General features: G+C 45.7%; 3 protein-coding genes and 1 long non-coding RNA gene across 27 annotated transcripts; 2 read left to right on the top strand and 2 right to left on the bottom strand.

Moving 5' to 3' along the window:
- Positions 1 to 2,788: 2,788 nt before the first annotated feature.
- On the bottom strand, positions 2,789 to 5,928 carry LOC123055843 (transcription initiation factor TFIID subunit 4). The gene is made up of 5 exons (XM_044479680.1): positions 5,832 to 5,928; positions 4,718 to 5,071; positions 4,438 to 4,586; positions 3,764 to 3,868; positions 2,789 to 3,516 (listed from the first exon to the last, which is right to left on the bottom strand). The coding sequence occupies exons 1-5, from the start codon at positions 5,926 to 5,928 to the stop codon at positions 3,514 to 3,516; spliced, it is 708 nt and encodes a 235-aa protein (XP_044335615.1). The 3' UTR covers positions 2,789 to 3,513.
- A 604-nt stretch (positions 5,929 to 6,532) lies between these two features.
- On the top strand, positions 6,533 to 18,996 carry LOC123053862 (isocitrate dehydrogenase [NADP]). Its single transcript, XM_044477446.1, has 15 exons — positions 6,533 to 6,935; positions 7,033 to 7,076; positions 7,190 to 7,299; positions 8,169 to 8,206; positions 9,036 to 9,113; positions 9,598 to 9,651; positions 9,733 to 9,834; positions 9,938 to 10,023; positions 10,098 to 10,201; positions 10,641 to 10,709; positions 10,788 to 10,903; positions 11,072 to 11,106; positions 11,190 to 11,332; positions 11,476 to 11,598; positions 18,626 to 18,996. Exons 1-15 carry the CDS (start codon positions 6,701 to 6,703, stop codon positions 18,717 to 18,719), a joined length of 1,431 nt encoding a protein of 476 aa, XP_044333381.1. The 5' UTR covers positions 6,533 to 6,700; the 3' UTR covers positions 18,720 to 18,996.
- Positions 18,997 to 47,578: 28,582 nt separating this feature from the next.
- On the bottom strand, positions 47,579 to 56,884 carry LOC123053863 (uncharacterized). 24 transcript variants are annotated; one of them, XR_006425939.1, is made up of 10 exons: positions 56,429 to 56,884; positions 56,152 to 56,299; positions 54,329 to 55,832; positions 53,803 to 53,908; positions 53,504 to 53,647; positions 52,605 to 53,377; positions 52,425 to 52,485; positions 51,902 to 52,032; positions 48,019 to 50,849; positions 47,579 to 47,907 (listed from the first exon to the last, which is right to left on the bottom strand). XR_006425939.1 is itself a non-coding variant. In XM_044477449.1 (8 exons), exons 3-8 carry the CDS (start codon positions 55,750 to 55,752, stop codon positions 50,691 to 50,693), a joined length of 555 nt encoding a protein of 184 aa, XP_044333384.1. In that variant the 5' UTR covers positions 55,753 to 55,832; positions 56,152 to 56,299; positions 56,429 to 56,880; the 3' UTR covers positions 50,117 to 50,690. The 24 variants fall into 24 exon arrangements, 4 of the variants coding, with proteins under 4 accessions (XP_044333384.1, XP_044333383.1, XP_044333382.1 ...); XR_006425927.1 differs by having other exon boundaries at positions 47,592 to 47,907; positions 48,019 to 50,909; positions 56,429 to 56,882; XR_006425930.1 differs by having other exon boundaries at positions 47,602 to 47,907; positions 48,019 to 50,909; positions 52,425 to 53,377; ... (2 more) ...; positions 55,335 to 55,832; positions 56,429 to 56,881.
- Positions 56,885 to 59,031: 2,147 nt separating this feature from the next.
- Positions 59,032 to 62,110, top strand: LOC123053864 (uncharacterized). The gene is made up of 4 exons (XR_006425940.1): positions 59,032 to 59,423; positions 59,607 to 60,789; positions 60,922 to 61,503; positions 61,652 to 62,110. It is a non-coding gene; the product is annotated as an uncharacterized lncRNA (long non-coding RNA).
- Positions 62,111 to 70,906: the final 8,796 nt, after the last annotated feature.

Raw genomic sequence — 70,906 nt, forward strand, 5'->3', positions numbered from 1 at the left:
GTATACAAAAGCAAAAAAACATTAGTAGCACCTAAGCAAGTCAGTCGCTGCAAGGCATCAGCTAACCCACAAAAGAATATCGATAGCAATGGTGTAAGAGTTCAGTTTAATATGCAAAGAACAATCTATTGAACAATGGCGCAAGAGTTCATTTAACATGCAAAGAAAAATCTATCGAACGATGGCATAAGGCCAGCATGCTACCTCTTGTTAAGGTCCTCTCACAAAGACATGGTTCGCTACACAGAGCTCTAACCCTTGTCTTTTTGGCACGTTGGCGTTTATAGCGGCGGCTACCTGAATATTTGAGACAATCAGTGTCGAATACAACATCATTAAGAGGAATTAGAGACAACGACGCTGGTACTCTATATACACATATACACCCATACCTTCATCATCATTGATGTAAATAGGGTCGCTGATTATCGCCCATTTCATAATGTGGTTATTACTTGAGTAGTAAGCGTGAAAGTAAAAACTGTAAGGCAGTAGTTGCAGGCTTGGAGGAGGATGTTGGGGATATAATCCTCCTACCACAAAAGCCTATGGAAGATGCGGTGCACTGGCCGAGATCTCCTCTTCCTCATTCATCTATGTATCTCCTTCCTCCTCTTCCTGCTGATTGTCAACTGCGGTGGCACATGACAGTCAGCACCACAAAGGAAGTACGCAAAGTTAATATTGGAACTACTGAAACTACTGAAACTGCGGCGTCACATGGCAGTCAACACCACAAAGGTTGTAGTTATCATAAAAAACACTTCATTATTAATTTGATGCTTCAATTTTCTCTTGACTCTCTCACATTACCAAAATGATGACTTGCAGGAGCTGAAACTACTGAAACTCTTATACCTATGGAAATAGCGCCGCACGAAGGCGAGTCGGCAGCAGTAAGGAGAAATAGGGCAGCAGCAGTGTAGTGATGCACTCTTCCGGCCTCCCTTGCTCTTTCATAGTTTCAAGGCGACCTCCTTTGTTGTCCCCCCCCAAAGCGCAGCACACACGCATGCTGATCTGTATCTCAAGGTGTAGAAAATGGATCAGAACACACACACGCGCACACACACACACACACACACACACACACACATCTCTGGTGTTAAACAAATTATTTCTTTCGTCTGAGTACCATTATCTAATCAAATAACATAGAATTACAAGTTAAAATACCCTGCTATTCTAGTAAATAAAGAACCTTCATCAAACAAAAAAATCTCCTTCCTACAGACAGTAGGTATGAACCATAGAACCTTGGAACCAACGAGCCATCCTGAATAGCTTACTTACCCTCTAAAGCGACCTAATAAGGAAGAAAGCTCTCTTTGCTCAAGATAAAGTTTCTTCGATACCTGTATAAGAACACTTATGAACACAAGGATATGAATCATATAAGAAAGGTAACATGATAAGATCACTAGAATACCTTAAACTGGTTAAAAGGGGGAGATCATGTCAAAGTCGAAGTATCAAACACATCAGTGGGCATCACTTTTAGAAATAACATGTCTTGCACACCAAGGATAAAGGGAAGAAGCATCCAGCAGGCAGCGGGCTGCAAAAGCTCAACCCACAATGCGACGGAAGTGCCCAAGAGGTCCTCCACGCGGTGGATGGCCACGGCATAGGCGGTTACTTGTTCAGACTGTACTTGGGTGTGGGAAGAACTAAAAGAACAGTCAAGTACTTGTCTGAAGAAGCTGGGTATCAACTTCTGCTGAAATTAGGCATCCAAATACACAAAAAAGACACTGAATTAATAGAATGTGATGTTCTTTGGGAGGCAAATGAATAATGATCCTCTCCTATGATCCCCTCTTTCCTACTATATGCATATTCTCTAGCTGATACTGATAACTAAAAATACAGTCACACAAAGAAGAAGGAAACACATGTAAGTTTAGTATGTAGCAGCACCATGTGCAGTCCAGCCATGCTCCAACTTTCAACCTGATTTTCTTTCCTAGTCTCATGACGAGGAAGAGATAGATCTGGCTAAATATTAAACATACTAACTATCCAAAGTAAATAATATAAACGGTCTGTGGAAACTATCTACACACACACACACACACTGGAGAGAGAGAGATGGTTGCCAAAGAGATATTTTTGTGGAGTGTGGAGCAGTTGCTTAAACCATCTCCACTACTTGGCTACACTACTACTACCAGCAGCTGCAAGCACACAGGAAAGGCAACAGTCATATGCATCCGCATGTTTTTTTACACAAGCAAGCAATCAAACCACTTACCCCGAACGATTTTTTTCTGTTCTTTTAGCTGTAGTAGGTTATTGACTCACTTTCCTAGCATTGCTCGTCAGATTCAGAGGCTTTTAAATTACAACAATGGAAATTTGAACTTAATAATCGACAAAAGGATTGAGAGAGAAGGGAGCATCTTACCAGTTGAATGCAAGAGTATGGCTTTGCCCAGGCCGTATTCTTCCACAACACCACCTCCTCCTGTGGTTGTGTGCAGCTACCCGCCAGAGAACGTGTCTAGCGAAATCTGCCCGTCATGTGATTCTTCTGTCAGTACAAACAACCGTTGCAAAATCCAAGCAAAAGAAGTCTCAAATCGGGTGAAAATAGCGGGAGGCACTAACCGTGAAAGGATAGGCGATGAAACTGGGATACACAAGCACGTTGCCATTGACGGCCTCGAGGTACTTAAGCCCGGCGTCAAACACAGTGCCGCCCTCATCCCCCGCCGCCCCGTCCGGCGTCAAACCCGGCGCTGCCCTCGTCGCCCTCGCCCCGCATCATACAAAGGAACCACTTGTTAAAACAGTGCTACTATTATTTCCTGTTATAAACCTGCCTACTAAAGTGGTGAGACATATTCTGCACAGATCATGTAATGTTAATTACTTCTAGTGAGGAAAAGGTACACAATCATGCCAGCCAAAGAAGACATCTTTAAATCTCTGAGTTGCATTTAAATCCATGGTAGACTCCAGAATAAATATTGACCAATTAATAGAAATCAAAGGATGACTGCAAGTGATGCATCTAAAGAAAATATGACATCAAAAATTGACCAATTAATAGAAATTAAAGCATGGCTCAACATAATAACAAAAAGCCACTCATAAAGTTTGATGCCAACCTAAAAGGATTAAGATGTCATACGGTCAAAAGAAAAGCGTAAAGTTTGCAATGCAATTTTTTTGGTGACTCACGATATAATGATATGTGAAGCTCTAATGTAGGTTCAGAACATACACATGTGAAGCTCTAATGTAGGTTCAGATACACAATTCAGTGCCTCAAAGCTAGAGCATATATGTGCTTGTCACTGCCTCCTTTGTCATAGAGGCCTCTCATTACCGACACCGCACTCGAAAGACACAGCCAGACCCCCATTGCATTACTGCCAAATTAGCCACTCAAAATCATGTATCTTGTTCTAACAGTATATCTATCAGTGCTTGTCACTGCCTCCATTGTCGTAAAAGCCTCTCGTTATCGACAACAATTTCGAAAGACACAGCCAGACCCCCATTGCATTACTGCCAAATTTTGAAATTCCACTTCAAAACATGTTCTAACAGTATATTTATCAGTAGTAATTGAACATAACGTTCCAGAACAAGTAAACACAATGCACACTGCAACAAAAACAAAATGCTTATTTTTCTAGGGAAACCACAGCTTAGTTCATACCACCAGAATAATTTAGCTTCCAGTGGTATGTGAAAAATTCAGGAGTTCTCCCCAAATATTTGTTGGTAGGCAAACAGGGAACAGTAGTAATACCTTTTCTTGAAGTTCCACATTAAGGCATTTGTACACCAAGTCAAACTCATTCTGGTTAATTTGAAAAATACTTTTCCAGGCAGCCAGGTATCTATCTTCCCCTCTCTACAATTCAGTTATTGTTTGGTAGTCAGGACAAGTCATGTCATAAGTCATAAATTGAGCAAACAGCAAGGATTGAAAAAACAACTGCAGTTGAACTACTGCTTGCTGAGCCCTGCCTTTAAAATCAGAATTCGTGTCAAATTCTTTCTTGGCATTTCTGTAGAAACCATGTAGTTTATATGCATAACATAACGAGATGTTGCTGGATCAGGAAAATAACAGCAGAACATTCGAAAGGAGCGTTCATTCAATGAGAGTTTTGTCAGAATTCGTAAATTTAGCAAGGCAAGAAAATTAAGTGAAAGAAATAAGTACAACTATTGTGATAAATATCAGTAGCATGCTCTATATACATATGCAGAACAGACCATAATCATGATTTTCTATTGCTCAAAGCAAGATTTGTATGCAATGATTCAGTCTTTCGGGGTTATACAGAAAATGACATATATCAGCTAGTGCTACCTCTAATAGTGCAATTGTAGATTTGGAGAAAGGAAGCAGGTTAACCACTCGGTATTAGAGTAAGATGCTAGAGGTAAATCATCATCTTAGGTCAGATACATTACCACCAAAGGCGCAGGGGGGCATCCAAACTTGTCCGTTCCAGCAAAGGTCAACTCCATCAGAGGAGAGGAGTGGCAGGCAGGGGAAGCCGATGCCGACGAGGAGCCTACCCAGCCTGCCTGCATGAGGAAGAAACCAAGCTCATGGCCATCTGTGGGGGGGAAGAGCAGTGAGAAGGGGAAGAGCAAATTGAACCAAAGATGGGTTCCCACCTTGACCTTGAGGAGGAGCAGCGCCGGCACTATGGACGTGGTCGAGCAGGAGCAGATGTGGATTCCTCACCTTCTTCTAGTACGGGAACGGCTGCTCGCCGGGGAGCTCCTGGTCGTTGGGCTGCGCGGCGGCCGCCGCGGCCCCCTCCTGCCGGCGACGGAGGCGGCGCACGACCCAGGGCCGGGGCGGGGCGTTCGGGTTTGGGCGACGCCAGATCGGAGGGGCGGAAGGAGGAGGCCGGGCGAAGGCGGGAAGGAGGAGAGGGAGGCGCTGGTGGGGAGGAGGAGGCGGCGCGAGCGGGAGAGGAGCCGGCCGGAGGGGTGGAAGGAGGAGGCCGGGCGGCGGCGGGGAAGGAGGAGAGGAGGCGCGTGGGTGGGGAGCCGGCTATGGTTGTCTCCACGGGAGCCGGCCCTTTTATACCCCCTGAGTGAAATGATGAAAATGCTCCCGTCGAGGCAGGCTATTTACGCGTGGTGGCACGAAACGGGAGTAACTATTCATTCCTATAGTGCTCATCCTAGATCCGACGACCGAGGTCATCCAGCGGCTCGATCCGACGGCCGGAATTCCATCAAGCGAACCGACCCGACGGTCGAGAGTGCCTGAGCTCTGAGAGAGCTTGTAGGAACATTCATCTCTTATTTCTGGATGCTTCCAACTATCTTCCGCTGAACAAAATGAGCATGCTGAACTTGTGGCCATGTGACGATGGTGCAGCACCTCTGCACTCGGTACAGAGGTCTCCAGATTTTTTTTGAGCATTAACACCAAGTTTTATTCAGCAAACTCCATAGAAAGTGGGATACATCTCACATCATGGGGCTGGCCTAACCAAACATGGCGGCCCAACCCCAGCGAGAGAGCAAACTTGGCTAAACTATGTGCCTCTGTGTAACGGCACGACCCTCAAAAGAAAAATTACACGTAAACGAAGATGCTAAGCTATTAATCTCACTTATGATTGCACCGTTTTCTCCTCTAGCTCCCATGTTGATTGCACTTACCACTCCCTTTGAATCTGAAGCGATCAATAGGTGGTGCAGGTTTAGGTCTTGTGCCAGCGCAAGAGCTTCCCTGCAAGCTATAGTCTCCAAACTTGCCGGATCATCCACTCCCCCGATTACTAGTACCGAACTGCCCAAGTACAGCCCATCTGCATCTCTGCATACCGCTACAGCAGTACCTCCAACTCCCTTGCGACAAGCAGCATCAACATGTATTTTTGCATATCCCGCCGGTGGCGCCTTCTGTCTCTGATTAGTGGCATTTGAAGAGCTCATTCGATGGTTCGTTATGCACGTGGGTTCTGTCAACATATTCAGTTCCTCAATGTATCTGTTGATGAATCCATGGATAGTCTGCGGGCTTTGAAATATACCCTCGTGAATGGCCTTCCTACGTGACACCCATATCGCTCAAAGAGTGACTGCCAGCTTCACAAACATGGCATGTGATAGTGAGCTCATAAGAGAAAACATCACTGTTTTGCGTCCGGCTCTGTGATTGTTGCCATAGCTTGTGCCAGTTCTTCATCAACCAGGACCCAAGTGCATCTTGACATCGTACATTCCAAAAGGGAATGCCTCCACGAATCAGGTGATCCACACAAACTGCATGCGCTCGAACTTGCCATATGCCTATGTGCACGAACATCATTTGTTGGTATTGATTGTTTTGACAGCCTCTATAGGAACATTCTGATCTTTCCCGGTACTTGGGTCTCCAGATAGACATGCCCGGCCAACCTCCTAACCGTGCCGGGCCGGGCCGGCACGTGGGCCTGGCCTCGCAGCCCAGGCATGGCCAGCCCGTGCCAGGCACGCGGGCTAGTGGGCCAGCACGCCTGGCACGAACCAGGTGGCCAGTTTTGCCCTCGACTCTGCTGCCGTTGAGCTCGAGGAGCCCGTCTCTCTCGTCCGGCTCGACCAAGGCCGCGCCAGTCGCCCCTTCCCCGCTCGTCTGCCAGCCGCCGCCGCGCCCACATCGGGGGTCTGTCACGCGCGACGGGAGCTGCCCCCACACCCCTCGATTTCGCAGGCGGGTGGTGGGATTATGCGCCACCTGCTCCTGCCCCGCCGCCTTCTCGCCATGGCTCCCCTCTCCGCTTCCGCCGCGACCAAAGCTCTCCTGCTAAACCCAGCCCGAGGCCGCCTCCCCTCCTCGCTCGCGTGCCTCTCCGCCCATGGCGCCCGCTCGTTCCGCGCCGCCTCGCTCCGCTGCTATGCCGCCGCCGCGGTGGCCGAGCAGCACCGAATCAAGGTCAACAACCCCATCGTCGAGATGGACGGTGCGTTTCCTCGTCGTCACACCTCCTCCTTCCTCCCCCATCTTCAGCGGTACTAAACAAGTAAACATGCGAGTGGATTGTGTTTATTTTGTTTCAGGTGACGAGATGACGCGGGTAATGTGGAAGATGATAAAGGATAAGGTGCGGAATTCTGCTTTGATCTTCGCAGTTTTTTTTATCACTAGTGTTGTACGTACTAGTTAGTGCTAGTTCAGTTTGTTCCCTGATGCGAGTGGATCATGGTTTGTGTGCAGCTTATCTTCCCGTACCTGGACCTGGATGTTAAGTACTTCGACCTTGGGGTGCTCAACCGGGATGCCACCGATGATAAGGTCACTGTCGAGAGTGCCGAGGCTACTTTGAAGTAATAAGTATACTTATCCCCTTTCCCTGTTTCTGGTCTCAGCTATCAGTGTCTTAGCATTTTGGATGAAGCATTTGAATTTTGCATTTGGGATTCATGTGTCAGATTTCGGAGATTTAGTGTAGTAGGTTAGTAGCTGCAAGTATTGATGGTGACCTCTGTGGAAACGAAATGAATCACTTTCAGTAGTTGAATAACTAATTTGATAGCGTCAATTTCATATGACCTGTGGCTGTGACAAACTTTGGTTTGCTACCAGGCAGTACCTGATGGATTTTACTTGTCCCTTTTTCCACGGGATTGTCTCAGCCAAGTTGTTTTAAAAACTTGAATTGGCTCACTCGTGTTCAAACAAGCGGCTTAACGAGATCCATTTATTGGATATCTTCTGCTTTGCATGTGCCCAGTTTTCCCTAACCAACTAATTCCACAGTTCAAACTAGCTTGACGAGGCTATTTCTTCGTATGTAAGAATTTTTCCAGGATGACAATATTGTGCATAATAGCTATGTCACGTACACTCATGGTTCCCCTTCACAGCAAGGTGTAGGATCTTTTGTTCTTCGTTTCCTGCCATTTTAGCTTGTGATTTGGGGTTGCACAGTTTCATATGCAACTTTTTTTTTGGAAAACCACATATTTTCATTAAGAGGATAAGCAGAGTAAGTTATAACATATCCTTTTCCAGATAGATTTCCAGGCTAAAACTTTTTATTCTTCTACTGTGATGGTAATCATAGTTCTGTTTCATAAATTTGCATTTCCTTATTCAAAGTGTAGCTCTAGGATTTTATATTTTACATATTTGAAGAATATGTTTTTATATTCTTTTCTCATCTCTACCAATCTCTTTTCTCTGTTCTCAACAGGTATAATGTTGCTGTTAAGTGTGCTACAATTACTCCTGGTAGAGTCCTTTAACTTTGATATCCCATATTAATTTTTCTTTTTGGGTGATAAAATGCATGCATTTCATGGCTTAATTTGTACATTTATTTTTAAGTATTCCTTCAAATGCCTGCATGCTCCTGGCACATGCCTATCCATACTTGCCTGTACTGTTCTTGCTAATCAGCTTGCTTACATGAGCTTAAAATATTTATGAGAATGCTGATCACATATGGTTTGATACTAACCTGAGTGTCTAGAAGCACAATAAGATGTGTTCTGTGGAAGTGACTACCTATTGACATAAATTGCAAGAGGAACAACAAAAATGAGATCTAATTTTGAAATACTTGTTTGGATTATCCAGTCTGTTAATGAAGATGGTACCAGCCTTTTGTTTTGGCTTGCACCATTTCTTATAATTTCACCTTTTTTTCATGGTGCTGAATTGCTGATCGAGTGATCGTCCCTTATGCTAAGGCTTCTTTATCAAATACTTATTCACTAAGTTTCCAAAGAGAACGTCATATATAAATATGGGACTAATTGTTTGTCTATTGTAAGGTGAATTGAATCCTTTAGTGAAACTTAACCTTCTATGCCTTTTGTTTTGCATTGTTTGCCTGTTACATTTTGTGTTACTAACTTAGAGTACTGCATTCGTTAGATGTAAACACACAGGTAAGTGTATTTGTTCGATTATTTAACTTTCTTTATGGGCTTAAGAGCATATATCGTGAAGTTTGATACGTTGTGCCAATAGTTTGATTGAGTGCATCTGAACAGTTTATAAGAACGTGGGCACTTTTTGTTGGATTAATATTTCTTTTTTCTGTGTCTATATGCAGATGAAACAAGAGTCAAAGAGTTCAAGCTCAAGTCAATGTGGAGGAGCCCAAATGGCACCATCAGGAACATCCTAAATGGTTTGTTGATCTCTCTCTTTGAGTTGCCTTTGGTGTTGTAGTTACTCGATGAAATAATATGGAATCAAATTGGTAGGCAATCTATAAATGTTAGTATGTTACTCCCTCCGTCCCATAATATAAGACCTTACTACATCTGATTTTTTAGCAAATCGGATGAATCGGATGTAATAAGGTCTTATATTATGGGACGGAGGGAGTAGATTGTAAGAATTTGCTCATAGTAACATTTGAAAATTTTGGTAGGCTTCTTGATGTTTTTGCAGTAACTATCGAACTCAATTTGTTCATACATATCACAGTAACATCCTAAACATGGAATGCCACAGGATATTTCCATAGGTATCACAAGGAACAATAAGTATGAAAAGTATTAGTAATAATCTTTGAACAAAGAAGTATAGAACATACTTCCAAGAATATAAGTGATAGTCTGGATCACGACCATTAACTTTGCCTTTCACATTTTCTCTATGACACACAGGAACTGTTTTCCGGGAGCCTATCTTGTGTAAAAATATTCCACGGATACTTACTGGTAAGAGCGGATATGTGAAATTATGATTATGATAGCAAATAATAAAGTTTCCAAATTAAAGGAAGGAACCTTGTTTTGAAGGTTGGAAGAAACCCATTTGCATAGGAAGACATGCATTTGGAGACCAGTATCGAGCTACCGATATGATTATTAATGGTCCAGGAAAGCTTAAGATGGTTTATGGTGAGCTCCATTGGCCTGTCACTTAATTATTATTTTTCTATTAATACCAAAGCTTCTATTGTACCTTTGTTCATCTACTCCTTTCTTTTGTACTGAAAATCAGTGCCTGATGGAGCTGAGCCGGTGGAGCTAAATGTTTATGATTTCAAAGGGCCTGGAGTCGCATTAGCAATGTATAATGTGGATGAGGTATGATGGCCAACTAGATTTCATGACTCTATTCTTCTCTTGGGAGCTCTGCTAATTTCTGCTCTTTCTTTTAGTCTATTAGGGCATTTGCTGACTCATCAATGGCAATGGCCCTGTCCAAGAAATGGCCTCTTTATCTGAGCACCAAGAACACAATACTAAAAAAATACGATGGCAGGTATCTGGAATGACCATTATTTACGATATATTTTTATTGTGCCAGAGTCATTAAGCACTTCTTTGTTGCAAGGACTACCAACCAGTCTCTTCGATGCTCTTATATACACTGTTTCATGCTGCACTCTTAAGTCTTAACTGCGAATGTACTAGTTATCCAGTTGCCATGGGTTTTCATTGTTGTGCTCTGGTGAGGTCTTATTGGTAGGTGAAGTGATTATTCTAAAAAACTGGAAGAGTGATAGGCTACTCTCTTAACCTGTATCTTTACTACTCTCGTTAACCTTATAATTTCCGTTGAACGTGCAGACTTGTTTATATATAGTACAAGTGGTTTGTTTTTGTTTCTCTGATGGCGTTTCGAAGGTATAATCTTGCAGTTAATCATATTGTCATACAGCAGCCCCAACTTGACATGTACAAATTTGAAATGTCCATAGATTCAAGGACATCTTTCAGGAGGTATATGAAGAGAATTGGAAGGAGAAGTTTGAGGAAAACTCAATATGGTTAGTGCTAATTTATACCAGATTTGGATCAGTAAAGTTCTGCAAAAAATTACATTCGATCTTACATGATTTATGCAGGTATGAGCACCGGTTGATTGATGACATGGTGGCATATGCTGTGAAAAGCGAGGGTGGATATGTCTGGGCATGTAAAAACTATGATGGAGATGTTCAAAGTGACTTCCTTGCCCAAGGTTTGCATTGTTTTCTTCCTGATCTTGCAACACACTGTAATTAAGGAGTTCTAGATTTTCTGAAGCTGCATGATGATGTTAGCCAACACGCTTGCTTAATACTATGAATTTGTCCTGCCATTCATGTTTTATATTCAATCTATTTTTGTTGATGAATTCTTGTTTCAGGTTTTGGTTCTCTGGGTTTGATGTCATCTGTTCTGGTAAGTCATGCTATTCCTTTTGCTTTTCTGTGGAATTTATGTTATTGTATTTGATCACTAACTAAACAACACCTCTTCTACAGTTATCTTCTGATGGGAAGACATTAGAGGCAGAGGCTGCTCATGGGACTGTCACTAGACATTTCAGGTTACATGAGAAGGGACAGGAGACGAGTACCAATAGCATAGCTTCTATATTTGCTTGGACTCGTGGGCTAGAGCATAGGTAATCACACTAGTGTTGACGATGAAAATTTACCCTTGAATTAGAAGATCTATCAGAATCTTCTTCTGCTTTTGTTTATAATCAGCTCAACTGTTTTCACATTCTTCCCTGCCTATGTACTAACCACTTGTTTCTCTGTTTAGAGCAAAGCTGGATAATAATGATAGGCTGCTGGATTTCACACAGAAGCTTGAATCTGCATGTGTTGAAACAGTGGAATCTGGGAAAATGACAAAGGATCTTGCACTTCTTAGCCATGGCACCAAGTAAGCTGATTTATGTATATGTTTTTGGTTTTTGTGGTGTTTCAGAAACTTTGGTGTCAGTGAGATTTTATTATTGGCGCCACATCGGAACCCGGGTGTGGTGGAAAATGGGCAAGGGCCGGGCCGTCACCCCCCAGGTGGCGCGCCGTATCTTGATCCGGATATGGTGGCAAGTGAGCGAGGATCGGGTCGTCGCATCCTTAGTGGCGCGCTACATCGGCGCCCGGATGTAGTGGAAAATGAGCAAGGGTCTTCGCATTTGACTCGACGAATGCGAAGGGTAAGGAAGCTAGCCGAGCCTAGGAGGATTCGCTTAGGTAGCTGGAACGTAGGGTCTCTGACAGGGAAGCTTCGGGAGCTAGTTGATGCAGCGGTGAGGAGAGGTGTTGATATCCTTTGCGTCCAAGAAACCAAATGGAGAGGACAGAAGGCGAAGGAGGTGGAGGATACCGGCTTCAAGCTGTGGTACAGGGGGACGGCTACAAACAGAAATGGCGTAGGCATCTTGATCAACAAGAGCCTCAAGTATGGAGTGGTAGATGTCAAGAGATGTGGGGACCGGATTATCCTGGTCAAGCTGGTAGTTGAGGACTTGGTTCTCAATGTTATCAGCGCGTATGCCCCGCAAGTAGGCCACAATGAGAACACCAAGAGGGAGTTCTGGGAAGGCCTGGAAGACATGGTTAGGAGTGTACCGATTGGTGAGAAGCTCTTCATAGGAGGAGACCTCAATGGCCACGTGGGTACATCTAACACAGGTTTTGAAGGGGCGCATGGGGGCTTTGGCTATGGCAGCAGGAATCAAGAAGGAGAAGATGTCTTAAGCTTTGCTCTAGCCTACAACATGATTGTAGCTAATACCCTCTTTAGAAAGAGAGAATCACATCTGGTGACTTTTAGTAGTGGCCAACACTCTAGCCAGATTGATTTCATCCTCTCGAGAAGAGAAGATAGGCGTGCGTGCCTAGACTGTAAGGTGATACCTGGAGAGAGTGTTGTACCCCAGCATAAGCTGGTGGTTGTTGACTTACGCTTTCGGATTCGTGTCCAGCGGGATAAGCGTGCCAAAGTCGCTAGAACGAAGTGGTGGAAGCTCAAGGGGGAGGTAGCTCAGGCGTTCAAGGAGAGGGTCATTAAGGAGGGCCCTTGGGAGGAAGGAGGGGGTGCGGACAATGTGTGGAGGAAGATGGCGACTTGCATTCGTAAAGTGGCCTCGGAGGAGTTTGGAGTGTCCAGGGGAAGGAGATGTGAAGATAAGGATACCTGGTGGTGGAATGATGATGTCGAGAAGGCGATTAAAGAGAAGAAAGATTGCTTCAGACGCCTATACCTGGATAGGAGTGCAGACAACATAGAGAAGTACAAGATGGCGAAGAAGGCCGCAAAGCAAGCTGCTGGTGAAGCAAGGGGTCGGGTATATGAGGACCTCTACCAACGGTTAGGCACGAAGGAAGGCGAAAGGGACATCTATAAGATGGCCAAGATCCGAGAGAGGAAGACGAGGGATATTGGCCATCAAGGACGGAGCAGGCCAACTCTTGGTGAAGGATGAGGAGATTAAGCATAGATGGCGGGAGTACTTCGACAAGCTGTTCAATGGGGAGAATGAGAGTTCTACCATTGAACTGGACGACTCCTTTGATGAGACCAGCATGCGTTTTGTGTGGCGAATCCAGGAGTCTGAGGTCAAGGAGGCTTTAAAATGGATGAAAGGAGGCAAGGCGATGGGCCCTGATTGTATCCCCATTGAGGTGTGGAAAGGTCTCGGGGACATAGCGATAGTATGGCTAACCAAGCTTTTCAACCTCATTTTTCGGGCAAACAAGATGCCAGAAGAATGGAGACGGAGTATATTAGTACCAATCTTCAAGAACAAGGGTGATGTTCAGAGTTGTACTAATTACCGTGGAATTAAGCTGATGAGCCATACAATGAAGCTATGGGAGAGTCATTGAGCACCGCTTAAGAAGAATGACAAGCGTGACCAAAAATCAGTTTGGTTTCATGCCTGGGAGGTCGACCATGGAAGCCATTTTCTTGGTAGGACAACTTATGGAGAGATATAGGGAGCAAAAGAAGGACTTGCATGTGGTGTTCATTGACTTGGAGAAGGCCTATGATAAGATACCGCGGAATGTCATGTGGTGGGCCTTGGAGAAACATAAAGTTCCAGCAAAGTACATTACCCTCATCAAGGACATGTACGATAATGTTGTGACAAGTGTTCGAACAAGTGATGTCGACAGCGATGACTTCCCGATTAAGATAGGACTGCATCAGGGGTCAGCTTTGAGCCCTTATCTTTTTGCATTGGTGATGGATGAGGTCACAAGGGATATCCTAGGAGATATCCCATGGTGTATGCTCTTTGCGGATGATGTGGTGCTAGTTGACGATAGTCGGACGGGGGTAAATAGGAAGTTAGAGTTATGGAGACAAACCTTGGAATCGAAAGGGTTTAGGCTTAGTAGAACTAAAACCGAGTACATGATGTGCGGTTTCAGTACTACTAGGTGTGAGGAGGAGGAGGTTAGCCTTGATGGCCAGGTGGTACCTCGTCAGGACACCTTTCGGTATTGGGGGTCAATGCTGCAGGAGGATGGGGGTATTGATGAAGATTTGAACCATCGAATCAAAGCCGGATGGATGAAGTGGCGCCAAGCTTATGGCATTCTCTGTGACAAGAGAGTGCCACAAAAGCTAAAAGGCAAGTTCTACAGGACGGCGGTTCGACCCGCAATGTTGTATGGCGTTGAGTGTTAGTCGACTAAAAGGCGACATGTTCAACAGTTAGGTGTGGTGGAGATGCGTATGTTGAGATGGATGTGTGGCCACACGAGGAAGGATCGAGTCCGGAATGATGATATACGAGATAGAGTTGGGGTAGCACCAATTGAAGAGAAGCTTGTCCAACATCGTCTGAGATGGTTTGGGCATATTCAGCGCAGGCCTCCAGAAGCTCCAGTGCATAGCGGACGGCTAAAGCGTGCGGAGAATGTCAAGAGAGGGCGGGGTAGACCGAATTTGACATGGGAGGAGTCCGTTAAGAGAGACCTGAAGGATTGGAGTATCACCAAAGAGGTAGCTATGGACAGGGGTACGTGGAAGCTTGCTATCCATGTGCCAGAGCCATGAGTTGGTTGCGAGATCTTATGGGTTTCACCTCTAGCCTACCCCAACTTGTTTGGGACTAAAGGCTTTGTTGTTGTTGTTGTTGAAGCAACAATATATTATCTCAAACTGACAATAATAAAACAATGAAACAGCTAAAAAAAACTACGGTAGCATTTTATTGAGGATAATTAGTGACCAAGGTAAACAGAAAATTCGTTGCTGTTCCAATGGACCAAATATCCTTATAGGTACCAGAATTTTAACTGCTTACAGTAGCACTTTCTTTTTTCGAGAAAACGCAAAGGACCTTTGCGTTTCATTTCATTGAAAAGAAAGAGAGCAAGCCTCCTAGGAGGTGAGTTTTACAATGCCAGTGGCCTATCAGTGGATGTCCCAGGATGTGGGCAGAACAACCCTAAGCCCCTGAGCTCCGGCGTTGGCCCAACAGCGGGCCTCATCTTTGATCCTATCTACGAACAAATCGATCGAGGGCGTCGCATTGTCAAAGACACATGGGTTCCTGTGTTTCCAGATCATTCATGGAACGAGCAAGGCGATGGACCTGAGGGCCTTGCGATGTGTCGTCGGCGTGTGCTCATTCGCTCGCAGACACCATGCCGTGACAGTGGGCTCCTGATCTGGTGCCTGGATCGGCATGCGATAGACCCTTCCGCCACCGTTCTCGAATTTCGTCGCTGTTTAGGGATGCAGTGGTAGAGCAGCAGTGCGAGCTCTCGGACTGACTGCCCGCTAAGCCAGCGGTCCTCCCAAAACAGGGCTGTCAAGCCATTCCAAATTGCCATGGTCGTGGAGGTGAAGAACAGTGTGCGCTCCTCAGGGGAGAATTGCAGGCCGAGTCCTTGCCATGCACGGTCCGTGACAACACGGGCGAACAAAAGCCATCGCAGCCGCAGCGCGAGCCCGGCGCGCTCCAGATCGCGCACGCCCGGGCCGCCGTACTTGATGGGGCGGCACACATGGCGCCCGTTAGGGTGTGTTTGGTTCCTGTCACGCACCGGAAGGGCATGGGTCGGTTCCATTCCCAGAGCCCGTTCTCGTGTTTAGATCGCCGAAGGAACCGGAACCCACCGATTCCACGGAACGGCATATTCCCTGATTATACCGAACCTGGGCGTTCCTCCAAATCGGCCGGACCACGCGGAACGCCTCACTGGCGACTCTTTCCCCTTCCTCCACCACTCATCCACCCCGCGCCCCAGCCACCCACGACCTCTGCTCTCCTCTCTCCCTTGATGGCCATACCGGCGGCCGGCGGCCGTAGCACCTTCCCCTCCTCAGCGGCACCATCTTCTGCCCCTGTCGAAACTGCAGCCTCGTCGGCGTTTCCTGCCCCTTGTCTCTCCTCCTCGAACCCCAAGGATCTGGTGGAAGGAGGCGAGCACTCTGTGCGTACGTGGCTGCCGAGCTCGAGTGGCTGGACGGCATCGGTGCCGGAAAGAGAACTGGAGGAGCAAGTGCACTTCACCCCGCCGTCGGCTACATGGCTGAAAAAGAACCGGAGGAGCATGGCTGAATTTGGGTGGCTGCTGTTGATCCAGATTTTGGTATTTGGGTGGCTGTTGTAGATATTGTGGACCGGAGGAGCAAGTCTACGAGCAAGACTAGACTAGCAAGCTGCAATTTTTTCTTGTAGCAATTAGTTCAGATTCAGACTTTGGTATTTGGGTGGCTGTTGTTGATCTTGTGTTTCAGTCCGGTTCTTTTTCTTTCTGTTTCTCTATGATTTGTTTTTGACAGAGCGTGCTCAAGCCTTCGATTCAACAACAATATTTATCTGCTTTTGTTTGACTGAAATTCAATCCAATTTATGGTGAGATGAATAAATCCATTTCATTCCACATGTCTCAAACTGAACACTAGAATGTAACCATTCCATTCCTTCAAATTGGCGCTATCAAACATAAGGACGGAACCGACCCATTCTAGTGGAACGGAACCATGACATTCCATTACACTTCGTTCCCGAACCAAACACACCCTTAATGTAGCAATGCCCGCCGTAGGCGCCTGGCTTTGTTCTTTAGCCATGCCTTCCAAGCGGGTAGCTTGGCAGCCACTGAGGGCTGTAGCTGGGCGGCGGTGGGACAACGCGTCGTCAGGGGGATACCCAGGTAGGTGACAGGAAGTTGTACTGCCGGGCACCCAAGCTGGGCGATCACCGCGTCCGCCTCGGGGTCGCCGGGCAAGATGGTGGCTGAACTTTTGCCGTAGTTCACCTGCGGCCCGCTCGCTTTGCCAAACAGGGTCAAGATACCCTTGACAGCGGCCATGTCTCCCGGCGTGGCGTGGCAGAATAGCATCACATCATCGGCGTATAGTGAGATCGCCGGGATTGGCCGACGTGGGTGAAGCTGCTGCAGGATGCTGGAGTCGACAGTAGCACTTTCACTAGCTCATGAGAGTGGGTGGGGCGGATTACAGTGTTTATTCCCAGTTCCGAATTTGCAAGAAATGACAGTTCATCAAAAATAAAATTGCTCCCCTCTCTCAACTTATTTTTTAAATCTTGGTGAATGTTCCTGAAACCTTTAGTCTTTTGTTTTGTACTCTCCCCATTCGTTTGTAAGTTTTTTTGTTTGCAATCTTGTTCAAAATTATAAGGGGTGCATGCATCATTTAGTGCTATTTTCTCTTTTTTGCCCTTCCTTATTTTATTCTTTTTTTCTGAAGTATTTATGCATGTTTAACCACACAAATTGTTCTCTCTGATTCTTTTCAAAGCACTTTGTTGCAGGATAATTTAGTCACAGTACCCTCCATAAAGTAAACAGCTGACTAAATTACCCTTATATTTAGTGCTTTGGAGAGATGAGCGAGAATAATATGTGACGTTTGTCATGCATAAATGCTCAAGAAAAGGATGAAATAAACAATTGCCAAAAGGCAGGAAATAATATTAACTATGAATCCACACCTTACAATTTTCAATAAGATTATAGAAATTTCTTAAACCTACAGTTCTTTTCAAAGGCGAGATCTTATGGGTTTCACCTCTAGCCTACCCCAACTTGTTTGGGACTAAAGGCTTTGTTGTTGTTGTACAGTTCTTTTCAAAGTACTAAATCTTGTGAGAAGTTTCCTAAAACCAGCTTCTCGCTACTCTTCCGGAAGAACCACACTATTTACGATGGAATGAAATTGATAGCACAGCCAGCTCATCACGCACACAATTATGAACGGCACTAGTGGAACTTCATAACAGGCCTGTTCATGGATTTAGCCCTGATGGGTAGGCCTAGCCACACCTGATAATTCCATTGAATCCTAAAATGTGGTTTTCTAGAACCAAGACACAAATGTGGTTTAGTTTTAGGTACTATTTCCTCCACTCACAAATATAAGATGTTCTAACTTTTTTTTTGAATCAGATGTATATAGACACGTTTTAGTGTGTTTGTTCACTCCTTTCAGTCTGTATGTAGTCCATATTGAAATATCGAAAACATCTTATATTTGTGAACAGAGGGAGTACTAATAAGCTAGATCGTTGTTCTTTGCTACTTTATCAAAAAGCATAGTTTCAAGAAATTGACTCATAAAAAATAAAAATAAAAATGAACGAGGGAGTATATTGCATCATGGTCTTTCTGAGTTGTCTGGTATTTACTCCCTCCGCCGGAAATACTCGTCGGAGGAATGGATGTATCTAGATGTATTTTAGTTTTAGATACATTCATTTTTATGCATTTCTCCGACAAGTATTTCTGGACGGAGGGAGTACTATGTCAACAGGCCAATCTGACTTCAAATGCAAGAAATCACATTTATTTGTGGCAGTGTCTCAAATATCTTGCTGTCACTGTTTGTTGCTTCTGCTTGGCCTGTTGTGCTTCTTTCCTGGTGTTGCACATTAACATGTCATTCTGTTTTTTCTCTGTATTGTTGTTGCTAGGGTAACAAGGGAGCATTATCTGAGCACCGAGGAATTCATTGATGCTGTAGCTCAGCAGCTGCGGGAAAAGATCCAGATACCAGCCTCTTTGTAATTTTCACCATGTGCATATGTTATTTCTAGCTGGAAGCCTCTGGAGGTTCAAGTTCACTCTGGCTGTGCGCATTCGTCACGTATTTTGATTGAGATGATGAGATGGAGGATCCGATCCAGTTGTGTTGTCTCGAAGCAATTTTTGTAAGGCCTGAAGTGTTAATAATCTGCTATATGCATCATATCTCTTTGGCGTTTGTTGGGTAAATAATGGTCCATAGGCCAAATTAGACTTTGAATTGAATGGACTTCAATATATATGTAGATTATTAGCCTTCTGCCCTTGTTCCCTTTTATCACTTCTATACGTATTTGTTTTTCTTCGTTTCTCACTTCTGATCGAAATTTTGCGGTCGAATGGTTTATAGTCCACATTAATACTGCATAACGGTAGAATATAATGGAACATACAGGGACATGGATTTTTGGCTCCTGGGTGCTCCACCCCCTATATGAACATCAAATTCAAGAAAATACTGGGAAAATAAAAAAACTGGGATTTTGGGATATCGAACCTGGGTGCCCAATCTACTCCGGTGCGAAGTTCTGCATAAAAATGGCATTCGTGGCACTCTCAGTAAAAAAAAAATCCTATGTACAAAGAAGAAATTGTTTTGGTGGATCATATGTCAGGCTGTATTTTCTTCGTTATAGATACATGTTTTGGTATTTTTTCACGGAACTTCACACGGGAGTTGATTGGGCACCCGGATTTGATATCCCAAGATTCCAGTTTTTATTTGTTTTCCTGGTATTGTTTTTTGAATTTGATATTCATATAGGCAGGTGGAGCACCCAGGAGCTCATGTGCATTTTCCAACATATAGCCCCTACTTCATCTGTTGGAACTTGTACTTTTTATTTGGTGCAAGTTTGGGAGTGACCCGTGTTTGCATGGGACATGTATGGATCCATGCACGCTATCGTTCAACCTTGCCATAAATATAAGTTGTACTAACATTTAACTTGTGGGTTTAATTGCATGTGGATCTCACATGTTAAGTTCACATCCCCTGACCAGGCAATGTGGGACTATCCACTGGGTTGGATTGCGTTTAAATACAAAATGTTAAATTATCAATCTTAGCCAAGCAATCTAGGACCATCCTTGCATACGTGTGCAACTTCTCATAAGCCACAACTGTGCTCAATCCTCGACTTGGGCTGGTTGGAGAGTTGAGAGTTCTGAAATCCAGGTGGTTATTTTCCATATTTATTTTTAAAATTTCTCTATGTTTTTCAATTGAATATATTTTCTCGGCACTGACTTGCAACCAGATGAAGGGATGCAAACATTAAATAAAAACAGCACAAATCGAAGTGGGTGGGAATTATCTCATCACCACCAAATCCTTGTTAGGTCTAAGTAATAATTGTGCATCACAACTGAGAACCAAAGAAAAACTGAAGAAGCAACGTTATAGACACTTGTTCCAAGCTGCATGAAGAAATCAGTGGCTGCAGAAGTAAGCATATCAGTATCGGGGCACAGCGCGTAGTAAGTAACCTGAAAGAGCGAAGAGATGAGAAATTTATGAGTCCCAAAACTAGAAAACTCTTTCCAGAGTAACCAAAACAAAGAAACGCATAGTAATCTACTCCCAGTGTAGTGTCAAAAACATTTTTATATTATGGGACGGAGGGAGTAGATTCTAGAATGGCTACAGAACTTGAGGCCAATTTGTGGTTGTGTCGTGTTGTGTTATTTCCTGATATGGAATACTTACACCACAAAAAATATTTACCAATCCTATTAACAAGTTGCTTTTATGGATCCAGGATGACACTAACAATCAGTTCTTGTCAGTTGATTTAATTAAGTATTTATTGCTTTACGTTTGTGAGGGGGGGGGGGGGGGGGGGGTATTCTTGGCATCATCTTCTTTGTTCGGTAGGTCCCATTTAAATCTGATCTAGGTTGTCCTGTTTCATTACTTGCTATATTTGATCAAAAGCTTAAGCTAGAATGGGATGCTCTGATGACGTATCAAATAATGAGCCTAGCTATCTAATAATCTAGTGATGGGATTACCCTAAACAGAATCCATCGAGGGGGTAATATTTCAATGATGGATTGGTCACCCTTGAGAAAACTCAGATTTTAATCATAATCAATTTGTTGAATAGATAAATGTTCTTTAACAGTGGCTCTTTTATCTAACTTCGTGTTCCTTTCTAGTATTATTATATCACATGCATCAATAAGTGAAGAATTAACATGCTCCTTGACATGTCACTGACCTTGAAACCTAAGATATTTTCTGCGATAATTTACCATTTTCTTACTTCCATCTATTAGAGTTACACATGAATGTGCCCTATACTGGATACCCCATTAATAAATTACTGTTGATGCTTTAAATAGACCTTTCACCCAATAAAGAACCTCTAGATTGGACAACACGGATGAAGATAGCTGCTGGCACAGCTGCTGGTTTCGAATATACCTACTCCTTCCGTTTCAAAATAGATGACTCAACTTTGTACTAACTAGTCATCTATTTTGGAACGGAGGGAGTACATGATAAGGCAAATCCACCAGTTATTTACCAAGATATTAAGCCATCAAACATTCTTTTTTCTGAAGGGTATCATGCGAAGTTGTCCGACTTTGGACTTGCTAAACTTGGTCCTGTGGGTGATAAGACTCGTGTGACAACCCGTGTCATGGGGACTTATGGCTATTGTGCTCCTGAGTACGCCGCGACTGGACAGCTAACGGTTAAGTCTGACATCTATAGTTTTGGTGTGGTGTTCCTCGAGCTAATTACAGGACGAAGGGCGCTCGATAGCAATCGGCCTCGTGAGGAACAGGACTTGGTCTCATGGGTAGGTTTTGACAATCTCACGGTGCAGCTAACTGGTCCAATAATGATGATTTTATAATATAAAAAATGGATACATGTCTAGAGAAGTACTGTGAAAAGGCTATAAAGCTTAATAGGCATGCATTGTTATTTCATTCTGATTACGTTCCTTATAATAACAGTGCATGCGTTTGATACTGAAAAAAAACGGTTATGTAGAATGTGGCGGTTGAACTGATGACAGTGCATGCGTTTGATACTGGAAAACTGTACAACTTTTTATGGGTATGGAGTGTGGTTATTAGTCTGTTGCTAACTAGCTGCCTAGTTGTATACATCTTTTTCGAAAACATTAGAGGTGACCCCTACAGCATAAATAGGAGTCTAAATTCGCATCCGTAATCAAATGAGCTGGGCACACTTCCCTAGTTGTATATGCCCAGGAACTAATCATCTTGTTTTACATCTCCCGGATTTTCGTCATTTTCAAACATGACACGTCATTTAATTTATCCCAAATTCTAAAAAATGCAGCTGCACTAATTCACGTTTCCGAGCACACACCCTCGACCACCGTCGGATCTAATCACGCTGAAGATCCCGATCGCCAGGTGTTATCTTGTCGGACCAAATCGTGGGTGAAAACCGCCGAACGGATATACAACGGTGGAGGGCCCCACGTTTATCTCTCTTGTTGTTCCATCCACACACCCTCGACCCCCGTCGGATCTAATCTCTCCACGCTGATTTCAGGTGGGGGCGGGGTAGATGCTTTACAATTTGTGAATGCTACGTGTCATCCATCAGGATGGGTCTCACCTGCTAACCCGTGAGACCTGGTCTCATAGAACTCTTTTCCACGCAGTTGGGATCGAGAGGGCGGAGTGGGCGGTGCTGTGCAGTTCCACTGTCACCCAAATTCGTCGCCACCACGGCGGAAACGCCGGAGTTTGGGAGGCGCGGGGGTGGACCCCACGCGCGCGGCTGCAGAGCTTCTCTTCCTCATCTCTCTGCTTCAAAGCAGGGTGGAGAAGGGTAACGGTCGCCGACGACGATGCGCTTATTCCGGCAAGCAGGAAGGGGTTCTCCGATCAAAATCAGTGGTGAGCGTCGTCTACCTCATTTTTCTTCATGCGATTCTCTTGGGGACGCCCCGGGGAAGGTTCTGTGATTGGGTAGTGTCGATTCCGCGGGGGAGAGGGGCAGCGGGGGGTCAATTTTGGTTGTGTGATACACCAGGCATGCCGGCAGGCGGATTTTAGTTGCAAGGGACGAGCATTTTTGGGGGAAGGTAATGGGGGTGGATACATGTGTAGCTCTGCGGGGGTCGACATAGCCACATAGGAGTGGCAAGTTGATATCTTCGATTCACCACGATTAATTTGCCGGCCATTGCGCAGCCAGGGGTGTCTGCAGCGGGTGTACAAATACAACACCTTCGGGCCGAGCTGGATTGCCATGGAGCGACGAACGTCGTCTGCCACACTAGCGCTCTCTCCACGAGCGACCCACGGACACCGAGGGCTCCCGTCCAGCTCCTAGCTCACCCTCTTCAGCCTCGCTTCAAACTAGTGCAGCCCACGCGGCGTCAGCGTCCGTGCTGCTAGGTGTACAACACTACTCCGCCTCGGTCCTAGTTGTCAGCATACCTCTACACCACTGTTGGGCCAGACCATGGGCTACTCTTGGACCTTGGCCTGCTCGGCAGCGGCTGCAAAATATGGCAGAAGATGCCGCGAACAAGAGGGCTTGGCCTGGAACGGACCGGCGGCTTCGGCCGAGGCTCTCTGACTCCTGTTCATCATCTCCTTCCTCTAATCCCCTTTCTCTTGAGATTCTTCTGTAATTTTTTTAAGAGGAAAGGCATACGCCCAATTTTATAAATAAAGCCATAAAGCAGGTAGCAACAGCATCACCGAAACGTATCAAACACACCCAAGCCCCAACGCTGGGCAAGACAACGAGGATAAAGTCATGGTACATGGCTCCCACGCCAGTACACGGCACGCAGGCCGGAATAGAAGGAACCAACTAAGCTAAAGACTCAGGCCCAAAAGAATCCCTCAAGCATCGTGCTCTTGTCTGCTTAACTGAGACGCCGTGGTCCGGATTTTGTTGATCAGCATAGAGAGCGCCTCTTGGTCGTCGGCCTTAGTCAATGATTTCCACTGCTGCAGGAAAGCACACGATTTAAATAAGCAATCAGCCGGTTTAGCCGGAAACACGTGCTCGATAGTAAATTTGTTCGTAGTAGTCCACAGAGACCAGCATAAAGCCCCCAAGCCCACCCAAAAGATCGGTCTAGAAACACCGGAAAGGTTGGATGCCAGGCTGCGCAACTCGGCAAAGGAGGCAGGGGCCCAAGACACATGAAGCCAGTCCCGCACACAACTCCAAATAAGCTTAGCCAGGTGACAGTGAAAAAAGATATGATCCGAGTCTTCCACCTCACCACAAAGAGCACAAAACTAGGAGCCCGGCCCGTTTCTCTTACGAATCTGATCAGCCAAGAGCAGCCGGCCTCGAAAGGCTTGCCACAAGAAGAGCTGTAATTGGTGAATCAGTGATGAATTAAGAGGAATAGTAGTGTGATCCTCACAATTGGCATCAGAGCCGTTTGATTCTGCACCAAAAATCCACCCAAAAAAGAAAGAAGTCCAGATAACCCCCTGAGGTTTCACAAACCGGCTAATCCACCCCCTCAGCTTTAAAACCAGTTAAGTAACCCCCTGAGGTCTCTAATACCAGGCAAATCACCCCCTTGCGCTGATTATAGTGGTTTCAGCAGGTGGTTTTGCTTGCGTGGCGTTGGACGACTGCCTCGCTGGCTTGATGGAAGGCGCTAAGCGATTTCACCCCTGCTCAATAATTTCCTAATCCCCTGCCCAGTCCCTAGTTTTGTCCTCCCACTTTCATGGCCATGGCCGCTAGCCCAAGCTCGTCCTCCCATGTTCTCTGGTTCCTCTCCTCCCGTGTTCATCACCATGGCAGCCAGCTGAAGTTCGTCCTCCCATGTTCCCTAGTTTCTCTCCTCTCCTATCGGCAGCTTCCGTACGCGTACAATCCAGCAACCACGTTTGCAGCCGGCCGGAGGTAAGACCATTTCGTAGTAACATTCATATGATTCCAATTTAATGCCTACTATCCTCTCCCAGAAACATCAAGTAGAAAGAAAATAAACATCAGCTCATATCATGACAAAAAAACATCAAACTAGTATGAGATTTTGTACTCGTTTAAAAGAGCTGAAACCAATCATGCCGACATCGCAAAGCAGTACATGTGTCTTATAAGATGGAACAAGTGGTACCAGTACTAGTTTTACAAGCTCAACGCCTCACCTCATCGGGAGCTCGGGACTAACCTACTCCTTGTCACGCCGTCTTCTACAAAGCGCCGATCACCCTACAACAATAACAGAGCGCCTCAAACCCATCTCTGTATCTCCGTCGCTGCCATATAATCTTCCAAATAAATAGACTTTCACATACAATCCCTGATCAACTTGGAGTCATTGGTAACTAGGGACTCACCTGCTCGTCGTTGTGCCGCCTCCCGTCAAACGCCGATCATCAGGTCTTGCACTGTCGCTGCATCGCCGAAGGAAAGAAGGGAGACGAGACCGAAACAGAAGAAGGAGCAGTTAACTAGACCCACCACATCAAGCCGACGTGGCAGTCGTCCAACGCCATATACAAGCAAAAACGCCTTTAGAAACCACTATAATCAAGGCAAGGGGGTGATTTGTCTGGTATTAGAGACCCCAGGGGTTACTTAACTGGTTTTAGAGTTGAGGGGGTGGATTAGCCGCTTTATGAAACCCCGGGGGTTATCTGAACTTCTTTCCCCAAAAAATTTCCCCATCAATTCCATGGACCACGACGGCGCGCGGAGCTCCTGGCGAGCCTCTCGCCGGAGGGTTTGGCGACCTATGAGGTTCTGAAGGCCCAACTAGCTCGCGATCTGGACCGAAGCTTCGCCGCCTCCCAGGCGAGGCTAGAGAAGTCCGTGGAGACGGCGTTCGACGACCTCCACACCAAGCTAGACGAGACTATAGGCCGCCTCCGCCACAAGGTGCGTACCGACGCCAGCACCAGGTGCGCCCCTGCAGCAGCGGCGTTGGCTTCATCAGCGACGAGTTCGACCCGCCTTTCCGCCTGTCCCGCGCCGCACCGTCTCCCCCACCAGTTTGGTTGCAGGCTCCGTGCAAGCGGCGACGGCCGCGGACATCTCCACGCCGGCCACGGCCTCCGCTCCGTCCGCGCACACGGCGACATCTACGTGCGTCCACATAGTGGCAGCACTGGACTCTACATCGCCTCGAGTCCAGGCCGTGACCACGACCGCCCCGACGACACCTGCTGCGAGCGTCGACGTCCATCTCAAGCGCGACATCGACCACCTCATCAGCGGCTCCACAGCGCTGACGTCGAATCAATCGGATATCATCAAGCTTGTCACGGCCAATCCTCTGCTGCCGCCCACCACCTGTTCGACCGAGTGCCCAGGAGGAGACACTGGTGCAGTGAGGGCAGTACTTTCTCCTATGGCAGCGCCTGGAGGTGTTCGACAAAAGGTGTAGAAGAAGACACCAGCGTGAAGTCACCAGAATCTGCACTAGGCATGTGTCTGCCGACCATAGTACCTCTGGCCTCTTTCCAGTCCAGTCTTATGCCACTAGCTGATGCAAATTTGAGGTGTACTCATATCGAGAAGGCCAACATGTTCCAGTTGCTCAACAACAATGACAACATTCTTTTCAGCAAGGAGCAAGGACAAGTCACCATTAGTACCATGTTTAGTTCATGTCATTGCTACACGGGCAGCATCTCCATTTCAACTTCAGTATTATTGTGAGAATTTAGGTATGTGTCAGCATCCTTATTTTCAGTGTTACATATGTGCACCCTCTCCATGGGATCCAGGAAGGCAGATAAACAAGTTAGGAAGCCTGGTTATGAACAGAAACTATGCGTCCATTGTCTTGTGGCCGTCGTGTCCACCTGATCGAGCAGAGCTTAGTGGCATGATCCCAAGTTCGTTGTTGCCTATGGATGTGTCTCAAATGCACAGCAATTTGTTTCAAAATGAGTCTCCTTGTTGTCTTCAGCCTGGGAAGCTGCAGAAATTCAGAGAGGCACTATTTGACCTGAAGCCATGTTCGTCTTTTGTGTTGCATCCAGAAGGATTGTTGTTCAGACTTATATGGCCATCAACTCAAGTTCTGATGCAATGGAATGATTCTTTGCTGCTCGGGCATGCTCTTTTCTTGGAGGCTGGGACTTCTTTCGCACTAGAAATGGTGGGCGATAATGATCAATTGTGCTCTGAGTTTGTGCAATGGGATGAGAAACGCCTATGGCTGCACCCCTTTTCTCTGAATGCATTAACACTGAATCTGCAAGTGTACGAGCAGAAGAGCAAGTGCAGATTACAAGATATTAGTGGCTGTTTTCTGTTTGTGCAGAGTGACAAAAGTAGGGATATGATTCATGTTCATGAAGCTACTGATGGATATGCTCTTTTTGTTACTGGCAATATTAGTGATCAGCAATGTTTGGGTCACTGGAGAGTATCCAAGTACCAAGGAAGGTTGCAGGAGGTCTTAACAGAGGCAGATCAGTGTGTTGACAATTTGAATAACAAGGTACTACGACGGCCATGGGATGTAGGTTATTGGAGTTTTGGTGGTTACAGGTCCTACATATTGGCTGGTGGAAAAACTAAATGGCCATACACATTTGCATTTTACACAAAGAAGCCACGACAGATATTACAAGGACAAAAATCTTCATGCCGCTTGCGTGCAAGGAGCTTAGTGGTTGTGTACTTCTCAGAAAATCTGCAAGATACTGTGTGCTGCAACAAGGCCATTGCTTGGTTTCTCAAACTGGCAACTCCTGATGGAAGCCCAATATACATGCAAGTCAGGATTCATGGGAAGTTTCCTGTGCTTGCTTATTCGGTGCTTGAGGCTATGGATTTTTCTTGGAGAAGAACACTTTTCAGTACCAGCTTTAATATTATGCCTACACCTGAAGTAGCAGCAGTTGTGCACAAAATTCTTTCTCCGGTTCCCTTGCCTATGAAGACATGTAATTTTGGCATGGGCGTCTGTGACCAAACCCACTACTGCCACAAACAGTGGCGGAGCTACTTGGGGGCCAACCTGGGCCATGGCCCCCCCAGCTCATAGGAAAACATGCACATATGCCTTAATATTTGGTCTAATTTTCAACTAAAATCAGCCTAAAGCAATCATGTTTGCCCTCCCTTCAGCCCATGCCCCCCCCCCCCCCCATAATTTCATCTCAAGCTCCGCCACTGGCCAAAAATGCTCTGTTGCAGACAACTCTTATCTTGTAACATCCCGGATGTAGCTTTCCATAGTTGTAACTTCAACTCTTGCCATTTTCGGCTATGTGTTATGATATTCCCTTCGTGGTCGGGTTTTGTTTTTCGTTTTGCATTTTGTTCATGTCATGCATCTCATATCATGTCATCATGTGCATTATATTTGCATACGTGTTCGTCTCTGGCATCCGAGCATTTTCCCCGTTATCCGTTTGGCAATCCGGCACTCCCACCTCCTCCGGCGCACCCCTTTTCGTTTCTTTTCGTGAGCGGGTGTTGAACGTTCTCGGAATGGACCGAGGCTTGTCAAGTGGCCTTGGTATACCATCGGTAGACCAGCGGTCAAGTTTCGTTCCATTTGAAGGTCGTTTGGTGCTCCAACGGTTAACCGGGTAACCGCAAAGTCTGTTTGTGTGTTGCAGCAAAACCCCTCTCTAAACAGCCCAAAAACCCCACTAAGTCTCTTCCATGCTCTAGGCCGTTCGACACGATCGTGTGGGCGAAAACTGCACCTCATTTGAACTCTCCTAGCTCCCTCTACCTATAAATATGCGTCTCTCCCGAATCCTCCCGCAGTCCAAAACCCTAAAAATCGCCCTCCGGCGCCGCCGGACGTGTCCGTACCGCGCCGGACGAAGCCGCCGCCGCCCCGCGCCCGCCACGTGTCCCGCGCCGCCCACCTCCGCCGCCGGCCCGCCAGGCCCGCGCGGGGCCCGCGCGAGCCCGCGGGATCCCGCCGCCGCTCGCCCGCTCCTTCTTCCTCCTCCGCCGAAGCCCGGCGCCGCCCCGCGCCAAGCCGCCGACGCCGGCCGCCGTCCGCCGTGTCCGCCGGCGCCCGAGCCCGCCGGCGTGCCGCCGCGCCTCGCCGCCCCCTTGCCCTGGCGCCTCCTCCCTGTCTCCGGCTCCTTCCCAGCGCGCCTCCTCCCCGCCGGCCCTCTCCTCCGTCTTCCCCGGCGAGTGCCCTTGCTCCGGTGAGCTTCGGCCGTCCCCGAGCTCGAGCACCGGCCCGATCCAGATCCAGGCGCAGTGGTTGACTTTCTTCCCCTCTCCCGATTTCTCTAAGTCCCCGAGTTTTTACATTATATACTCATGTTCATCGCATCATAACTCTCTGCATATAGCTCCGTTTCGTGCGTGTAATATATCGAAATGTTCGTCTCGAGATGCTCTTCATTTTGTTCCATCGCACCATGTTCATTTCAGTCCATCTTGATGCCCAAATCTCTGGTGCAAGAGTGCTAGTTGTTGTTATCTGCTGTTACTTATCAGAACTTGAGGATTTGTTATTTTTGTTGCATTTAACCTGTGCATCTTATGGGCATGAGCTCTACATGTGTTTTGATGTATGCCATGCCATATTTACAGAGGTGTATGCCATGTATTTTTGTGATCTCTGTGGTGACTAGCACAAGCATGCAAACTAGGCTTCGTGATGTTTCTGATTTCAGGGACTGATTTCTGTGACTACTGTTATTTTGTTTCTGTGACTACTGTTATTTTGTTGCTATCTATCCATGTGTCTACAGAGAGATCCATACTCCTTTTGGAGATGTTCAGTAAGGATGTTTTGTAGATATTGTTGTAGTTGATCAATTCATGCCCTTGTTTGCAATTATGGAGTGCCATAGCATTACTCAATCTTGCTCTACTTTTGCTATAAAATATTTCTGGCAGATTCTTAACATGATATTCAATTTTGCCAAGCTTGTTGTAGTTGTTCCTTTCATGCTATGTACTTGCTCTTGCCATGGATAGCTTCATAAACATGCCATCTTGCTGTAGGTATGCTTGTTTTGTCATGCATTGCTTTGTGATGAGTGAATCAAGCTCACCAAGATGCCTTCATTTTATTGTTTCTGCCATGCTCTGTTTCTGCTGTCTGAAACCTGTTAACGAACCTTGCTGTGTTTACATGGTTGCCATCATATCTTATGGTCCTTTTTGGCTTATGGTCAGTAAGGGACTTTTGTCATATGCATTTAGTAGAATACTTCCATGCCTTGTTTTGCTATGTTAAGTTCCTGTAGCATGTTCGTTTCGTGCTCTGAACATTGCTACCTGATACTGTTTCAGGCATGTCCAGTAATTTCACTAAGTCTGTGAACCTGTTATCTTTTGCACTTTTGCCATGCTTGTTTGAACCTGCTGTGATATGAACTAGCCGTAGCTCAGTGTTCATCTTTTGTCAAGCATCTCCTGTAGATTACTGTCATATGCTTTCTTGCTACGTTGGAGTGCTGTAGCATTGTTACTTGTTGCATTCTAAGTGCTATCATGCTGTTATTCGTGCTTGCCATTTGCAAACCGTGCATCCGTTTCCGGTGATCTTTATATCGATTTCGACCGAAATCATCTCATCTTTCCAGTGGCATGCTTGGTTTGCCAAGTTACTGCATTGTTCATCATTTTCCTTACGGAGCACGCATATGCATCGCATATCACTTCTCGCATATCATTCATGTATTGCATCATGTTGTTTGTGCATTTCTCGTGTTTGATTGTGGTTCCGTTGCTTGTTGTTCTTGTTTTGGGTAGAGCCGGGAGACGAGTTCGTGAACGAGGAATCTGTTGAGTACGCTTACGAGGATCAAGCTTTCGACAACTCTGAGAACCTTGCAGGCAAGATGAGCATACCCTCGAAATCACTTCTATCTTTGCTTTGCTAGTTGTTCGTTCTATTGCCATGCTGTGCTACCTACCACTTGCTATATCATGCCTCCTATTTTTCCATGTCAGCCTCTAACCATCCCTTCCTAGCAAACCGTTGTTTGGCTAAGTTACCGCTTTTGCTCAGCCCTTCTTATAGCGTTGCTAGTTGCAGGTGAAGTTGAAGTTGGGTCCATGTTGGAACATGGATATGTTGGGATATCACAATATCTCTTATTTATTTAATGCATCTATATATTTGGTAAAGGGTGAAAGGCTCGGCCTTATGCATGGTGTTTTGTTCCACTCTTGCCGCCCTAGTTTCCGTCATACCGGTATTATGTTCCTTGAGTTTGCGTTCCTTACGCGGTTGGGTGATTTATGGGACCCCCTTGACAGTTCGCCTTGAATAAAACTCCTCCAGCAAGGCCCAACCTTGGTTTTACCATTTGCCACCTAAGCCTTTTCCCCCGGGTTTTCGCGAGCCCAAGGGTCATCTTTATTTTAACCCCCTCGGGCCAGTGCTCCTTCGAGTGTTGGTCCGAACTGAGTAGACTGCGGTCGTGGAATTGTCACGGCAGATGTCCTTAGTGTCAGGACTTAGTCGCGAGGCCAACGCATCTATGTAGTAGCTTGAGAGGTGTTGATCGGGATGAGAGACGCGACACACAAGACAAGGGTTTAGACAGCTTCGGGCCCCGGGAAACATCATCCGGTAACAACCCTACGTGCTGTTTGAGGCTAGGTCTCATTATGATCACGGGAGAGTCGCCGGCTCCGGCTCTCGGTGTTTAGCCCTAGAGATTATTTCTTGTTGCCTCTCCCTCTTTGGGGTGCCCTGCCCCTCCTTATATAAGTTAGAGGGGCGGGTTACATGTGGAGTCCTAGTAGGACTAGGACTAATCTATCTTCTCTTACAAGTTAATTACAAGTCCGGGTCTTGCTTCCTCGTAAAGGAAATGTTCGTTATCCCTTTCTTCTTAAGCCGGCCCATCATAAACGTGAGCCGGCCTTCTGGGCCTTGGGCCTAGTCTTCTATCTGACCCGCCGTCGGGGTCATCCGTGAGTTGTCAGGCTCGTGAGTCGTCTGACAGTGAGCCGCCAGACCCGTGAGTCTCCAGTCCTCCGGCGGGTCACGGTGAAGCGCCAAGTCCGGCCGGGTCATACTTCCGGCCGGGTCATACCGCGGGGTATATCCCCGGCATTAGCCCTAGTTTAATTTGGATTTATCCATGTTAAACTAATCTGCAATATAAACACAAGAACAAATTTGACAGGTTGTGTTCCGGGTTAAATATTCTTTGTAAGCCGGCACTTGATCATCCTTAAGTCCTTGTCATCTTCCTTCTTGATATGTATCCATAATCTCATAGCAAATCTCTTTAGCAGATATGTTCAAATTTTGCCAATGCAAAAAATCCAGATACTTCCTTTGAAAATCCGGGTCAACAGGCCAGCTTCAGAGTCAATTTGCTGACATTGGTCTCTTGTTGAGAAATATTGTAAGAGATAATCCACTTGAGTCGGCTTTCAATGCTCTGACTTGACAAAAATATTGGTCTTCAAATATTCAACTTATATTCATCCGGCTTAAAGATATAAAACTTGCCGGTTTATGAGTAACAAAATTGCCGGGTTATAAATAGATGATGCCAAGTCATAATTGTCGCCGACGCCGGTTTGTGATTTTTGCAGACACCATGTCAATCTGATTTACTCAAAACTGAGAATTTGAAGATATTTCTCCCTTATATCCATATTACCTGTAGCCCCTAAGGGCCGGTTTAATCAGCATGAATAAGCCGGGACTTATCACCATGGCTTTAAATAAAATCCAGTTGTGTAGCCCCCATGAGTCGGCTATAGTCATAGTAGTGTAGCCGGGTCATCCTAGAATTGTCTTGAATTGTTGCCAGGAGCAATTGATAGCCCCCAAGGGCCGGCTCATTACGATGTGATGAGTCGGGTCTTCAATGAATTGAGCAAAAAATGACTTTGCATTAGCCCCCAAGTGCCATGGTGCATGCTGGCATTAATCTCAACTTGAATAATGCAGCCCCCAAGTGCCGGGTTGTAAGCCTGCAGCGACTCGGGACTATTCCTTATCTGTTGACAAGTAAATCCGGAGTTTTAAATACCCGGCGGCTGTTGGTCGATGACGATTCAATACGCCTCCATTGTAAGCCGGAATTTGAACAACCCGGCGGCTTATAGCCTTTGAGAAAATCAAGAATTGATAACCCTTTTGAGACACCAATTTCAATCTTTGATGATGGGCTTGAACTTAATCATTTATGTAAGTCATAGCTCTGTAAATCCTGCACAGAGATTAAACAACATATGCCCTGGCGACTTAACGTCAAAAGCCAGGACGGGTAACCACCCAAATGTAGTCTTATCCTGCACACAAGTAGATCACAAAATCCCTTAACGGTTTACTGCAGGGCGGGTCATAATATCTCACATATAACCATTGTGATATTGAATTTGTACTGCCGGTTTACATGACCTGTGCAGTAAGGGTGATAACCCAATCTTTAGAAGCCAACGCTTCCAAATAGATGATGATTGTCATAAGCTGGCGATTTATCATTGAAAATCACGCCGGGTTAAATAGAAACCACTCATATACACTTTAGATATGATCAAAAGAACTTCAAATAAAATCCAAAAAATTGTTTGCAAAAAGAGACTTCAAAAATTTTGAGGCTTCTGATTCGAATACGACCAGAAAACCGTCCCAAAGGGGGTTAAGCTAAGATTCGAATACGATCATATAGCCCCCAGTGGCTTTGGCGTTGCCGATCAAGAGGGTACCGACAGCTATGTTCTCTTTGGTTCGAATACGACCTATGTTTGAACAGGAAGCCCCCAAATGACCTTGAGAGTTGTTTAACGACGCTGATTCGAATACGATCCACGTCGGTTCCCAAAAGGGGTTGAGCTATGATTCGAATACGATCAAGAAGCCCCCTAGTGAGCTCGGCAGTGTGCCGATCAAGAGGGTACCGACAGCTATGTTCTCTTTGGTTCGAATACGACCTATGTTTGAACAGGAAGCCCCCTAGTGATCATGAGAATATTTAACGACTCTGATTCGAATACGATCAGGGTCACACCCAAAGGGTTAAGCTAAATTCGAATACGATCAGCTCCCAATGGTCATTAAAGCAGGGTACCTATATTTGAGTTGTGCTTTGTAACAGACTCCCTTTGGTCCCTTTAATTTTTCCTGAGAACTCAAACTTTGCGAGAGATAACTTCTTTTTGAACCGGAAATTTGTAAACCGGATATTGAGAGCTTCAAAGCTTTGTAAGATATAAATTTACCTTGAGCCAGAGTTTGAACCGGATTTGAGAGCTTCAAAACTTTGTGGGAGAGAGATATCTCTTGAACCGGATTTTAAACCGAAATCTTTATTTTGAACCGGAAATTTTTTGACGTCCTTTAAATTTTCATCAATATGGTAGTAGCCTCCGGAACCGGGTTATCATTCCCTCCAACGACCCGGAGTTCCCGAGTCATGTCGCTGTAGCCCCCGAGTCTCAAGATGACTCGAGGAGTTGGCTTGAGATTCTCCATATTTAACCGTGATATAAACCGGCATAACTTGTATATCATTGGTGTTGATAACACGATGTGTATCCACAGAAGGTTGAGGTGACCGCGGCGGGTTATAAATGATCCCGTATGAGCCGTGTCAGCAACTCGGCCAATGGTTCCTTCCAACTGGCTGTTTGAAGTTTAACCAAACTGTAGTGATGGCGACTTGTGCGCATGTCCATTGAGCCATCCGGTGCAGACGGCGGTTGATAGTATATGATAATTTGCTTCCATTTTGTTGAAAGAAAACCGGGCTACCCAAGTTGTGACTTGCTCATACTCAAAAAACAGCTCATGCAGACGGGTGCGGCCCGGTGTGTTGATGTAGACCAGGCCGCGAGAGACGGGCGACAAAGACGACCGCGGCTTCAGAGGCGGCACAGACAGATGAGTCGGCCGCGGTATTGTAAACCGGCGTGGACGGGCGATTTAGCCACGTCATATTGATGTAAACCGGTCTGCAGAATGGCGGTTTGCACATATATTCATCGAGCTTGATGGCATGATAAGATACTAGCGCATTTATAATGGTAGCGCGAGTTTATACATCCATGACACAGCCATAGCTTTTGTAGTGAACAATTGTCCTGCATAACAATATTGCAGACCAAGGCAAAGGTAAACTGTTCTTTGACAAAAATAATATGTGCTAAAAATATATTTTAGATGGATATCACCTGATGTGTTTAGGCCAAAAATAATCTGCCATGAAGTTGATGATCACTAGGTGAAACTGAAATCAATCATGGCCGAGCCGGCCGCGGGAGCAGACATATGAGCCAGCCGCGGTGTTGTAAGCCGGTGTGGACGAGCAAGTTGTCCTCTTTGTTGTAAGCCGGCGCGGATGCGTGAACTGGCCGCGAGAGCGGACGGGCGAGTCGTCTGCGGCGTTGTAAGCCGGCGTGGTCGCGAGAGACGGCCACGGCGTTGTAAGCCGGCACGGTCGCGAGAGACGGCCACGGCGTTGTAAGCTGGCGCGGTCGCGAGAGACGGCCACGGCATGGTAAGCCGGCGCGGTCGCAAGAGACGGCCACGGCGTAGTAAGCCAGTGCGGGAGTCCGTTGAGTAACGACAACCACCTGTGCCAAAAGATGTTGGCATGCCTCCATCTCCGCGGTATAATATTACTTTGTAATAAATAATTCTCCTGCATGTAAAATACAGCAGGGCAAAGTAGTTTTGCTCGGATGAATTAAAAAAATAGGGTAAATAGCACCTAATTTTTGTCCAAACGACAGATGATCCTTTGCGCGGATCAAAATTTCACTCATGGTGCCGGTTGATCTTTATCCACTTCCTTTAAATCCCCCTGGGCAACACATGTTGGGAATCGTAGCATAATTTAAAAAAAATTCCTACGTTCACCAAGATGCATCTATGGAGTATACCAGCAACGAGGGGAAGGGAGTGCATCTACATACCCTTGTAGATCGCGAGCGAAAGCGTTCCAATGAACGTGGATGACGGAGTCGTACTCGCCGTGATCCAAATCACCGATGACCGAGTGCCGAACGGACGGCACCTCCGCGTTCAACACACGTACGGTGCAGCGACGTCTCCTCCTTCTTGATCCAGCAAGGGGGAAGGAGAGGTTGATGGAGATCCAACAGCACGACGGCGTGGTGGTGGATGTAGCGGGTCTCCGGCAGGGCTTCGCCGAGCTTCTGCGAGAGAGAGAGAGAGAGGTGTTGCAGGGGAGGAGGGAGGCGCCCAAGGCTGTTGTGTGCTGCCCTCCCTCCCCCCCTTTATATAGGCCCCCTGGGGGGGCGCCGGCCCAGGGAGATGGGATCTCCAAGGGGGGGCGGCGGCCAAAGGGGGAAGGGGTGCCTTGCCCCCCAAGGCAAGGGGGAAGCTCCCCCTCCCCTAGGGTTTCCAACCCTAGGCGCATGGGGGGAGGCCCAAGGGGGGCGCCCCAGCCCACTAAGGGCTGGTTCCCTTCCACTTTCAGCCCACGGGGCCCTCCGGGATAGGTGGCCCCACCCGGTGGACCCCGGGACCCTTCCGGTGGTCCCGGTACAATACCGGTAACCCCCGAAACTTTCCCGGTGGCCGAAACTGGACTTCCTATATATAATTCTTCACCTCCGGACCATTCCGGAACCTCTCGTGACGTCCGGGATCTCATCCGGGACTCCGAACAACTTTCGGGTTTCCGCATACATATATCTCTACAACCCTAGCGTCACTGAACGTTAAGTGTGTAGACCCTACGGGTTCGGGAGACATGCAGACATGACCGAGACGCCTCTCCGGTCAATAACCAACAGCGTGATCTGGATACCCATGTTGGCTCCCACATGTTCCACGATGATCTCATCGGATGAACCATGATGTCGAGGATTCAATCAATCCCGTATGCAATTCCCTTTGTCAATCGGTATGTTACTTGCCCGAGATGCGATCGTCGGTATCCCAATACCTTGTTTAATCTCGTTACCGGCAAGTCTCTTTACTCGTACCGCAATGCATGATCCCGTGACTAACGCCTTAGTCACATTGAGCTCATTATGATGATGCATTACCGAGTGGGCCCAGAGATACCTCTCCGTCACACGGAGTGACAAATCCCAGTCTCGATCCGTGCCAACCCAACAGACACTTTCGGAGATACCCGTAGTGCACCTTTATAGTCACCCAGTTACGTTGTGACGTTTGGCACACCCAAAGCACTCCTACGGTATCCGGGAGTTGCACGATCTCATGGTCTAAGGAAAAGATACTTGACATTGGAAAAGCTCTAGCAAACGAAACTACACGATCTTTTATGCTATGCTTAGGATTGGGTCTTGTCCATCACATCATTCTCCTAATGATGTGATCCCGTTATCAATGACATCCAATGTCCATAGTCAGGAAACCATGACTATCTGTTGATCAACGAGCTAGTCAACTAGAGGCTTACTAGGGACACGTTGTGGTCTATGTATTCACACATGTATTACGATTTCCGGACAATACAATTATAGCATGAATAATAGACAATTACCATGAACAAAGAAATATAATAATAACCATTTATTATTGCCTCTAGGGCATATTTCCAACAGTCTCCCACTTGCACTAGAGTCAATAATCTAGTTACATTGTGATGAATCGAACACCCATTGCGTCCTGGTGTTGATCATGTTTTGCCCTAGGGAGAGGTTTAGTCAACGGATCTGCTACATTCAGGTCCGTATGTACTTTACAAATATCTATGTCTCCATTTTGAACACTTTCACGAATGGAGTTGAAGCGACGCTTGATATGCCTGGTCTTCCTGTGAAACCTGGGCTCCTTCGCAAGGGCAATAGCTCCAGTGTTGTCACAGAAGAGAGTCATCGGGCCCGACGCATTGGGAATCACCCCTAGGTCGGTAATGAACTCCTTCATCCAGACTGCTTCCTGTGCTGCCTCCGAGGCTGCCATGTACTCCGCTTCACATGTAGATCCCGCCACGACGCTTTGCTTGCAACTGCACCAGCTTACTGCTCCTCCATTCAAAATATACACGTATCCGGTTTGTGACTTCGAGTCATCCAGATCTGTGTCGAAGCTAGCGTCGACGTAACCCTTTACGACGAGCTCTTCGTCACCTCCATAAACGAGAAACATATCCTTAGTCCTCTTCAGGTACTTCAGGATATTCTTGACCGCTGTCCAGTGTTCCATGCCGGGATTACTTTGGTACCTTCCTACCAAACTTACGGCAAGGTTTACATCAGGTCTGGTACACAGCATGGCATACATAATAGACCCTATGGCCGAGGCATAGGGGATGACACTCATCTTTTCTATATCTTCTGCCGTGGTCGGGCATTGAGCCGTGCTCAATTGCACACCTTGCAATACAGGCAAGAACCCCTTCTTGGACTGATCCATATTGAACTTCTTCAATATCTTGTCAAGGTATGTACTCTGTGAAAGACCAATGAGGCGTCTTGATCTATCTCTATAGATCTTGATGCCTAATATATAAGCAGCTTCTCCAAGGTCCTTCATTGAAAAACACTTATTCAAATAGGCCTTAATACTTTCCAAGAATTCTATATCATTTCCCATCAATAGTATGTCATCCACATATAATATGAGAAATGCTACAGAGCTCCCACTCACTTTCTTGTAAACACAGGCTTCTCCATAAGTCTGTGTAAACCCAAACGCTTTGATCATCTCATCAAAGCGAATGTTCCCCCATAGATTGAGCGCTGGAGCTTGCATACTTTGTTAGCATTCTTAGGATCGACAAAACCTTCCGGCTGCATCATATACAACTCTTCCTTAAGGAAGCCGTTAAGGAATGCCGTTTTGACGTCCATCTGCCATATCTCATAATCATAGTATGCGGCAATTGCTAACATGATTCGGACGGACTTCAGCTTCGCTACGGGTGAGAAAGTCTCATCGTAGTCAACCTTGAACTTGTCGATAACCCTTAGCGACAAGTCGAGCTTTGTAGATGGTCACATTACCATCCGCGTCCGTCTTCTTCTTAAAGATCCATTTGTTTTCTATGGCTCGCCGATCATCGGGCAAGTCAGTCAAAGTCCATACTTCGTTTTCATACATGGATCCTATCTCGGATTTCATGGCTTCTAGCCATTTGTCGGAATCCGGGCCCGCCATCGCTTCTTCATAGTTCGAAGGTTCACCGTTGTCTAACAACATGATTTCCAGGACAGGGTTGCCGTACCACTCTGGTGCGGAACGTGTCCTTGTGGACCTACGAAGTTCAGTAGTAACTTGATCCGAAGCTTCATGATCATCATCATTAACTTCCTCCCCAGTCGGTGTAGGCACCACAGGAACATTTTCCCGCGCTGCGCTACTTTCCGGTTCGGAAGGGGTGACTATCACCTCATCAAGTTCCACTTTCCTCCCACTCAATTCTTTCGAGAGAAACTCCTTCTCCAGAAAGGACCCGTTCTTGGCAACGAAGATCTTGCCTTCGGATCTGAGGTAGAAGGTATACCCAATAGTTTCCTTAGGGTATCCTATGAAGACGCATTTTTCCGATTTGGGTTCGAGCTTTTCAGGTTGAAGTTTCTTGACATAAGCATCGCATCCCCAAACTTTTAGAAACGACAGCTTAGGTTTCTTCCCAAACCATAATTCATACGGTGTCGTCTCAACGGATTTCGACGGAGCCCTATTTAAAGTGAATGCGGCAGTCTCTAAAGCATAGCCCCAAAATGAGAGCGGTAAATCGGTAAGAGACATCATAGATCGCACCATATCCAATAGAGTGCGATTACGACGTTCGGACACACCGTTTCTCTGAGGTGTTCCAGGCGGCGTGAGTTGTGAAACTATTCCACATTTCCTTAAGTGTGTACCAAATTCGTGACTTAAATATTCTCCACCACGATCTGATCGTAAGAATTTTATTTTCCTGTCACGTTGATTCTCGACTTCACTCTGAAATTCCTTGAACTTTTCAAAGGTTTCAGACTTGTGTTTCATTAGGTAGACATACCCATATCTACTTAAGTCATCAGTGAGAGTGAGAACATAACGATATCCTCCGCGAGCCTCAACACTCATTGGACCGCACACATCGGTATGTATGATTTCCAATAAGTTGGTTGCTCGCTCCATTGTTCCGGAGAACGGAGTCTTGGTCATCTTACCCATGAGGCATGGTTCGCACGTGTCAAATGATTCGTAATCAAGAGACTCCAAAAGTCCATCTGCATGGAGCTTCTTCATGCGCTTGACACCAATGTGACCAAGGCGGCAGTGCCACAAGTATGTGGGACTATCGTTATCAACTTTACATCTTTTGGTATTCACACTATGAACATGTGTAACATCACGTTCGAGATTCATCAAAAATAAACCATTGACCAGCGGGGCATGACCATAAAACATATCTCTCAAATAAATAGAACAACCATTATTCTCGGATTTAAATGAGTAGCCATCTCGAATTAAACGAGATCCAGATACAATGTTCATGCTCAAAGCTGGCACTAAATAACAATTATTGAGGTTTAAAACTAATCCCGTGGGTAGATGCAGAGGTAGCGTGCCGACGGCGATCACATCGACCTTGGAACCATTCCCGACGCGCATCGTCACCTCGTCCTTCGCCAGTCTCCGTTTATTCCGTAGTTCCTGTTTTGAGTTACAAATATGAGCAACCGCACCGGTATCAAATACCCAGGAGCTACTACGAGTACTGGTAAGGTACACATCAATAACTTGTATATCACATATACCTTTGGTGTTGCCGGCCTTCTTCTTGTCCGCTAAGTATTTGGGGCAGTTCCGCTTCCAGTGACCACTTCCCTTGCAATAAAAGCACTCAGTTTCAGGCTTGGGTCCATTCTTCGACTTCTTCCCAGTAACTGGTTTACCGGGCGTGGCAACTCCCTTGCCGTCCTTCTTGAAGTTCTTCTTACCCTTGCCCTTCTTGAACTTAGTGGTTTTATTCACCATCAACACTTGATGTTCTTTTCTGATCTCCCCTTCCGCTGATTTCAGCATTGAATATACCTCGGGAATGGTCTTTTCCATCCCCTGCATATTGTAGTTCATCACAAAGCTCTTGTAGCTTGGTGGAAGCGACTGAAGGATTCTGTCAATGACCGCGTCATCCAGGAGATTAACTTCCAGCTGAGACAAGCGGTTGTGCAACCCAGACATTCTGAGTATGTGCTCACTAACAGAACTGTTCTCCTCCATTTTACAGCTGAAGAACTTGTCGGAGACATCATATCTCTCGACCCGGGCATGAGCTTGAAAAACCAGTTTCAGCTCCTCGAACATCTCGTATGCTCCATGTTTCTCAAACGCTTTTGGAGACCCGGTTCTAAGCTGTAAAGCATGCCGCACTGAACGAGGGAGTAATCATCAGCACGTGATTGCCAAGCGTTCATAACGTCTTGGTTCTCTGGGATTGGTGCTTCACCTAGCGGTGCTTCTAAGACATAATCTTTCTTGGCTACTATGAGGATGAGCCTCAGGTTCCGGACCCAGTCCGTATAGTTGCTGCCATCATCTTTCAGCTTGGTTTTCTCTAGGAACGCGTTGAAATTGAGGACAACGTTGGCCATTAGATCTACAAGACATAGTGTAAAGATTTTAGACTAAGTTCATGATAATTAAGTTCATCTAATCAAATTATTTAATGAACTCCCACTCAGATAGACATCCCTCTAGTCATCTAAGTGAAACATGATCCGAGTTTAACTAGGCCGTGTCCGATCATCACGTGAGACGGACTAGTCAAGATCGGTGAACATCTCCATGTTGATCGTATCTTCTATACGACTCATGCTCGACCTTTCGGTCCTCCGTGTTCCGAGGCCATGTCTGTACATGCTAGGCTCGTCAAGTCAACCTAAGTGTATTGCGTGTGTTCCGAGGCCATGTCTGTACATGCTAGGCTCGTCAACACCCGTTGTATTCGAACGTTAGAATCTATCACACCCGATCATCACGTGGTGCTTCGAAACAACGAACCTTCGCAACGGTGCACAGTTAGGGTGAACACTTTCTTGAAATTATTATAAGGGATCATCTTACTTACTACCGTCGTTCTAAGCAAATAAGATGCAAAAACATGATAAACATCACATGCAATCAAATAGTGACATGATATGGCCAATATCATCATGCTCCTTTGATCTCCATCTTCGGGGCACCATGATCATCTTCGTCACCGGCATGACACCATGATCTCCATCATCATGATCTCCATCATTGTGTCTTCATGAAGTCGTCACGCCAACGATTACTTCTACTTCTATGGCTAACGCGTTTAGCAACAAAGTAAAGTAATTACATGGCGTTATTCAATGACACGCAGGTCATGCAAAATAATAAAGACAACTCCTATGGCTCCTGCCGGTTGTCATACTCATCGACATGCAAGTCGTGATTCCTATTACAAGAATATGATCAATCTCATACATCACATATATCATTCATCACATCTTCTGGCCATATCACATCACATAGCACTTGCTGCAAAAACAAGTTAGACGTCCTCTAATTGTTGTTGCAAGTTTTTACGTGGTTTGTAGGTTTCTAGCAAGAACGTTTTCTTACCTACGTATGACCACAACGTGATTTGCCAATTTCTATTTACCCTTCATAAGGACCCTTTTCATCGAATCCGTTCCGACTAAAGTAGGAGAGACAGACACCCGCTAGCCACCTTATGCAACTAGTGCATGTCAGTCGGTGGAACCTGTCTCACGTAAGCGTACGTGTAAGGTCGGTCCGGGCCGCTTCATCCTACAATGCCGCCGAAACAAGAAACGACTAGTAGCGGCAAGAAGAATTGGCAAACTCAACGCCCACAACTGCTTTGTGTTCTACTCGTGCATAGTAACTACGCATAGGCCTGGCTCATGATGCCACTGTTGGGAATCGTAGCATAATTTTAAAATTTTCCTACGCTCACCAAGATGCATCTATGGAGTCTACTAGCAACGAGGGGAAAGGAGTGCATCTACATACCCTTGTAGATCGCGAGCGGAAGCGTTCCAATGAACGTGGATGACGGAGTCGTACTCGCCGTGATCCAAATCACCGATGACCGAGTGCCCAACGGACGGCACCTCCGCGTTCAACACACGTACGGTGCAGCGACGTCTCCTCCTTCTTGATCCAGCAAGGGGGAAGGAGAGGTTGATGGAGATCCAACAGCACGACGGCGTGGTGGTGGATGTAGCGGGTCTCCGGCAGGGCTTCGCCGAGCTTCTGCGAGAGAGAGAGAGAGAGGTGTTGCAGGGGAGGAGGGAGGCGCCCAAGGCTGTTGTGTGCTGCCCTCCCTCCCCCCCTTTATATAGGCCCCCTGGGGGGGCGCCGGCCCAGGGAGATGGGATCTCCAAGGGGGGGCGGCGGCCAAAGGGGGGAAGGGGTGCCTTGCCCCCCAAGGCAAGGGGGAAGCTCCCCCCCCTAGGGTTCCCAACCCTAGGCGCATGGGGGGAGGCCCAAGGGGGGCGCCCCAGCCCACTAAGGGCTGGTTCCCTTCCACTTTCAGCCCACGGGGCCCTCCGGGATAGGTGGCCCCACCCGGTGGACCCCGGGACCCTTCCGGTGGTCCCGGTACAATACCGGTAACCCCCGAAACTTTCCCGGTGGCCGAAACTGGACTTCCTATATATAATTCTTCACCTCCGGACCATTCCGGAACCTCTCGTGACGTCCGGGATCTCATCCGGGACTCCGAACAACTTTCGGGTTTCCGCATACATATATCTCTACAACCCTAGCGTCACCGAACCTTAAGTGTGTAGACCCTACGGGTTCGGGAGACATGCAGACATGACCGAGACGCCTCTCCGGTCAATAACCAACAGCGGGATCTGGATACCCATGTTGGCTCCCACATGTTCCACGATGATCTCATCGGATGAACCACGGTGTCGAGGATTCAATCAATCCCGTATGCAATTCCCTTTGTCAATCGGTATGTTACTTGCCCGAGATTCGATCGTCGGTATCCCAATACCTTGTTCAATCTCGTTACCGGCAAGTCTCTTTACTCGTACCGCAATGCATGATCCCGTGACTAACGCCTTAGTCACATTGAGCTCATTATGATGATGCATTACCGAGTGGGCCCAGAGATACCTCTCCGTCACACGGAGTGACAAATCCCAGTCTCGATCCGTGCCAACCCAACAGACACTTTCGGAGATACCCGTAGTGCACCTTTATAGTCACCCAGTTACGTTGTGACGTTTGGCACACCCAAAGCACTCCTACGGTATCCGGGAGTTGCACGATCTCATGGTCTAAGGAAAAGATACTTGACATTGGAAAAGCTCTAGCAAACGAAACTACACGATCTTTTATGCTATGCTTAGGATTGGGTCTTGTCCATCACATCATTCTCCTAATGATGTGATCCCGTTATCAATGACATCCAATGTCCATAGTCAGGAAACCATGACTATCTGTTGATCAACGAGCTAGTCAACTAGAGGCTTACTAGGGACACGTTGTGGTCTATGTATTCACACATGTATTACGATTTCCGGACAATACAATTATAGCATGAATAATAGACAATTACCATGAACAAAGAAATATAATAATAACCATTTATTATTGCCTCTAGGGCATATTTCCAACAACACACCCGTGAAACGGATCCAGATAGAGCCAACACGGCCAGCCAGCAGTCAGGCGCAGGCAAGCTAGCTGTAGCATGGTTGATGGATTGGGGGTGGATCAAGGCGGCCGCGAAACAGAGCGTATCACAGTGCAGTAGAACCGGCTGGGCAGCTCGACTTGAGCAGAGGCGGCTCCAAGCAGATGAACCCGCGGGGCAGTTTGACACGCAGACGTTGAAGCATGGTGGCAGATTAGTGCACATGTGAGGCGAGTGACCGGCTCGTGGTACGGCGGTAAAAACACCTTGCCGGTTCATCGATGGAGAAAGCTTGCAGGTGGAGCAGTACAGAGGCATAGGGCTGGTGGCCCTCAAGTGAGGCAAGGCCGCACGGCCGAAGCGGCCCATCGGCAGAAGCATGCGAATCGGCGGTTGAGGCGCTCGCGCATTTCGTTGCTGAGTCGGTTTTTCTGCAAAAATCCACGTCTGTCTCATCTTCCGGGTCGTGGCCTGTTCCTCCTCTCTCTTTTTTTATGTGAACTAGCACATTAGCAAACTCACGTGAGGGATCTTTGGCGCATATGTCTTTGTCCTTCCCATGTAGGAGTAAGCAGTAATATTAGCTTTTGATTCTTGCGTAAACATTGGTGCTTGGTCCTTCACGTGGGGGCGGGGTTGTAGCTTCAGAGATGTGACATCGCTACTTGAACTTTTGACAGGACCAATGGATGGACCACTCGGGGGTTGACCCTTGCCCGCACACGCGTTTGTTGATTGATCGGATTCAGTGGATCATTTTGCATCGGCGGCGCACAGCAGAACTCCAAACCCTTGCGTCGGCGGCTTATTTGCTACGGGCGACTCACGGCCGCGGGCGTGAGCTTTGCGCGAGGGCGGCTCAAAGTGGAGACGACCTGACAATACGGTGAGGTGAGTTGACGAAACGGCGGCCCGGGGTGCGGCCGTTGATCGCAGCAGAACAGTAGCGGGAGGCGAGGCCGCGTGTGAGGATGCGCGCCCGGGGAGGCTGGACTCGTACCCAGTGACAGATAGCAGCGGCGGCAATCGAAGACAGGGCAACTTCGGCGAGAGGGAAAACAAAAACCGGGGCGGTCCGACAGCGCCAATACGAGGTCGTGTCGGAGCCGAGGAACAGTGGGGCCGGCTTGGCGCGACAACGATGCACGTCCGAGGAATCTCATGCCCGTTAACTTTCTCCAATGAGCCGTCGTTGACGTACGGCGCTGGTGATTGGACCTGTTGCCAGCTTGACCCGGTGTTGCAATCCTTGTCCAAACATGCATGCTCACGTGAAGCAGGGCAGGTTGCCTCCTCAAAATCACTTTATGCAATCAGTAACAACGTATAGTCTTGCCTTCAAGCAACAGTAGCATAATTGTTTATTGGAAGTAGTACTACTCCGAGCAACAGTAGCAATAGTCTTTGGCAGATCAATTTATGAAAGCACCGCGTATTTTGACTCTTGCCCACACGCGCCTATCGACGTAGATTGATCTGGCGTGGTGTACGGCAGCTGGAGCACAATTCCTGTCGGCCTCAAAAAATTGATCTTCTATCTGGATTTGACGGATGGCGTTTCATCGGCGATACGCACAGGAACGCCAAACCCTAAATTCCCTTGAACTCAAAACTCATACTGGACAGTTGCAAACTTCTCGATCCCTGGGAGCGAACCCTCCAAGAACTCAACACCATCGTGCGCAAGCCCCACGGTGGGCGCCAACTGTCGTGGAATTGTCACGGCAGATGTCCTTAGTGTCAGGACTTGGTCGCGAGGCCAACGCATCTATGTAGTAGCTTGAGAGGGGTTGATCGGGACGAGAGACACGACACACAAGACAAGGGTTTAGACAGCTTCGGGCCCCGGGAAACATCATCCGGTAACAACCCTACGTGCTGTTTGAGGCTAGGTCTCATTATGATGACGGGAGAGTCGCCGGCTCCGGCTCTCGGTGTTTAGCCCTAGAGATTATTTCTTGTTGCCTCTCCCTCTTTGAGGTGCCCTGCCCCTCCTTATATAAGTTAGAGGGGCGGGTTACATGTGGAGTCCTAGTAGGACTAGGACTAATCTATCTTCTCTTACAAGTTAATTACAAGTCCGGGTCTTGCTTCCTCGTAAAGGAAATATTCGTCATCCCTTTCTTCTTAAGCCGGCCCATCATAAACGTGAGCCGGCCTTCTGGGCCTTGGGCCTAGTCTTCTATCTGACCCGCCGTCGGGGTCATCCGTGAGTCGTCAGGCTCGTGAGTCGTCTGACAGTGAGCCGCCAGACCCGTGAGTCTCCAGTCCTCCGGCGGGTCACGGTGAAGCGCCAAGTCCGGTCGGGTCATACTTCCGGCCGGGTCATACCGCGGGGTATATCCCCGACAGGGCCCCCTCGTGGAAACTCGAGGTCTGGTTTTACTCGTAGGATGTCTCATCCGGTGTTGCCCTGAGAACGAGATATGTGCAGCTCCTATCGGGATTTGTCGGCACATCGGGCGGCTTTGCTGGTCTTGTTTTACCATTGTCGAAATGTCTTGTAAACCGGGATTCCGAGACTGATCGGGTCTTCCTGGGAGAAGGTTTATCCTTCGTTGACCTGAGAGCTTATAATGGGCTAAGTTGGGACACCCCTGCAGGGTATTATCTTTCGAAAGCCGTGCCCGCGGTTATGAGGCAGATGAGAATTTGTTAATGTCCGGATGTAGAGAACTTGCCACTTGACTTAATTAAAATACATCAACCGCGTGTGTAGCCGTGATGGTCTCTTCTCGGCGGAGTCCGGGAAGTGAACACGGTTGAGTTATGAATGACGTAAGTAGGAGTTCAGGATCACTTCTTGATCATTACTAGATGACGACCGTTCTGTTGCTTCTCTTCTCGCTCTCTTTTGCGTATGTTAGCCACCATATATGCTTAGTGCCTGCTGCAGTTCCACCTCATTACATCATCTTTTCCTATAAGCTTAAATAGTCTTGATCTCGCGGGTGTGAGATTGCTGAGTCCTCGTGACTCACAGATTCTACCAAAACAGTTGCAGGTGCCGAGGATGCCATTGCAGATGATGGGATCGACCTCAAGTGGGAGTTCGATGAGGAACGTGGTCGTTACTATGTGTCTTTTCCTGATGATCAGTAGTGGAGCCCAGTTGGGACGATCGGGGATCTAGCATTTGGGGTTATCTTATTTTCATTTGGTTTTGACCGTAGCCGGTCTATATGTGTGTATTTTGGATGATGTATGAATTATATTTATGTATTGTGTGAAGTGGCGATTGTAAGCCAACTCTCGTTATCCCATTCTTGTTCATTATATGGGATTGTGTGAAGATGACCCTTCTTGCGACTAAAACACAATGCGGTTATGCTTTTAAGTCGTGCCTCGACACGTGGAAGATATAGCCGCATCGTGGGCGTTACATATCTGCACATCATAATCAAGTGCTCTGCTATTGAATTGGTGAGCTGGCAAGTTTCACAAGCTCATGCCTCTTAATTCTATAGTGACTGCCTTGGGGTTTAAACTCACTTGCCTGATGGTTTGGAAGATTGCTTGGGTGCCCTCTTCGCTGTGTATGGTTGATGCATCCAGCTTTCCATGTGCATGCTTCAGAAGCTCGAATCATTGGTACATGTTGGGTCGGTCAAGTGCCTTTCTTGTGATTGTGGTTCTTGGGCAACTATTCCTACAAATGTTGCATCCGACCTGGACTCAAGATGTGAAGCTGAAAAACAGGGTTCAGTATGACTTGCAAGTACCATGGGATCCCGGCAAGTTGGTGTGGTTTCGGCTTGAGGGCAAGCCGAATTTTATGGAGGGGGGATTGTCAGCATACCTCTACACCACTGTTGGGCCAGACCATGGGCTACTCTTGGACCTTGGCCTGCTCGGCAGCGGCTGCTACAAATATGGCAGAAGATGCCACGAACAAGAGGGATTGGCCTGGAACGGACCGGCGGCTTCGGCCGAGGCTCTCTGACTCCTGTTCATCATCTCCTTCCTCTGATCCCCTTTCTCTTGAGATTCTTCTGTAATTCGGAGCTGTAATTGGTGAATCAGTGATGAACTAAGAGGAATAGTAGTGTGATCCTCACACTAGTAGTGCGCGAACTTCTAAGTGCAGCAGCTCCTCGGCCGCGTACACGCTCTGCATGTGCCGCCGTGAGAAATACAAGCTCCAGCTTGATGGTAGGCGTGCACCAACTGGTCGATGAAATGCCCAGCTAAATTAAAGTGGGAAGGAAGAAGAGGATTGCCACATCGAAATAGGAGTGACGAGTTGATATCTTCGAGTTGTAGTCATGTAGGTGCCTGACTTTTTATCGCTGATGCTTCTGATTTTTGTTGTCTTAGTATCATTTTTACTGAAACCATGTTTTGCCTGATTGACTACAACAATTGTATTACCGTAGGCAGGCTAGGCGTACTTGGTGATTGTTTTTGGAAGCAACGGCAGCAACAATTGTTTACTTGCAACTTTTGTACTACATACTGAAATGTTTTTGGAATAATGAAAAATAAAAATGTACGCAAATCCATTGGTCGTTCCGGCTAAAAGATGGGGCACATCAGCCTCCAGAAGCAGGGGAGGTGCTAGAATTCAAGATGGAGGGGAGGTGCCAAAACAATATGCATGCATGATGCATGTGGTCATGTTCTTCATCCACTAAAGCCTAGTAACGTACTGTCAAGTTGCATAATCATTCCAGGGCTGAGTTGCTGGATGGAGAAATGAAACTTGTATAGTTATCTTATATGATGTCTAATTTGTCCAATCAAAGAAAATGGACTGAAACATCTGAATTGTTGACATGTGCTGCTATGACCATCAGATAGTTTGCTGGTCCTTCTCTACTTGTTATGTAGATTTACTTGTCTTTTTCTGCCCAGACTTGTCAAGGCTTGTCTTTTTTGTACTACACATAGCTGATTGCTTTACTGTTTTCGCAAAGGCTCTATCATGAGTTACCTGACATGTACATATCTCGTCTAAAACTTTTTTTGCCTACTGTTTTTTCGCTGGTTAGTTGCCTGAGATGGTTCGAAACTTGCTAGTAGAGATATGTACACATAAATATTTTTCCTTGAAGAATCAGGATCGTGCATGTCACCGTATGTGGGGAAGGTGCGGCATTCCTTTTTTAGCATAGATTCATATATCTTTCTTTTAGTCTAGGTTTCACATATGCCCTTTTTTGCTAGCTTTGTTCCATATGGTTTTATTCAGTTTAATTTATTCTGCCTACTTGCTTTTTAGTTAGTTGCCTGAGGCGGCTCAAAACTAGAAGCGGGAGATGGCACAGTGACACCACCTTCGTTCATCTCCATGAGGTAAATCCCTTCTCTTCTCCATGAGGTCTGAACTATTTTTTTGGGCACGACAAACCATTGCTCTGCCTCGAAGTCGGCATTACCTTGGCGATATTTAAGAGGGTTGCGGGATGGATAGTTGCCTGGTAGAGGCTACGAGTTGCTAGATATGCGGGCTTGGGTTGCCAAATTTGCGGCCTCGAAGTCGGCATTACCTTGGCGATATTTAAGAGGGTTGCGGGATGGATAGTTGCCTGGTAGAGGCTACGAGTTGCTAGATATGCGGGCTTGGGTTGCCAAATTTGCGGCTTTTTGAGCTTGGCACTAGTGTGCTTCCCCCCTTTTTAACAAAACTTGCACGCCAATTGATTAGTAGTTGCTTGTTTTTGCTTTTCAACTTGCCTAATGTTTGTTGCTTGGTTGCCTGATGTGGTTCATAATTTGCATTTAATGGTTTTGTTACTTAGGTGGCTTTGAATTTTGTCAAAACTTGCCCAATACTCTGTCGGTAGTTGCCTCAGTTAACACAGGAACTTTGCTCATGTGTTATTTTTCCTTCACAGTTTCATCATACTAGATGGCCCGTTGCGCCGATGGCGCAAGGGGCGAGAGCAAGGAAAGTATTGAAAGAGTGAACATAAATATATTTAGGGACAAATTGGAACACATGGATTATTCATGATACATAGTGTCCTAAGAAGCTTACGATAGAATATTTACAATGTTATTAGGAAAGAAGGTAGATAGGCAGAGATACATCTTATAGGCATTATGAAGTGATGGACATTAGCCAGTGTAATTGGTGGATGTTTCATCGACACTAAAGATTTGTTCAGGCAATTGTTCATGTCTGTTGGAGATGATAATCTAATTATGTGGCTGTATCACTGAGACGATCAACAACATATCTTACTTGCGACAAAATGTGATTCAGATCATTGTCTTTGGATGTTGATCCGGCTGTGAAGTTGCTATCTATTATACAGTAAAGTTCCTTTGATGCCATGTGATCTCCACCGAGGCTATGGCACCAGCTGTTGCTAAAATAGTCTATTAGGTTGTGTTTTTCTTTCTGCTGATGCTCAAGAGATTCACACTTTTGCTGAAGCAGTTGCATCTTTGTCATAGTTTATGTCCTGCAACACTTTACCATGGATGGTTTTCATGTACTTGAGAGCTTCGTTTGCTAGTTGGTCTTCAGCATCTTCTAGTTTGTTGGATACATGGATTGATATTGATTATTTTGGAAGATTTGTTGTCCAGTTGATGCTTGGAGGGATAGAAGTGAATAGTTGCGTCAAGACCAATTGCTCTTGCCTTCTGTGTTGAGTACACTGCATTTGGGAGGCCTAGCTGCTGCATCATAGCATCAAAAAGCACTTTTGTTGGGATTCTGATTTTTTTCATCACGGTATGCTGATGACAAGAAGAAGACAGTATGAGTAATCGTATATGCATCACATGAGAAGATGATAAAAAGATTCAGAGCAGCAGGGTTCTGGTTTTGTTGTAAGTGATGTTGTTCATTACTAAGAATTGTTTTTGTCTTTCATGGAGCAGCATTAACACAATCAAATTATGGAAGTGGACATGAAGGTAACCATGTTTCTGCCCGATTTTGATGATACAGGTGGCATTTAAAGTCGAATGAAATCGTTTAGATGATGCAAATAGTACATTGACCTTTCTTTGTTTAAGAAGCTAAATTTTGTGTTATCTTGACTGACGTAGGGCCTGACGCCGAGGCGCCGGATCTTGGTGTCCGTGTGGTGTTTGTTCACCAGCAAGAGACAGGACTGCTGCAGGTTTGTGTTCAACTCTATTAGGAAGATGAGCTCTAATTTCTCTCTTGGATCCCTCGTTGATTCCATGCTCATGTGTATGGGTCTATCGACCATGCCTATCATCTGTGGTTCCAAAGTTTGACCCAGTAAGGTCATATGAGAGGTGGAGCAAGTGGATCAACGGTGTTTGACCCAGTAACGTTGGTCGGCCCTGTAAACGGTGGTTTGATTTTTTTTTTTTTCCTTTAAGCCTATTTGTCGTCGCATCTATGCATTAAAAAGAAATAAAAAGAAACTTTTTTAGTATGATGTGCTTATAATGCAGGTTCTATGTTACAGGCTTTGTACCTATCTTAAAATGTGTGTATTTTGTATTAGGACTATCTCATGTATATGCATTATATAGGATTTATTATAATAAAAGAACTGCAATAGACAAGCAAACACAGTCAATCTGTAGCCCACAAGTATTATCTTAGAAGATAATACCACGGATAATGTATTCCCCGTCAGCTTAGTGATCCTCTTTCGTGGATATTTAGGTGCTGACCAAATATGGTTTAGAAAGAGAAATAAGTAGTAAAAAAGATAGTAGTAATACTTTTTCTCTTTGTGCTAACTTACCTTTTTGCTGATGATCCTACGGTTGCTAGTGTGTGAAACTGTCCGTTTCTTTCCGCCTTTGGATCTGCCAGCACTAACACAGATAATGTCAGATTCTGAACCCGCATCATCTCTTCTTTGGTAGTCCCTTGCTGCAAGAAAACAACAAGGCGGTTACAGCAGAAAACAACGACTCTTCTTCTGAACCCGCAACTTGTGAACTTAAACAACAAGGTGCTGAGGAATGCTGCTATTATGTAAGACCAAAACATATAGTCGTTAACATTAGGCAGAGTCATCGGGTGCATACTCCATTAGTATACCTGCATATACCGATAGATGATAATTTTTTTGAGAATAATAGGACTTTCGGCTCGTTCAAACAAAAGTAGGACACATGCATATATTGTCTTTCAAGTACCAGGAAAACAGAATAGATGGAAACAAACATTGATGTAGCAATCGCTTATTCAGGTGCAGCGTAAGAACCATATACGCAACAATGAGCAGTGGTTTGATTAAAGAGTCGTTTGGGAAAACATACCATGCCGTCGCTCAAGTTTCACTTGGAGCGGGTGAGAATCCAATCCACCCGAGGAATCGACCTGCCAATGTGATGCTTAGAAGCGATGGAGTATATCTTGCAGGCGGTATCGCCGCATGGATGCAGATGAACAAAAAATTGGATGATTTTCTTATATGTAATCAGAATCTTCTTTCACACCTATGGAGATGACTTGCCCAAAAGTCTCAGAATTGCACAGGAAGTTGTGCATCTCATATTCATATGGTTTATTCATGCACAAGCACCTTGCGTTGGCATCTTGCTGTCATAATAAAAATCTGAAACTTTGCCATCTAACATAAACTATAACATTATTGTGCAGACGTTTCAGAGATATATATTTGGTCACAAAGCATCTCTTTTCTGTTGATTCGAAGTCCAATATTTGATTATCAATTTCCCAAATACGCACATTTGTTTAGTTTCAGTATCACATAATGAGGCACCGTCAGTTGTAAAGCAAATTCGCAGATCAATAGGTCCAAAGGGAATAACGGGTAAAAAAGATGAAAAATCCAATCAGGCCTAGCAAGTAAATAGACGTCTATGTACTTGGCAGTAGCCACCTAGGGAAAGAGAAGGATGAACTAAAAGCCTAGCAATATAAGCATAATGGAACGAAATCTTAGCATGTAGTCAACCATAGCCTGGCAAGGCATATGATTATGATGTGCGTTATTTTCTTTCAAGTAGAGCACATTTAATTTAGCAAACATATTGCAACATGAATGGCATGCAGAAAAATGTAGTCACAACAATTCTGAAAACAAGGAAAAGAGGAACCCATCAAAATGCGGCAAAAAACACTGAAATCTACTTTTGTAAAGAATTAACCTCATCAATATTGTATCCAGAAGTAAGGTCATGGTGTGTCTGATCATCGGCTTCTACAAAACCGGAATCTTTCACAAAGGCTTTTAAATCTTCCATATCTGCATTAAGACAAGCAAACGTTCAGATACCTGCGCATTTCAGCCTAGTTCTTAGCCTCCATAAAAAGAAATATGACAAATAATGTTGATGGATAGTTGTTCCTTCTTTTGCTTGGGAGCTCTTACAGAGTTAAATTAGAGGTACTTGTATATATATGATGTGCACCCGACTCTATCTCGACCATTGCCCGCTGCCGAACTTGCACACGAAAAATCTGACAAATTTTCTTATTCTTCTCCTACCTCATGCAACAAATCCGACCAAGCAACCTGGAGAGGGACACCATAGCACCATCAGAAAAGAGAGGCCATTTGTACTACAATGCAACTCGGTGAAGGAATCAACCGTGAGTCCGTGACCTAAACACTACGTGCATAAGAAAAAAATTAGGAAGCCATCAATTAGAAGGATGAGCTCAGTTCACCATGGAAAGATGAGGAAAAGTGGAAGAAATAGCTCATCTATGTTGGTGTCTCCTACATGAATAGGGACCCGTCCTCGACCTCTCCTCTGCAGGCAGCCGCTACTATCTGTTACCATCTTTCTTTTTAGACAATGGCTGCATAAGTAAGTCTGAAACTAAAGAAGTACCAACCATAGAACCAGGATCTACTGTATTTTTTTTCCTTTTCACCTATTTGTAGATACACTTTTTTAGTAAAGATGAGAACCTGACCGAATAAAGTTAATGACAGGCTGAAATAGCCGAATTGTAGGGAAAATTTCTATAAGTACTTGACAGGACTAAGTGCGTAATTCAGAGTCCAACAATGTAAACTGGAGAAAGTACTATATTTACAATCCATAATGTACTCATATCATTCTCTAGTTTGGCAAATACAAGTTATATGTTCTTTCACCATCTAGGCAGACCAATCAACCACAATTTGACGCTTAAAGAAATTAATTACAAAGAGGATTTTGAGCGGCGACCATAGCAAGTAACTCACCTGAGAATACAAATTGAAGTGTAGCTCGCACAGGGCTGGACAGGTGCTTGGTAGAGGACCCAGTTTTGGTTATCTGGATCATGAAACACTAACTTATCAAATTTAAGCTGAAAATAATTGGGCTTATTAAAGAAACAGAGCATAAAGGAAGCACAAGAAGAGTAGTATGCCTTTTGGAAAGAAATAGATTTAGCATAAAGGGAGAATGAACAAGCAAGTCACAAGATCACGTTCTTCACATGGAAATTAGAGGGGCCAAAGAATGCATCTCATATTCATCCGAGGACGAAGCTTTGCTAGCATAATCATTGTACAGTAGTATGTTCATCAAAAAATTCCATTTACTAACTACTATATGTAGCTCAGGTTTTGACAGATATAGCAGTGTCGTGGTATTATACGCAATCCACTGCCAAAAGGTTACACTATTTTTCTACCAAGATTTTTCACAAAGTAAATATCTGTCCTTTTTAGATGGTACTTCGGCATGTAGCATCTTACTCTAATACTGAGTGGTTAACGTGCTTCCTTGCTCAAAATATACAATTGCACTATTAGTGGTAGCACTGGCTACTATAAGTCATTTTCATGTAATCCCTTAAGACTGAATCAATGACCGGTGTATACGAATCTCGATCCGAGATCCGAGCAATACAAAATCATGACTACGATCTGTTCTGCATACATATATAGTGCATGCTACTGATATTTATTGTAGTGACTCTACCTATTTCTTTTTAAATCTACATATCCTAATAAAACTGCTTGACTGCTCGTGAGCTTATGCTTGACAACTGTAACACGTACTGAACCTGAATATACACACGTGCGATTTATTTTTTTATTTTTATTGAAAACCCCCATATATTAATTTGGTAAATTAAGATTCTTACAATCGTTCATTACAAAAGCAGTTACACATGGCGGAACACTATTACATAAGAGGCCATCGGACCTACTGCCAAAACTGAATTTTGCAATCTCATGCGCCACCCTATTTGCCCACCTATCAATCTTCGCGATCTTAAAATCCTTTATGAGTTTTGATACGCTCAACGCCTCCATTTTTAGATCCGCAAAAGGAACCTGTCAATGGAATCTCTAGTGCGATTTAGCACTAACTTAACTACAAATTTGATTAAGTTCATCATCATGAATGTGGTTGCCACTGCACGCATCAGCCGGTCGATCACCAGATATTACTATGATTAGCTTTAACAAAGGGGCGAGCAGTTTAATTAGTGGCCAGCTTAAAAAGAATGTAAATAATCCATGGCATTCATCCCCTAAGAGACATCCAGCAGTTGTGAAGAAGCGATTACATCAGGGTGGGGATTAGAACAAGGACAGAGAGATGAGGAACATACCTAGTACAAATCCAGTCTCACCTTTTTTCTCTCATCGTTGATTACCACTGTTGCCATTAGGAACACCTATAAAATATGTGTTTTGTTTCTGTGATCCTCAAAATAATAGATATGATAAGTGAAGATATAATGCAACCCTGCAAGTAAAATAAAGCAACATGAGTTAGCTCCAAAGGATATAATATGATAGCAGGTCTCACATTCATTAAGTAATTCATTTACATGTAACAGAATGAAAGCAAAAATCTGATAGGGATTTCCAAGCAAGCAAACAAAATATCATAATATGGTACAACTCATTGTGACTACTTTGTTGTGTTGCTTTCTATTTTTGGAAGATCTCATGGACAAAGAATCATCTCCAATTTCATGTTGATGTGCTTCAAGCTCCACACAAATTATGAACAAAATCACATCTCACGCAACTGAGAAATAAAGAGAGGACAATACTTTCACCTTGGCTTGAATCGTCAAACTGGTCGTGGTGACGCCGCCCATGTAGAGAAGCACGCTTGCACAGTTGGCAAATACACTCTCACTGAAGTTCTTGGTTACTTGAATTTGTGTGGCTTTCAGAGGGTACAATTAAATCCATGGTCCATCCCTACAAAATTGTACCAAAATGGAGAGGAGAAGTGGTGAGAAAGAAAATACCTACAGCAGCCATAGACAGCAGGAACACTAAAAACGTGAATTAATTTAGAGAGGAAAGGGATTAGAAAGAGGAACTCACAGGGGGAGGTGCAACCAGAAGAGATGGGGGATCACTTGCGACGAGGCGTGCCGGCTGCTGCTCCCCTCCTCCTGCCGATTCCGGATCGAGGCCGCGCTCTTCGACTCGAGCTCCTCCTGCCAAGGTCGGATCGAGGCCGACGGGCGCATACAGAGCAGGGAGCGGCCGCATCTGGGCCACCACGCGGCATGGACGAGGCGCGGCTGGCTGCTGCTCTGCTCCCCTCGTCCTGCCGAGTCGCTCCTCGGCTCCAGCACAAGGTGGCCAGGGCGACGAGGCGGAGAAGGAGGGGTGGGAGGTGGCCGGTGGCCGGTGAGGGTGAGAAAGGAGAGGCGGCGGCGGCAGCAGGAGAGGAGGCGGCTGCGGGGAGAAGCCGGCTAGGTCTCGCTGCTGCCCGCTCGCTTCTCCTTTTTCTTTTCTTTGGCTGCTGCTCGCTCGCTTTTTCTTTTCTCTTTCTCTCGCTGCTGACAGCCAAGCGGGACCAACCCAAAGCAGGGGACCACCAATGCCACTGGGTAGAACGAAGGGCGAGTAGAAAAGCAGCAGCACACGCCCGTCGCGGGCAGAACGCATGCGCGCGCTCGTTGCACTGTTCACTGCCGACGTGGACGCTGTGGTTGTGTCTAGCTACCACTGCCGACGGGCGCATACAGAGCAGGGAGCGGCCGCATCTGGGCCACCACGCGGCATGGACGAGGCGCGGCTGGCTGCTGCTCTGCTCCCCTCGTCCTGCCGAGTCGCTCCTCGGCTCGAGCACAAGGTGGCCAGGGCGACGAGGCGGAGAAGGAGGGGTGGGAGGTGGCCGGTGGCCGGTGAGGGTGAGAAAGGGCGGCAGCAGGAGAGGAGGCGGCTGCGGGGAGAAGCCGGCTAGGTCTCGCTGCTGCCCGCTCGCTTCTCCTTTTTCTTTTCTTTGGCTGCTGCTCGTTCGCTTTTTCTTTTCTCTTTCTCTCGCTGCTGCCCGCTCCCTCTTAAGAGACAGCCAAGCGGGACCAACCCAAAGCAGGGGACCACCAATGCCGCTAGGTAGAACGAAGGGCGAGTAGAAAAGCAGCAGACACACGCCCGTCGCGGGCAGAACGCACGCGCGCGCTCGTTGCACTGTTCACTGCCGACGTGGACGCTGTGGTTGTGCCTAGCTACCCCTTCATCCTTTATAAGGTAAATGGTCCATGACTTGCTAGTTTCTTCTAGTTAGTGTCCTGAAAGTTTCATACCAGCCACCTGAATATGCATTTACGGTGATGCTTTTTTTCTTTTTTTTTGGTGAAAAAATGGCTGGGACGAGCAAAAATGCAATTTGGGAAGAACAACCTGCGGCTGCTCCTGACAATAATTCATCTCTTGACCATGATTCATCTCCTGACATTAAAGAGCAACAAACAGAAGAGGAATGTGGCAAGCTGCGGGTAAGCTCTTCCAACCCCTTTTTAAACATTCACATGGTTTGTTTTTCCGCCACCTCACACACATATATCGAAATTCATAAACACAACACACATATAATCACTTGGACTAAAATTCAGGGGTTAGAAAAGTCCACACCACTAGACCATGCACTTGACACACAGAACAAGCAAGTTAAACACAAATGATGGGTCACATACAAATCTTAGGCACAAACCTAGGGGGGAGGTGGTTTTGTGTCAGGCAAATCACACATGTAGAACAAGCAAGTCACATTCAAATGTCAAGCAAAAGGCTTCTTTTTAGCTGCTACTCTCCTATGATTCTTTTCATTTTACCAGTTAAGTAAAAAAGGTTTCTCTATAGTCTTCTCCAAAACAATTCCTACCTTTTATTGGAACTGCAGCTAACATAAACACAAAACAAATGCAGGCATGCCTGGTGGTGTCAAGTACTTTGGCGAGCTGGAGGAACATTGCTTTCTAGGGCAATGAAGTGAAGCTCTACGAGCGCCATGTGGATAAGCTCTTCACAATGTTTGGACACAAAGAGCCAATGATCGACTATTATGTCTGCACCATCAACAAGATGTTTGCCAAACCAGGCCAGGGCATGGTATGCCCAAATGCGTAGCCTGGTCAATGTTTACTAACTTCGTGATGTAGCAAGTTGTATCTCCATACTATAGACTTAGACTCAAACTTTTTATTCATTTTTTTTAATTTTTTAACAGAAAACATGTTGATTGATTCTCACTGAGTATCTGTGCTTTTAACTTTATCTTTTGAACACCACTACTGATGCTTTAGTGCCATGCCCACACTGTATGTGAAAATGACAAATTTGCTTTGCTATGTCTATCTGTAAGCCCAATTTTCTTTCGTCGGTATTTTATCTCACTCTAATACTTTGTTATACTCAATGAGATTCATTCAACTCTCTTTTGCAATATTACTTGTTTCTCTCATAATTCTATAATCTGTTGTGCTCGGCCAGTCGATTACCCGCGCATCTATTTTTAGCTCATATAAAAAAATCTTGTTCTGTTCATACTACTTAACAGTCAACAGTTTAGTCATCTTATGAAAACCAATTATGTTCCCTATAACTCCAAACAGAATTTTATACCTCAACTGGTGCTTTCAATATACTGCCATAACCATTTTTTCTTATCCTATTTTCATCTAAGAAGTGGATGAGCTCGAGGAGGTGTTCTACGAGGCCCCACGCCCCTTGTCCCCTCCCCTGCTTCTCCGCCGCCGCCTCTTTCTCCGCCAAATCCACATCACTGCCGTGCCCGTTGCTGGGACGGGACAGGGGTGGAGGCGAGGGAGAGAGGGGGGTTGACTCGGCAGCGCCGCCTAGCAGTGTATGAGGTATCTAGAGGAGGGCAGTGCGGCAGGGTAAACTCCTCTCCCACTGCAGAGCAGTCCACGGCGCGGTCACTGTCGTCCTCACCATCTAGCCGTCTGTGATGTCCGTCGCCATCGCCAAGCCCCCTCGCCACGCGGTACACATAGATGGGGGAGGCGGTAGGATGCAGCAGCTCGCAGATTCCTTGGTCGCCGCCGATGCCAAGCAAGAAGACAAGGTGAGTTTGAATCCGTGTCTTTCTTTTTGCCCCGTCCCTCCCATGAATTTTGCTCAGATCTTGGTGAGCTCCTCAACCACCTGATTTCTTCTTATTTCAAGTGTGCACACCTCTAGCTTGACTTGTGCCGGCGGTGGATATTACTGAAGCGGAGGCACCTTTCGTTTTTCGTCCTCTTTGTAGGTGGGAAGGCGAAGCTGGTTGGAGGAAGAAGCCATGCAAACTTGGTGAGAGAGGAGATGGGGTAGGGCGGGAAGCTGTGTGGGACGACTCGGCACTGGTGGACGCCTTCGATCACACCGTCGCTACCTAAAAGGTATGGGCCCTCGCCCCCTTTTATTCTCTTGCCCTTTCCGCCTTGTTGGGAGAAGATGTATGTGTGTTCTGTTTTAGACAATGGTGTTCATGTAAGCGCGTTCACGTCATGTTCCGTTCTGCAATGCACAAGTACCATGTTCTCTTTTATTTCTGGAATCGTGTGTATTCGCACAAGTACTATGCACACAGCAACACATGGTCTATACTGCTGCAAATTGTTCCGCGTTAGCTTTGAATCTGTTAGTGAAGTTGTTATTGTATGGTAACGGCGTACTTTTATGGGATGATTAATAGAATGGATCTGCATGTGCTATAGATAGCTAATCCTTTGCAACAATTTAATAAGATGCTGAAATCAAAGGCGTGGCCTCTATTTGATCAGCACGGTATGCTATAAAACCGAGAAGAAGAGAAGGAGGAGTATGGGTGTGATTTGCTTCTGTTTTTGTTATATAATTGTAGGCTCTGCTGGTACCATTTTCTTTTTCTGGTGTAAATTTTTGCTCTTGCGATTTGTCTCTTGTAATTATCTTGAATCCTACAGTCAGTTGCATTTTTGGTTCCTACAGTCAGTTGCATTTTTGGTACCAGGTGAGAGTTTGGTCCTGCAATTCGGTTCCTACAGTCAGTTGCATTTTTCTTGTATGAAATTAAAGTGTCGTAGTTTATCAATATCACCCGAATTGGACCATCTGACATTTCATAAGCTTTATCAGTACTATGTTCTCCTCAGCTGTACTGCTGCTCCAACTGAAGGTTTGCTCTCAGTTTCAGATCTCCCTGAGTTATTCTAGAATCTATTATGCTCTTTTACATTGAATTCCTTGGGTTGAAACTGTGAGCTGTGCCTATTTTTAATTCTAAAATATATCTGCTGTCTAGAGAAGGTAGAACGACAAGGTTATTCAGATGTTTTACAGTATCTGATATGCCCCTTAATTAGTACGGTGGGCTCACAAGCTTGGGTCCTGAGCCACAAGAACTCGAGAAAGGCATCATACATTCCTTTTTTGCAAGGCACTGGCAACTTCAGATACGATTGCCCATGGTGGGTTCTCCATTCTTAGGAGACATGCTGAAAAGTGTCTTCCTCTGCCAACTAGCATTGAGAACATGTTTTTTTACTCGAGTTGATGTCTACACAATTTCTGGCTTATTGAATTGTATGGTTGCTTTGCAGGACATGTCTCAGAATCCCCCATGTCAACAACTGGTAGCCAAAGATCTTCATAGAACTGAGTGGCATTTTCGTCACATTTTTTGTGGTGATTTTACAATTTGAGTATTCAGCTTGAATACCCTTTAAACTTTCCGTCGTTCTGTTCTTATTGTTTTCGTATAGCGGTAGATGTCACAATTGAATCTTGAATTCTTATCACTGCAGAAAATTGCAGCATATAGTGATTCATTACTTCTTGAGTATGTTGAACTGTATCCCTGTCTGGTTCTATCTCATGCCTTCCGGTGTTTTGTGTTTCGGATGCTATCTTTGTATTTAAGTGTCATTTATTTAGTTCTTTCAAAATTTGTTGTCGCAACTTCTTACATCCAATGTCCATGTGTTATAAGATAGCAACAAAGCAAATGGAATGGGCGCTTAAGATAGCAACAAAGCAAATGGAATGGGCGCTTGCCAACTTGGCGCCGCCCAACTTCCTCTCAAGAGGCGCCACCGGGTGGCGCCCCAACACCTAGTGGGAATGACGCTGCTGTTCACCGTTACCTTGATGGCCCTTTGGCATCAAAAGTGTCAGACGATCAGGTATGGAATGACGCTGCTGTTCACCGTTAACTTGATGGCCCTTCGGCATCAAAAGTGTCAGACGATCAGGTTAACCAAGATGATGCTTTGGCTAGTCAACATGGAGCTCAAACATCGATGCATGACCGTATGAATGACCTTGTTCCAGAAGGAAAAGAACATTGCAGGAGTGGCTCCAATCGTGGAGTACGAGGCAGGGTTGTTCCAAACGGTGTCGACCGAGACCGTGCACTTGCAGACGCGAATGTCTGGGCCGAGGCTTGGAGACGCCACGAGAAGGCAAGCAAAGTGCGTGTGACCGATGAAATCCTCGGATAGTGAGCTGAGCTCTGCTTGATGTTTTGGCATGCTGGCGATTTTGAAGAGAGCGTTGTTAGGAGAGGAGGAATAATGCGCACCGAGGTGTGTAGTACTGCTCACACCACCAGAGTGAGCGCTCGCAAGGTTTCACCGGTGGAGCCTGTCACGTCCACCATTGTTTCGCTGCATACATTACACGATCTGAATTTCGCATAGAGGTATGTATTGTTTCAGGGGCTTTGTAAATAAATGTAATAACCCCTGTAATTGATGGATCGGTGTGTAGAACCCTTTTTTCAGTCCAGAGTTTTGGGTCCACGTAGATGAAATGGTAACATCTTGCAGCATATACATTTGGGTTCGTCTATTTCTCTTTCTGCCAGTGCCTTCACGACACCAACATTTAACTTTAATTTATATAAAGAATATCTGCAACACTTGGATTCTCATGATTAAAATAGCCCAAAAATGACGATCTCCATGCTGAAAGGCTTGTTAATTTCCTGCTTTCTTAGTTCCGTTCCATGAATGAATAAAGTTCCTCTGAGCTTACCGGGGGCCAGCAGTCTTGAGAAAATTCACAATCCCAGAATAGGTGCAGCTTTGCTTCCTCCAGTTGAACATTACCGAGCACACATGTGTATGCAGGCAGGTGAAAAGACTTCCTTTGAACAAGATTTCTGGTGTCCAAGCTTTCCTGGAGCAGCAGCCAGGAGAAAATTTTGTGGTTGAGCTGGCAATCACTCTTTCCATACCCAGTGAAAGAATTTATATGCGAGAAAGTTTCATTTTGTGAGGACTGCATCCACAGGAATTTACACGAGAGGAAGTTGTATTTTCATGCGAGAAAGTGATCAAACTTATATTACACATTTCAAATCCCAAAACAGGATAGTAATACGACATACATCGTCAAAAGCACAACCAACTCTAAATCTCTAGTTAACACAACCGGTGACAATCCATGGTGGTTACACAGGACTACGCTTCTAAAAAGGAGAAAAACACACAACTACACTACAGCACTGACAAGCACGGCCAGAAGGATTAAACCAAGTATGCCGTGCGTGCATGCACCGTAGCTTCCAGATCAGGAAAACATGACAACACTTCAAATCACGACGCTGCTCAGCTATCTGCAACTGCAAACTTTATATACCAAGGGAAATTAAGAAAAACCTGCTGCTGCGAAGGCTAAGGAACTGTACTGTCGAGCACACGGGTCGATCTTTGACGGTCGGGTCAGCCGTGAGTTATTTACCCAAAACCACCACAGTTGAGGCTAGGGTAACAGGTCAGTACCACATTTGAGCCACGTCACAAAAAACCACCAACTCTGGGACTAATTGGTAACGCGGAGCATCGACGGGCCGTTTTAGCCGCGGAAACAGCGAAACCGACAGGTCGGGCCCACCTGTCGGGTCGACGTGGCGCGCGCTGACGGACGACGTTAGACGGCAGTTGACGGCCGTTTCCGCGCACGTGTATTAGGTCACGCGCCCGCCGTTTCCTCCTCCAATCCCCGATTCAGTTTCCCTCCCGCGCGTTCCTCCCGCTCTGCTCATGGCGACCAGCTCCGGCGGCGGCGATGGCGGAGAAGGTCGCCGCCCGCAATGCGACCCCGTTGGCAAGTTGGGCCCCAACCCCGATGGCGATTCGCACTCGACGGCGGATTGGGGAAAAGCTGTCCTACCGCCGCCGTCCCAGTATGCGGAGGAGGCAGAGAAGGCTGTTGCGGACGCAGAGAAGGCGTCGGCGGCGGCTGATTCGTTGGGGGAGGAAGTACCCCTCGGGCATCCATCTCCACCCATGTAAATCTCAGTGCAAAAAACCTAGGGTTAGGGTTCTAGCAATACTGCTTAGTTAGAGTACTCACTTAGTTAGGATACCTAGGGTTAGTTCTAGCAATACTGCTTCGTTGGGGGAGGAAGCTCCTATGCCTAGATGAAAATGCAGTTTTTTTTTGTTTTTTTTTTCTGAATTACTAAATGTATCATAGTTTATTCTGCATTTGTTGGCTCTTGTGGCATAGATCTTATTGCTGTTACTTTGTTTTATATGTGAATATGTCATAGTTTTTATTGTGCCACTGAAAATGTCATGGTCATTAATTTGATTTGTGTTCTGTAGGCCTGAGGAGCCATGGTCATTATATTTCCAGTTTCCTTCTAAAGATGCTGCCAAAAAATATGCCCTTGTGAAGATGTATGAGAGAGACATCAGTTATGGCAGTTTGCTTAATGTGATGGTCAGAAATGGATATGAAAGTGATGACAATATTTTCTACTTGAGGAAGGATGGCACAGGGCTGCAAGAGATTACTGTCATCAGAAACAACACTGAAGTGGATGAGATGATAAAGCAATTCAAAAGCAGTCAGACATTGTGTTTGTATGTTAAAGAGGGGAAATTAGATATAAAGCAAGCACCAGTTAACAAAAGTGCAGAACATGAAGAAGTGGACCCAGATGAAACAATTGAAGATTTAATAGTGGACCCACCAGTTGTATTTGCTGTTAATGAGTCAGGTGTTGTGCACAAAACAACAAATGATTATGTTGGCTCGTCATATTTTGTTGGTACACAAGAAAGTGTGAACTATATGCCAATAAAATCAGTTCCTCCATCATGCCAGTTACTGCTTGGGACGCAAAATCACCCAATTGAGCCAGAGATGGCAGATGCAGAGCAGGAAAATAATGCATTGCAGCAGGTTAACACTCAAGTTAGTGTTAATCATGCAGATTTCCAGTTTGATACAGATGAGGAGGAGCATGCAGGAAATGAGGACACATCTGATGACTCAGTATTTGATGAAGACTTTGTAGCTCATGAAGACCTCCCAGATGCAGATTCAGATTCCATGGACTATGAAGAAGAAGATACTGTAGCTAGAGAAGAAGAATAGAGGAGGAAAGTGGACAGTGATCTGAAAGACACAATTGCTGACATTAAGAGGAAGAGAGCTCAATACATGAGTAGTACACACTGTGAAGGGGACACAGACCCTGAAGATTTATATGACATAGACTTGGAGGAAGAGGATGATGACTGTCAAGAGATAGCAGTTGCTGAGCCTGTTGAGAAGAAGATAAAGAGGCCTGGGCCTACTAGTAGGTCCCACTCTAGCGCTAACAGAAGCATGAATGAGGACTGGTATCCATCTTCAGAAGAGGATGATACAGGCTTTGAAGCTGATGATGATGGCAATGAACCAATGCCCTTTATAATCCCCTCTGGAAGAAGGAGCAGAGCTAAGAAAAGACCACCCAGGGTCTAGTATGATGAGAACAGGCTGCATCCAGAGCAGCAATTCCAGCTCAGGCTCTGTTTCAGAGATGTGTACCAATTTAGAGAGGCTCTTGTGAATTTGCATGTGAAACAACTTAGAAGATACAAATATCACAAAAACTACAGTGACAGGGTAATAGTGTGTTGTGATGGAGAGGGTTGTCAGTTCCACATGGTTGCAGCAAAGATCAGTAATGAGCCCACTTTCTGCATTAAGAAGATGATATTGGAGCACACATGTCCCACCCAATCTGAGAAGACAAGGATCAGCTCAAAGTGGCTTGGCAACAAAATGCTTGAAACTATCAGATCAGACCCCAACACTACTGTACCTGCTATAGTTGACAAGGTAAAGAGGCAGTTTGGTGTTGAGGTGCCCAAGATGATGGCATGGAGAGCAAAGAGGAAAGCAAAGGAGATTGTGCTTGGAGATCACAAGAGGCAATACAAGAGGCCGGGAGATTATTTGGAGATTGTGAAAGCTACGAATCCTGGATCAAGATGCATTGTTGCTACTATGAGTGGAAAAACAAGAGAAAATCCAACTGCAGGACCAAGGTTTCATGGTCTTTTTTTTGTTTGAATGCATGTGTTGAGGGATTTTTGAATGGATGCAGGCCATTCATAGGCCTAGATGGTCGTTTCATTAAGTTGACTAGTGGGGCACAAATACTAGCTGCTACTGGAAGGGATGCAAACAAAAATATGTACCCCATAGCATTTGGAGTGGTTGGAGTTGAAGACACACCAAACTGGTCTTGGTTTTTGACTCAACTGAAGTATGCCCTAGGAGGGACCGAAGAGGGAAAATTTGGGAAGTACACATTCATGTCTGATAGACAAAAGGTGAGTTTATTTTGATCTTAACTTGTTCTTAATTTAGTAGTAGAATTAGTTCATTAATTTGTTTTGCATTTAGTTAACTTAGTTCATTATTTTGTTCTGCATTTAGTTATTTTAGTTCATTATTTTGTTGTGCATTTAGTTAACTTAGTTCATTATTTTGTTGTGCACTTAGTTATCTTAGTTCATTATTTTGTTGTGCACTTAGTTAATTTAGTTCATTATTTTGTTGTGCATTTAGTTAACTTAGTTCATTATTTTGTTGTGCATTTAGTTAATTTAGTTCATTATTTTGTTTTGCATTTAGTTAACTTAGCCTAGGGTCACCCTTATGGGTCAACATAGCCAAGAACAACCCCATCCACCCTAGTTGGTATTTGTCGAGTGGTAACGTGTCTTGTCGACACTTTGGGTCAATCTAGCCTAGGGTCACCATTTTGGGTCAACCTAGCCAAGAACAACCCCATCCACCCTAGTTGGTATGTGTCGAGTGGTAACGCGTCTTGTCGACACTTTGGGTCAAGGTAGCCTAGGGTCACCATTTTGGGTCAACCTAGCCAAGAACAACCCCATCCACCCTAGTTGGTATGTGTCGAGTGGTAACGCATCTTGTCGACACTTTGGGTCAAGGTAGCCTAGGGTCACCCTTTTGGGTCAACCTAGCCAAGAAGAAGCCCATCCACCCTAGTTGGTATGTGTCGAGTGGTAACGCGTCTTGTCGACACTTTGGGTCAAGGTAGCCTAGGGTCAACTAAATTGAATTGAATAGAAGAACAACTAAATTGAATAGTAGAACAACTAAATTGAATAGTAGAACAACTAAATTGAATTAAAATCAATTTAATAGTAAAAAAATTTAATTTAAAATATTTTTATAATGTAAACTTAATTCAAATTCCTTTGCAGGGTCTGCTGAATGCAGTCACATCAATTTTTCCAAACTGCCCTCATAGGTACTGCTTGAGGCACATTTATGCCAACTTCCAGAGAGCAGGATTCAGAGGAGAAGACTTGAAGAAATGCATGGATGCAGCTGCATATGCTTACATTGAACATGACTTTCAATTGGCAATGGAGAGCATGAAGGCTGAGTGCAAGCCTGCTTGGGAGTGGATGTCAAGGATTCCTCCAAAAGCTTGGTCAAGACATGCAATGGATACTAACTGCAAAACTGATCTTGTGGTCAATAACTTACGTGAAGTTTTTAATAAGTACATAGTTGATGTAAGGAACAAGCCTATTGTCACTATGATCAATGGGATCAAGGACAAATTTCTGGTAAGGTGTCAGCAAAAGAGAGAGGGTGGACTAGTTTCAAGATGGGAAATTGCACCAACTTATGCTGAGAAGTTAGAGATGAACAAGAGATATGCAAGGGACTGCAAATCATTGATAGCTGGACCAGGTCTTTTCCAAGTGAGTAGTGGGGACAAGACCTACTCTGTTGACACTAACTTGCAAACATGTGGCTGTAAGAAATGGGACCTCTCTGGAATTCCTTGCAACCATGCTTGTTCTGCCATCTACAGGTCCAAACAACTACCAGAGGACCATGTAAATGTGTTCTTCAAAAAGGCTATGTACTTGGAGTCATACAAGCCTATCATTTACCCAGTTCCTGGTCCTGATTGTTGGGTGAAAACTGCAACTCCTGACATTGACCCACCTCAGTTCAAAGAAGACAAGAAGGGACCAGCAGAAGAGAAAAGGAAGAAAGGCAGGTTTGAGCCTCCTCAAGCAAAGCAGACATCAAGGATGGCTACAATAACTTGTAGTAACTGCAAGTTGCAGGGCCACAAATACACAAGTTGTGCTAAGCCATTGAGGCAAGATCTGCAAATTAGGAAGAACAAGCACATGGTATGTTCTTTTTTACTAGCTTCTCTGTCTCATCATTCATCAAGTTTCACTGAAATTTATGCAAATAAAATAATTGCAGGAAAACAAGACAGCCCCTGCATGGCAGCAAGGTGGAAGCTCAACATCTGCTACAACAACTCCTAGGGGTGCAAGCTCTACATCTGCTTCAAGGGGTTCATCTGCTGCTGCTTCAAGGGGCAACTCTGCTAGAGCTGTTGCTCCATCTGCTAGAGCTGCTGGTACATATGCTAGAGCTGCAAATTCTTCTTCTTCTGGTGCTGGTACTGCTGCTGCAAGAAGAGGTGCAAAGACATGTGCAAGAAGCTTCAATCCTCCAAGAACTATTGCAGAACCTTCAACTAGCCAGCCAATAGGACATAGGTCCAAAAGGACAAGATACATGAGCAAAAGGATGGAGGGGTACTTCTATGCCAGTGGGAACTACTGAGAGTTCTTGTTTGACTATGTATGCAAGTGCATGTGTCCTCCATTAGGCACTAGAGCACTTTATCTATGCCAAGACTAAATTTGAAATTATGTGATGCTATGTTGAACCTATGTGTGGCACTAAGAACTACTGCTTGGAACTGCTATGTTGAACCTATGTATGGATCTTATGTACTGCTATGTTGAACCTATGTTGGCTTGCATGATCATCATATATCTATCTATAATTCTGTGTTTGCCATAAGGTTCTGTATATCATCACATTCTGTGCACATTAATAATGCCATCAGTTCCTGGTATACTAATGCCATAAGTTTCTGTATATCATCACATTCTGAATAATCACACCAGTTTCACAAGAGACAGTACTGCAAATTCAGTTCAAATTCATGCCATAAGTTCAAATTCTAGACTTGGAGATAAACTGGATAATTCAGTACAAAATAAACCATTACAACACTACAGTGCACTTCTAGTTAGGTCTGATTATTCAGTGCAACAAAGAACAACTACACCAACAAAGCACAACACTACAGTGCACATTACATAATTAAAATTCATCACAGATCTCCTTCAACTTCTTGATCTTGTCCTTGTAGCCATGCTTCTGTTTCAGCAAATCAGAAATGATGTACTCCAGATTTTTCTTCTCTTCCTTTAGTTGGTCTCTCTCTATGAGCACTTGGTCTCTCTCTACCACAAGCTTGTCCCTCTCCTTCTCTGCCTTTGCCCTGAGTAACTGATGTAGATTAGTGCAACCATGGTCTGCCAGCTTCTTCTTCTCCATCTCCTCTTTCAGATCACTAAGAGCCAATAACATTGCCCAACTGAGTAATAGCCTCCTCCTTGTCAGCCACCATTTTTGCAAAATCAAGTTTGAAAAATCTCAGCTCTTCCTCCATCTTCCTCTTTTCTCCAACTACTTTGAAATTGTGTTCAGCAAGCTAAACATTGTCTCTCAGCCTGTCCTTGTTTTATTTGGAGTACATGCTCCACAATTCAGTTAGGCAGAACTGCAAAGCCACTGACCACTCAGGATCTATCCACTCCAGATAGTTGCACTTTAGTTCAGGCTAAAATTCAGAAAAAATATTGTCAATGATACTACAAAAGAGATGTTCTTGTTCTAATTAAGAAATTGTGATCATTTAAGAGCAGAAACAGTTATGAAAGCCTATGAAATTAATATATGTTGTCAATAATTATAACAACAACTATAATATTTCCACCAAATTATTTAATATAGCATAATTACCTATTGGCATTAACAATTTTGTACTAGCAGAGCAAATTACTTGGAGCTCCAAATTACACTGGCAGAGCATAATTTAGAGTTACACTGGCAGAGCAAATTACAATGTGGGCAGTGACAGTTCTTTAGAGTTACACTGGCAGAGCATAATTTCCTACAGGCAAAGCATCATTTCCTACCGTGAGAGCATAACCACCAAATTATATCCAACTGTGGGCAGTAACAGTTCTTTACACTAATAAACAAAGCAAAATTTGCTTCTCGCAATTGAATGGAGCAGAAACTAACTAAGATTAACTACTTACAGTACTAAGCAACATACCTTCTCCTCAGCACAAGAAAGAAAACGTCGGCCAGTGTCAGTAGATTCAAATGCTACTAGCCTGAGGCAAGGCTCTCGATGCGGACAGCGAGAGGAGAGCTCATGAGCAATGCCACTCCATTCATAGCATGGGATTGTCCTAGGAAGCTAAAAACCCAAGAGATTGAACAAATCAGCGAGTTGGTAAGAAATCCCCAACTCAAGAACCCTAACCCTAACCCTAATTGCTGGAATCCCCAAATGAACGTACCTGGCTGGTCACTGACTCGTCGTCCGAAGAAGAAGAGCTTGCCCCCTCGCTCCAAGAAACCATGGCAGAGCGGCGGACGGCGGCGAGACGACGGTGGCGGCGCCGGCGGTCGTCGAGGTCGAGACAGAGCAGTGGATGTGGTCTGGTGCGGTCGGTGCGGTCTGGTCCGACCAGCGACCTGCGCGGCCCACTAATACACGTGCGCGGAAACGGCCGTCAACCACCGTCTAACGTCGTCCGTCCGCCTGCGCCACGTCGACCCGATAGGTGGGCCCGACCTGTCGGATTCGCTGTTTCTGCGGCCAAATCAGCCCATCAGTGCTCCGTGTTACCAATTAGTCCTAGAGTTGGTGGTTTTTTGTGACAAGGCTCAAATGTGGTACTGACCTGTTACCCTAGCCCCAACTGTGGTGGTTCTGGGTAAATAACTCGTCAGCTGTAGAAGAAGGCGACGGCGCAGCGGCGAGGTGGTGGCTGCACGGTGGCGACTATCGACGCCACCACGACGACCATGCGCACCAGGACGATGTCCTCGTCCAGCGAGAGCAGGCACATCTTCTTCCCCATCGCCGCGCATGTCTCGTGCAACTCGGGGTGGTTTCTTTTCTCCACAGGAATTAATCCAAGAGGGGTACAATAGATAGTGGAACTGCAAGCGTGCTACTGAAGGGACCGTGTCATAACAAAAATATATGACGTGTGTACAATAGACATTTCTGAAAGAAAAAGAAAACTACGTACAGTGGGGTGGCTCTGTCGGTCAACTGCGAGTTCGTTTCTTTAGTCAATTCGAACCCATTCCAACCGTCCAAGTAGACGAACCACCACCACCAATGGG

Source organism: Triticum aestivum, chromosome 2D, assembly GCF_018294505.1.
Source record: "Triticum aestivum cultivar Chinese Spring chromosome 2D, IWGSC CS RefSeq v2.1, whole genome shotgun sequence".
NCBI classification, from domain to species: Eukaryota; Viridiplantae; Streptophyta; class Magnoliopsida; order Poales; family Poaceae; genus Triticum; species Triticum aestivum.

Coding starts and splice junctions, on each gene's coding strand:
- LOC123055843 (XM_044479680.1), bottom strand. CDS start 5,928: ATGAGCTCTTCAAATGCCACTAATCAGAGACAGAAGGCGCCACCGGCG. Junction 5,072..5,831: donor TTGTCGCAAGGGAGTTGGAG/GTACTGCTGTAG, acceptor CATTTCACTCAG/GGGGTATAAAAGGGCCGGCT. Junction 4,587..4,717: donor CGTTCCCGTACTAGAAGAAG/GTGAGGAATCCA, acceptor TCCCCCCCACAG/ATGGCCATGAGCTTGGTTTC.
- LOC123053863 (XM_044477447.1), bottom strand. CDS start 55,752: ATGGCAACAGTGGTAATCAACGATGAGAGAAAAAAG. Junction 52,033..52,424: donor GAAACTTGAGCGACGGCATG/GTATGTTTTCCC, acceptor GTTTTCTTGCAG/CAAGGGACTACCAAAGAAGA. Junction 50,910..51,901: donor GTAGGATCATCAGCAAAAAG/GTAAGTTAGCAC, acceptor TCTTGTCATCAG/CATACCGTGATGAAAAAAAT.
- LOC123053862 (XM_044477446.1), top strand. CDS start 6,701: ATGCGCCACCTGCTCCTGCCCCGCCGCCTTCTCGCCATGGCTCCCCTC. Junction 7,077..7,189: donor GGAAGATGATAAAGGATAAG/GTGCGGAATTCT, acceptor GTTTGTGTGCAG/CTTATCTTCCCGTACCTGGA. Junction 11,599..18,625: donor CTTCTTAGCCATGGCACCAA/GTAAGCTGATTT, acceptor TGTTGTTGCTAG/GGTAACAAGGGAGCATTATC.